This window comes from Apteryx mantelli, chromosome 13 (genome assembly GCF_036417845.1).
Source record: "Apteryx mantelli isolate bAptMan1 chromosome 13, bAptMan1.hap1, whole genome shotgun sequence".
Classification (NCBI taxonomy): domain Eukaryota; kingdom Metazoa; phylum Chordata; class Aves; order Apterygiformes; family Apterygidae; genus Apteryx; species Apteryx mantelli.
In genome coordinates, this window is record NC_089990.1 from 25,121,362 (window position 1) to 25,191,302 (window position 69,941).

General features: G+C 48.4%; 2 protein-coding genes and 1 long non-coding RNA gene across 7 annotated transcripts; 2 read left to right on the forward strand and 1 right to left on the reverse strand.

Moving 5' to 3' along the window:
- The first annotated feature begins 8,165 nt into the window (after positions 1–8,165).
- Positions 8,166–14,950, forward strand: LOC136993267 (trimethyllysine dioxygenase, mitochondrial). The gene is made up of 4 exons (XM_067304048.1): positions 8,166–8,282; positions 11,598–11,834; positions 13,234–13,372; positions 14,530–14,950. The coding sequence occupies exons 1-4, from the start codon at positions 8,182–8,184 to the stop codon at positions 14,659–14,661; spliced, it is 609 nt and encodes a 202-aa protein (XP_067160149.1). The 5' UTR covers positions 8,166–8,181; the 3' UTR covers positions 14,662–14,950.
- A 14,138-nt stretch (positions 14,951–29,088) lies between these two features.
- On the reverse strand, positions 29,089–40,040 carry LOC106486064 (CD48 antigen-like). Of its 5 annotated transcripts, XM_067304053.1 has the most exons (11): positions 37,533–37,593; positions 36,646–36,990; positions 35,891–36,123; positions 35,774–35,800; positions 35,400–35,516; positions 34,549–34,650; positions 33,761–33,880; positions 32,730–33,378; positions 30,843–30,913; positions 29,284–29,360; positions 29,089–29,182 (listed from the first exon to the last, which is right to left on the reverse strand). In XM_067304053.1, exons 1-4 carry the CDS (start codon positions 37,549–37,551, stop codon positions 35,792–35,794), a joined length of 606 nt encoding a protein of 201 aa, XP_067160154.1. In that variant the 5' UTR covers positions 37,552–37,593; the 3' UTR covers positions 29,089–29,182; positions 29,284–29,360; positions 30,843–30,913; positions 32,730–33,378; positions 33,761–33,880; positions 34,549–34,650; positions 35,400–35,516; positions 35,774–35,791. The 5 variants fall into 5 exon arrangements, 4 of the variants coding, with proteins under 4 accessions (XP_067160154.1, XP_067160151.1, XP_067160153.1 ...); XR_010885514.1 differs by lacking the exon at positions 37,533–37,593 and adding an exon at positions 39,959–40,040 and having other exon boundaries at positions 35,774–36,123; XM_067304050.1 differs by having other exon boundaries at positions 35,774–36,123.
- Positions 40,041–41,934: 1,894 nt separating this feature from the next.
- Positions 41,935–43,444, forward strand: LOC136993275 (uncharacterized). The gene is made up of 3 exons (XR_010885528.1): positions 41,935–42,009; positions 42,719–42,787; positions 43,377–43,444. It is a non-coding gene; the product is annotated as an uncharacterized lncRNA (long non-coding RNA).
- The last annotated feature ends 26,497 nt before the right edge of the window (positions 43,445–69,941 follow it).

The window sequence follows — 69,941 nt, forward strand, 5'->3', positions numbered from 1 at the left end:
TAAGCTGGGATGATGAACTTGCACTACCGTTAATATACAGTTCCCTTTTCTCTCTAAAACATCTGAGAGTCTACAGATGCTGGCAGGTGTGCATGCAGGGCTGGGAACTCCTCCTGACCAGAGAAGGGAGTCTTATGGCAATCACAAATAATTTGGGAAAGACATATTTATAGGATTTCTCAGTGAGAAGAACTAACTGAGAATACAGGATGACAAATGCATGGCACTTTCACTGTGAAAAAAGACTATCCTACACACTGTTTGGACTGAAATACTGTTTTTCTTTTCTCCATGTCTCTTGACTGAGTCATGTGCCATTTCCCACAGAAATGGGCTGGTGATGACATCTGGGGTCCATAAAGCCTCATCAATGGATCCTTGCTTCTTTTTTTAAAGATCTCCAGTAAGAGCAATTTCAGGATGCTTCTGAGAGAGGAAGCAACTCCCATGCATCCTCTCATGTACTGGGGAAGGCAAACTGAATGTATGTCATATCTGCAGCTGTAAAATGAGGAAACTGTCTTTCACATACTTATCTGCTCAAATTCTGATTCCTAAGGAAAGGGAGAAGATCCTGATTCCTGCCTGTTTATGGACAAGCATTAGGGAGGGGGGCCTCGGGTCTGTAATCATACACTGAGCTGCAGTGCTATGTTGGAGAACTTCCATTTCTGCCTACACAGAAAAAGTCCAGCAGGTCAATGAAGATGTCAAGGTGTTGTTCTGTCTGTCTCATCACTGCTGTCCTCTGAGCTGTGAGTCTTCCTCCTGAGAGAGGAAAACACCCGGTGAAGGCTTTCAGCTCCTTTCTGTGCCCTATGGACATCTATAATCAGCAGCTCCCCTCCTCATGGTCTCTGCTGGGGCCATAACCCAAGGCAAGGAGACACAGGCTCTTCCCCACGCTGCTGGACACTCAGCTTCATCCTGCTTTTCCACAGTAAGTCTGGGAGGTCCTGAGGTGGAGGGTTGTACCAAGTGTGACCAAATGGTGCCTGACCAGGACCAAGAGAAGGGGGATGTGGATGGTGGTGTCCAGGGTGGTTCAGTCCAGATGTGACCCACTGCAGCACTGTGACTCCATTGCAACTGTGGCTTGGGGTTTATCCCTGATGAATGCTGGGGCTCATGAAAGTCGGCATCTGCACTGAGGCTGTGGTAGGAAGAGATCTTTTCTGATGCCTTTTCTTGAAACAAAGGACTTAGAAGGTGCATTAGGTGTTGGAGAAGTGGCTGGTTTCCCTAAATTGGAGGATCAGCTTACTGAATTTGGCTGTGCTGTGCTTTTCCCTGAGAACGTATACCTGCTGCTCCAGAACCTGCAGCTCAGCAACAGTGGGGCCTGCAGTGCCGCTTTAACGTAGCAGACCCACAGTGGACAAAGAGCCTTATCGGGTATGGATGCTGTTTCTCCCCCGCTGATGCAGGCAGTGGTAGCCGTACATGGGGGTGATGCTGTGATCAGGAATGATGCCCTGATGGCCCCAGCCACACACTCAGGCAGGAGGGAGGTAGTCAGGGCTCAGGTAACTCTCACTCACCTGTGGGAGATGGAACCCTGCCATGAAGCCAGGCAGTTTGGGGTGGGTCACACAGGCTGCTACAGATGGTTCTGTCTTCTGTGAGATTAAAGCACTGGTGCAAGAGCTTTCTGCTGACAGGTAGGAATTTGACTAGATGAGTGACAATATGAGTCACATCTTACTAGTCTGCAGGAGACTTGTATTATCAGTAGTTAATATGGATCTGAGAAGCAGGCCAACACCTGGTTCCTGGGTGTAACTCTTTTAGAATGACTGGGAGGGGAAAAGGGAGTGTTGACAAGGCTGCAATCCCAGGGGAAGAAGCGTATACATGAAGAGGGAATATATCAAGTCAGTGCTAGCTGAATGTAGCAGGTAACATAAATACCCCTGCTTTGGTAACAAAAGACACAGCAGGTCACCTTGGCAGAAGAGCCAGATCCCCGGGCAGGATGTGTCCCATTGCTAAACTCAGCGGGGTTTGTGTTTGTGCTCATATTTTGCCATTTATGCATTTTTAATCCCCGTCCTTGTTTATTACTCTTGGTGCCTTGCAGGATCCTTTTTACAGCATGGCTTCTCAGGCTCTACAGTGAAAGGAGGAATCTTTAAATTCCTAATTTTTCAGTTATTAGCTCTGTCCTGCCTTTGCTGCATTACTCTGCAAGGTCCTCATCTTACTGTGAGGTGGCAGTTTCCAATGCTTTAGACAGGGAATAGTTCTTTTTCAATTCAGAGACACACCACAGGTTGACTGAGGTACGTATGCAACTTGAGAGCCCTTCTGCGGGAAGAAGGCCCAGCCCGGCCTGGCTCAGCCCAGCAAGCGGTTTTTCTCCAGACATGTTTCCCTGTGTTCTTGGAAGCCGAGGGCCATGAGGAATTGCCTATGTGCAGGGCTCAGAGGGGAAAGGCCAGAGAGCCAAAAGCACATTGCAGGACCTGAAGAAACCATCCCCTCTGTGCTATAGGCAGCATGCTGCTGATGACAGCTGATGGTCTTCAAGCACTTCACAGGGCTCTTGTCAGTCAGGAGAGGTTTTGAACACAGTGCTAAACCAGCATAGCAGTGTTGTGCCTGGCCATCGCAGAGGCCTGACACACAGCTGTGCTGCAGTGCCTCCTTCCCCTTGGGCCTGGCCGCTGTGCCGACGGAGCTCCCCCGCGTCTGGGCACGCTTTGGCATCCCAGGGCTTTCCCAGCAGGGCTGGCCGCACGCCAGGTCTGCCGAGAGGGTCTCTTCCGAGGCACCCTGTGAGACCTGGCCCCCCATGCTGAGCGTGGGCCAGCACGTACATGGGGGCCTGCCCAGGGACTGCGAGGGGCCAGGGAGGCAGGGAGGCAAGGAGAAGAGCCGCCTCTGCAAGGCACGGGGGAGCACCAAGCTGGGGAGAGGAAAACTCCTCCTGCTCCCCAGGCACCATCTCCCAGGTGGGCTCAGGAACGGGGTCCAGAGGGCTGGAGGCAAAGACACAGTGATGGGGAGTCCCCATGGGAAACACCATCTTCTGCCGCAGACGATCGCCTGCAGTTGGAGACCAGTGGCAGGGACATGGCAGAGGAGGCTGGACTCACCAGCAGCGAGAGCCCCAGCCCCAGCTCCAGCCTCTCCTTCCCTGAGGTACTGCACGGCTCTGCAGAAGAAGGCGTTGCCGGGCCCCACAGGGAAATGGCCCAAGCCGACTCCTCATCGTCTTCCCTGCCTGATTTGGCCGCCCTTTGTCAGGCCCTCCATGACCTGCACATCGCAGGGAGGGCTGAGAGCCCAGGCCCCGCTCCACACAGCCCCATACCATCTGCTGCCTCTCCGGAGCACGCAGTCGACTCGCTCGTTTCTGCAGCCTTGCACTTAGCCGTGGACATGAGCAGGAGAGGTGTCCGGCGCTGCCGTGCACGGATGAAGCTGCGGAGGAGCTCAGCGTGGCTGCACCGCAGGGGCTGGTGGCACACACGCTCAGTTCGGCACCCCTGCCAAGCACAGCCCAGGACCAGACGGCGCCACGTGCCAAAAGTACAGCCCTGGCACCTCAGCAAGGACCTGCTCCCCATGCTCGTGGGGGCAAGCATGCCAGCTTTCCTGGGCAGAGGCAGAAGGCCAGGGCCAGCACGGCCACCAACAGCAAGGGGCCCACAACAGCAGCCTCTGAAGGAGGAGCGGGAGGAAGCGGCAGGGACCAGAGTCCGGGCAGCGCTGCAGGAAGAGCAAGGCGGATCCACAGAGGAGGAAGCGAGGCAGCAGGATGCTGACAAAGACCTGCCAGAAGAGCAGCAGCTGGAGGAATCTGCCTCTATCCGTGCGATCTGGGTCCGACCGAGCCTCCAGAGCCTAATGGTGCCGACGCACATGCACCACAACGAGGACGTGCCCGGCTCGCTTGACAGCGAGGCCACAGACGCTGACAGAGAGGCAGCCGGCAACCCGCAGTGCGCGCCTCTCCCCCAAGCAGTGGCCACAGGAGCCAAGGCAGAAGATTCACCCTTGGCCAGAGGCTCTCGGCAAGAGGAGACCAGCGCGCCTCTCCCCACGTCAGGCTCCCCAGAAGCAAAGCCAGCAACTTCTCCCTTGGCTGGAGGCCCTCCGCACCGGGTGAGCAAGGAGCAGGTGGCCGGCACTGACCATCAAAGGGAGCAGATGTGTGAGGCCCACCTGGGGTGTGCATGGTGGGGAGATGCCTGGTGCTCTCCTTTCCGGCCCACCTAAGGCACAAGGACTGACACCTCCTCCACGCCCTGCACTGCGTTCTAGCTGGGGGATGGATGCAGAGCGAGGAGGGAAAGGGCCGGCCACAGCAGCAGCCATCTCCCACACCCACCCTGCCAGCCCCCTTCCTCTGGCGCCGTTTGCCCCCCTGCTCTTTACGGCCTCCAGCCCAGCCCTGCTGTTACAGCCCCATCACAAGCCTCGTCCCGTTGGCCCACCAGTCACAGGACCCTTCCCTTGGCACTCGCAGCCATTCGCAGCATCCCCACGCCGTGTACCATTTTCCCCCGTTCATGCCAGGCCACCAGTCCCCTGAGCTTTGTGAGCTGATGGCACTCACCTCTGCTTTTTTACTTTCCCCCTTGCAGTTTCCCTCTGAGCACAAAGTGGATGCAAATTCATCCTCCTCCTCCAGAGACACGCCAGAGGGTGACCCAGGTACGTATGCGAGTTGAGAGCCATTCTGTGGGCAGAAGGCCTGGCCTGGCCCGGCCCAGCAAGGGGCACTGAGGCCGGCTGCACTAAGCCACGTCTTGGGAAAGCCCTTGGTGGCAGGGGGCAGCAGGTGCTTGCCCTGCGCTCACACAGCCCCTCACCCACGCCTCTCCTTCCTCCCACAGCCATCGCTGCTCTTCCGGACCCACCGGCTCCCAGGCAACGACCCTCGCTCCTCACGACACTGCTTCGGGCTCTGCGCAGAGCTTTTTCCTGCAGCTGTCTCAGGGGGCAGCGAGAGGGACGGGGCCGGGACGCAAGTGCCAGGTGCCTCCCCTGACATTGCGGCTGGCCCTGTCGATGTGGAGCACAAGGAGGGAGAGCAGCACAGACGCACACGATCGCGCCGGTGGCGTTCAGCTCGCCCCAGAGCACGTGCCACTTCCAGCCTCAGCTCATGGCACGTAAGGAGGACCTGCCGGCTTAGATGGGCAGCCAGAGCCACGCTCTGTCCTGGGGGCGACAGAAATACTGCCCCAGAACACTGCTGCCACTAGGGAAACCAACAACCCTGCCAGAGACAGGGGTCTTCAAGGACAAAGCCCCAGGCACACGGACTCGCACACAGAAACTCGTCCGGCTACAGCCATTTCCTGCTTGCAATAAATTTGCCAAGAGATCTCTACCTTTCAGACAAGAGTTTGTGATCTGATGATTTCGCGTGTTCAAGTACCCACACTCCTCATCGCTGCTCTTGGGATTTTACCCACAGCGAGACTGAGACTCACAAGCCAGGTGTGATTTAGCTTGAGATTAGCTCCAATCTCCCCAGCTTCCTTAGCAGTTGCTCCTCCGAGAGATTTGAGCTCTGGCAGAACCGATTTGTGCTCTGGCTGGAATGATCTTTCCACAGGCTTCATCCCCCATAACGCATGGGGACACGGGGGCTCTGGCTCCAAAAGCCACTGTACTCGCTGCCCACCTCAGGGCAGTGCTGCTGTCAGGGCAGCCCCCAGTAAGGGTGCGTACCATCACAGAGAGAAATGAGCAAACTCCCTTTGCACTCTGATGGTGACAGCTCAAACCACTGTACATGTACCAACAAAGGCTCCTTAACCGTCAGCCCAAGGTAATTCTCCAAACACAGGCATTGCCATGCAGATGGGATGAAGAGCTCTTTGGTACCCGGCCTGCATTGCTCGTGGCTCCGATGCACCACAAGAGCTCAGCTCTGGAGAAAATCCACCTGCAGCTCCCTGCCATGTTTGGGGCTGCTCACTGATTTTATCCATCAGATTGGTGTTTCTCAAGCAGCTCCTGTGTTGCTCTGTGGCTGGTTTTGTAAAGGCTGAGAAAAGGCAGGCTAGCATTCTGGAGTTGTGAGAGAAGGATAAACATGTGCTGTAAACCACTTCCAGTATTTCTGCCAGTGATGAGGTTGATATCTCTTACACTAGCTGCTACCGGCAGGAGAGAGGGAGAAGGGAGAAGGTAGGGATGTTTTAGGGGCTCAATGAAACCTTTAGCAATTATGCATCTTGTTCCTGGGTTTTCAGCAAGTCTATGGGGTGCCAAGGTTACGTCTTGAGGAAGAATATGGATGCTCTGTGAGCTTTCTGGACCTGTATCTCACAGGGTTTGCAGTGATGAATCGTATCTCCAAAATAGCCTTTGCATGACAGCTTGCAAATAGCACAGGAGCCCACAGAATGAAGCAAAGGTCTCATGGCTACCTGGACATGCAGTTTGGTAACACAGAAATGGATGCTCAGGCTTTTCTGATGAAGAGGCTCTTTTTTGGTAGGTGCTTGATGTTGGGCACCTTCCTACATTGCTTCCTGAGAGCAAAGACAGCTCTGTGAACAAAAGGTCTTTTATGGAAAACTTTCATCTTTATAACTTTGTCTTTATAAATAACTATGAAGCTATGGAGGCTGGGGAGGATGTTTCTTTCTGATGTCAACACTAGAAAAATAACAGGAGGGGATTTTCTGCCTCTCTGTGGAGCCTGCTGCAGGTGGCAGAGGGAAGGATGAGCTCATCTGCCCTCACTGCAGTTGAAAACTCTAGTTCTGAGAGACTTTTTATGAGAACATTGGTGGCCATGAGAGGACTGCAGAGAGGCCCAAGAGCTGCCCCTCAATCCTAGCCATTCTCTCCAAAGCAGCCAACCCTCAGAGGTGCTAGCCGACCCCACGCACAGGGCAGTGGATCCCCTGGGACAGAGAAAGACTTTACGTGTATGAGAACTTCTGCAACATGACTGTTAGAGCCATCTTTCCAAAACAGGCTGACACATAATGTGAACCTTTGAGTGCTATGCTCAGGACTGGGATGTTGCAACACTCCTGTAAAACATTAGGTAAACAGGGGTGCCCCAAGAAAGCCACTGGCAGCTCTCTAGGAGAGCCATCAAGAGTGGACTTCTGTTTCGCTCTTGTTTGGAAAGATACTGTCCTCGTATCCTGTACATTATGCAGTGTGAGCTGGTTTGCAAAGAAAAGGTCTGGACCTCACACTGTCTCTGGCCAGCCCGTTCGAACTGAGATGGAGTATTGCACTGTGGGATCTGACCTCTTAGGAGGAGGACCTCATAGGATGACATTTGTGGAAACGGGACTATGCATAGAAAAGAGTGACTGAAGGAAGTGGCCTGTCTGGGAAGACTTGAGCTTTGCAAGGGCAGACATTTCCTGTTATGATTTGAAAGGTTAGGAGGGCAGCCCTGGCCCTGGGAGCCAGGGAGGTCAAAAACAACTTGTAGCTCTCACTGAAGAAAAATATTGGTTTCTTCTGTGATTGTTTAAAACGTACCAACAGCATGGCAAGCCTGGTTTTGAGTTTCACATTTCCTCCAAGCCACAGGAACAGCTTAACTTGCCTTGGGCCTTTAGAGGAGGAGGGATTTTTATTAATGAATAGCCCCCCCAAAAAAGAAATGAGGGGCTCCAGGGTGTGTCCAGCCAGCTCTTTTCTCCAGATACTGACCCTCATCCTGTAGCCTCCAAGTGCTGTGTATTCCTCACAGACCCTTGTCTTCTGTCTGCTTCCTTCCCTGCGCCTTGTAGGAGGATGTGAGTGAAAGCTGAGGATCCTAAGAACAGAAACGGGGAACATTAGGCACCTTAGGGGTGGGCACAAGGAAGGGGAACCTTCTTGGTACTCTGGTAACTCCTAATGTCACTCAGTGGTTTCCTTGATTTGGCTGGGCTAATGTTCAGTGTGGAAAGATGATCTGTATGTTCTGAGGAGAATGGAGACTCATTGCCATCAGTCTTAACACAGAGGAGAGGGAGGAATTGAATGCCAGAGGAGGCCTTAGAAGCACCATCTCTTGACATTACAACGTGAATTTTGTTAAGTTGGCATGTTGTGCTGTTTTAATTTACTGTGTATATATTCTACATAGGATGGAAGGGAATAACCTCGGATGCAAGAGGATCTGTTTTACTGCCACAATAATCCCTACAGCAATTTGCGATAACTGCCCACCTCTTTTGTAGGGAGACCATTTATGGTAGAATGTGGTACTTTACCTCTGACTTCTCTCGGGGAGACACCGCCTACACCAAGCTGGCTCTGGATCGTCACACTGACACTACCTACTTCCAGGAGCCCTGCGGGTATGTGCTTTTACTGGTTTGCAAGAGTGATTCACAGTGCTGCGGTTTCTAGCAGCAGTAGCTTAATTGTCTCTAGCATCACTGATAAGATCTACCAGTCGCACAGTAATTCTGGATCCTGTTTGATTCCTGTAGAGCAGTGTATTCTGTAGATCACTTTTTCCTATGCTTTTAACTTCTAGTTCTTCCAGAATGCAGGCTAAAAAGGACTTGGTTGCTAGATAGCTGGCTTCTTGTTTCTGCTGCTGGGGTGTAAGTAGCCTTTATAGCCGCAGAGGAGTCTCAGTTATGTAGTCATTTTTATGCTATCCTTTTAATGTTTATTTGACAATCTCTTCTGAAATCACCCTCCTCAGTCTCCTAGGTGACACATAGCATTGGTCTTCACAGAAATAAGCAGTTGATTTGTTTTGGGGTACAGATGGCAGTCACAGCTCTAACAGGCACAGCTCTTCCTGCAGCAAGCGCCCCTTGTCAGCTGTTACACAAAGTTGCTGCAGGAGTTTGCTTAACCTTAATGGTGCTGACTTGGGGGACGCCCTCCTCACCCGCTTCAGCACCATCTGTTCTACTGGCTGAGCAGTTGCCTCCAGGGAAGGAGGGAGACTAGGTCATGTTGGCACGGCCCTGCAGTCGCTTTCTGCCCTCCCAAACTTTATGAATGGTATTGACTTATGTGCTGTCTTCACAGATGCTCTGTGTAATCACTCCACTTCAGTCGAACTGGTTGGGATTTGCTTTTTGGCAGCGGTGCAGCCCTGTAGCTAGTTAGAAACCAGGCTACTCCAGCCCTTCAACATCCACACTTGTCTGTGTTTTTAAAGGTTGTATCTATGGCATTGTTGTGAGTGAACAGCTGACTGTTTGCAGACCCCGTGTGCTTTGATGGCCTGTGCAGTGTTACCTGCTTGGCTGGCTGACTTTAGGAATTTTCTCACAAAATCTACCCCAAACTGAGTAAGAAAATCATTGGCAATAAAAGCCCGTTTGAAGGTTGAAGTTCTGATTACACTGCTCAGCTAATGAGCTCTATAGTTCCTCTACTATTTTTTACCTCTCTTTTCCATGTGGAGTTTCCCCTTCTTTCAGATAGGTGTATTCTTATCTGCAGCTGGCCAAAGTGTATCAAGCAACGGCAATGGGGACTAAGCTAGCAGGACTAACTGTTAGTGCTTGCAGTCCTGCAGAACTGTACTTGTGTGGGAAGAACATGAGTTTCTGGTTTTCCTGAGCCCCCATCTCTGCCAGAAAGCTCCTTTTCCCAGGCAGTTTCAGAAGACTTGCTTCTGAAATACTTGAAACAGTATTTGACCTGCTTCTAAAGGAAATGAAGTGGCTTTCAAGCAAGAGATGTTCATTTGAATGTCTTCTTTCCCCCACCACTTTGGCTGAAATCAGCCAAATCTTCCAAGGCTCAAAGAAACTAAATTACTGCAAAGGGTGGAGGAAAGAAACTCCCGCAGAACTGCCCAAGGTATGGGGAAGACTGCAGTGCTACATTACTCATCAAGCACCAAAGAATCCTCCTTCGGAAGATACCTTTTCAGTGCCCCAGACTGCAGGAAGAGGCTATCATCTTTGAGGCACAGTATGACGAAGGCTTGGGCATCCTTTGCTCCACCACTCATGGACTGACTTGCTAAAGCTGTTCTGAAACTACTGTGGGTATGAGGGATGGATAAAGCCCAGGTGAAAGAGTGCAGGCCCAAGCAAGGCTGGATCTGGGAGGTCCTGCCGCATCATTTGCCATGTGACTGGGTTAGGAGGCTCCAAAGGGAGGTCAGGAGATAAAGATGTCCCAGAGTGTCCAGTTTGGTTATCCGACAAGTGAAATTGCTACCTTGTGAAAACTGGCAGTAGGTGGCTCAATGCAACTGCTGGGCATTTGTCTCTAACAGTATAACATCTGGCACACTTGGGTGAAAGGAAAGAAGGAGGATCTTCAGAAACATAACAGAAGGGCACAAGTTGTTTAGCTGTGCTGGACAGCTTTCCATGAAGTATCAAGGGGAGGGATGTCCCTGTATGCTTCTCACCCGGTACTCCTCTGCTCCAGGCTTGCCAAGGGGTCTTTAACATGTGCCTCTGGGGAATTCTTCTGACTTCCTGGAGGAGACCATTGTAGAGATGCCTCTACATGAGGGTTGCCCTGGACTCCGCCTGTAGTTGCTGCAGATTTCGTTAGTATCAGTATTGCCTGACCCAAGGGAAGGGCTTTGTGCCTCTAATTAGACTCTTAGAATGCAGTGGTGGGAGACTTCAGGGAAAATGCACCCATTTCTCAAGTGGAGCCATAGATTTGCATTCCCTGTACTTCCAGAGTTTCTTTAATGCTCCTCTTGTTCTGAGATGTTCTAGGGAGGTTAGTTTTGTGCTTTTGACCCTCTACATCCTGCTGCCTAGATGGATTTGTGTGCCACAGGCCCAATCCTGCACAACTGGAAGTCTCCAAGACTCAAGTCACTTGATTTGGGAGGCAGTAAGATTCAGCCCTCTCTTCAGAAGGCCATTCTGGAAGACAGCTGGGCTTACCCAGGAACTGGGAGAGTATGAACTTCATCCCTCTCCAAAAAAAACAAACAACAACAACAGCCTTGGGGATTGTTTTCCTCGTATCACTCTGGGAATAATTTGTAATACCTCAGAGTAGCTTGATCCTGACAGAAATTTCTGTAGTAACTCAGTACTGTAGCATCTCGGTCCTGGTCGTAACCCTGACTGACTGCCCCTCGTTCCTGTTTGAAAGCAAGTAAAATTAATCTTGGAGTTATGGAAAGCGATTGTTCTGAAGAAAATTGAGTAGTTTTTTGCACTAGGCATTAACTCTAACAGCCCCTCGTAATCTAAGCATGTAAAGCAATTTAGCTTGTTCTGTGTCCAGGCCAACTCTTGGTGAGAGAAGCTGCGTAGCCGCCAACCCAGGAGTTAGCCAGCCCTGCCAAGGGGCAGTGTGTACTAATGCAGTGCCATACCCAAGCTGATCATGCTGTCTGGCTTCTAGACCAGCAGGCGGTTCAACTTTGGGCAGGTATTGGGATGTTCTGAGGACTTGGATGTGTATCTGTTTGTGTAGACCTGGCCTAAGCAAAATGCCTGTGACTGGGCTTGAAGAAAGAGCAGGTACAACCGTTTGCAGCTGGGCTGTCTCTGTTTCCTGGCAGGTCTTGGTGAAATGAAAGGTCCTACAAAAGAGTCTGTCACAACTGGCAGAGAGGGGTGAGCCATCCCTCTACCTCTGTTGTGACCTGTAGGTACTGCATTCTCTCCACGGGACAGAGAGCCAACAGGTTTTCTCTTGTGCTTTCACCCACGCAGCATCCAAGTGTTTCACTGTCTCAAGCATGAAGGGACAGGTGGGCGGACGCTGCTGGTGGATGGTTTCTACGCAGCGGACCAGGTTCTCCAGCAAGCCCCCGATCAGTTTGAGCTGCTCAGCAAGGTGCCGTTGAAGCATGAGTACGTTGAGAACGTGGGAGGCTGTCACAACCACATGATTGGAGTCGGGCCAGTCCTCAATGTCTATCCCTGGAACAACGAGCTTTATCTGATCAGGTAATGTGAATGCGAGGCTTTTTGTTTATGGGGAAGAGAGACATTAGTGGTTTTCCAGAAAATATCCATGTACTTCTGAGGGAGAGGGTCAGAAATGACAAAAACACCCTGCAGTTCCTCCTGGACTGTATGTTGCTGCTTTTGAGGAAGAGACAATCACCAACACAGAAACAGGTGTCACTGCTGAGTTTTGATTTTGCTCCTGTCATCCTCCCTTCTGCTCTCTGCCACACAGAAGGGCTTAGACTTCTGCCATCTTGCCTCTACCACAAGCTGTGGCCAAGGTTTCTGTCTGAAAAAGCACAGTTGACTAGAAGAGGTGTGCGTGTCATGCTGCTGTCCTGTGTGGTGGTCTCAGCCACTTCTGTTTCCTTCTGCTGCATGCCATATCTCGGACACTCTCGCACATGAGTGCTCCGTGCTGACAGCTGGGAGGGTGTCCACTCAGGGGGGCAGCTCCAGAGACTCTTAGAGCCTCTCTCTGCTCAGTTGGTCAAAACAGCTTGAATCTGTCCAAGCTAGGAGACTGTTGCATTAAAACACAGCACGCATTTTGTGTAATAGCGATACCCTTAGATCTGGGTATGAGCAAATGCCCGTCTGGCTGTTGGCCATCTGGGCCTCCTTAGGCAGACACTGTGAGACCTAGGCCCGATCCTGCCCTATTTGAAGTCTCCAAGGTTCCCGCCACTTTATTTGAGAGGTGGTAGGATTCAGCTGTCTTCTCAAAAAGTCTCTCTGGAAACTAGCCTGGCATACAAGTAACTGGGAGAGTGCAAGCTGGTCCCTCTCCAAAGGAAGCTTGGTCTGTTTTCTGAAGCTCTGGCTTGGCTTAGAGCAGGAGGCTGTCCAGCACTCTGCTCTTCTTCTGCACAATGATCAGTCATGTTCACTGCTGCATCTGTAGCACCAGCTAGTGTAAGTTGCTGGCACCTTAATGGGTTATTGGTTGACCAGAGTGCAAGCTGCTGGATTGTGTGGGCTCCAGTTCTCTTGGGGAGAGAAGTTTTTAGTACCGTGAGTTAGTGAGAAGGGTTAAGGGCAGGGTTTCCCAAACCAAGAATGTATACCTCTCGCCAGCCTACAGGTCACTGACAATTCCACGTCCTGTGTTTTTTTGCTGCTTTTTTTTCTCCACCACTGAGAAGGACAGTGCAGGGCATTCTTCCATCAAAAACCAGCAAGAATTGTTTTATACTTGACCGTAAACTCCTCCTGGCTCAAATGCTGTGTAATCTCCTTCCAGTCCTGTACTCACAGCAGAACCTCCCTAGTTCTCTCTGGAGCCTCCCTTAAAATCCTGGCTGATCCTACAGGCTCCCAGTGTTCCCTCCAATACTTGTCTGTGCTGTGCTCGTGGAGCCACATGGACGGTCTCTTCTCTCGTCTTTGCTTCTAGATACAATAACTACGACCGTGCAGTCATCAACACAGTGCCTTATGATGTTGCGCATCGCTGGTACACTGCTCATCGCACACTCACCACAGAACTCAGAAGGCCGGAAAACGAGCTGTGGGTCAAGCTAAAGCCAGGCAAGGTAGGACTTGGGGTTGGGAGGCCTATGTGTGTTTGGCACAGGGAGGGAGTCAGGGTGCTCCATTGGTTGTGCAAGGCTGTTGCCTCTGGACTGGGGTTGGGCTAAGGCTAATACTTCAGGCAAGTTCCCTGTGCTGCAGTACCCCTCTTTTACAGCTGTTTTAAGGTGCTTTGTATTACAGTACTGGCATCTGTTGTGTGTATTCTCACTGCCATGAAAGGATATGAGCTTCCAGTCAAGGTAAAAATAATTAGTTCAAAATCAGTCTCAGAGGAAAGTTAGCCAAGAGTGGGAGAGAGGAGTAAGATCTTTCCGGTCAGTGAAATGAAGACCCTCAAAAGCGAAGAGACTGGAAGAACTTAATGTTGAGCCTCTGACTTTTTCCAGAAGTAGAAAAGCTGCCTTCTTTTTTATTTTTATTTATTTATTTTTTTTACGAATACATGAAGGGCACATGAGAACAGCTGGATTTATTTCTGTTCTGAGGCTGTATTTGAACCTTTCCATTGCCAATGAATCACAAGAGACCTAGACTCCCTTTGCTGTCCCAGAAATGTTACAGGTGCCTTAGCCACATCCTTGTGACTGAAAGGAAAAAAAAAGCCTGCCCTGGATTTGAAAGGCTGGTGCTGGATGCAGGTTTGGAGGAGGTTGAAGAACTAGGGCTGCAGTGATGGCTTCTTCCTTCAGCTGTACTTGCTTGAAAGGGCTTTTATTCCTGTAGGGTCTTGATTCAGTCTGAACCCAGAGCCCCCAAAATGAAAAAGTCCAGCAGGGAAGATGATCACATCAAAGAGCCCCTAGAGCCTCCCTGTTCTCAAGGATGCCTGGGGGAGAAGTGATGGCACAGCCCAAGAAAGGGAACAGTGACATTTTAAGGCTGACGATGGGCAGTTTCTGTTGCTGGTGAACTATAACTCAGCGTCTCCAGCAGAAAAGCAGAGTGCTCTCTGCAAGTTGTTGAGGAAGGAGGGCCACACGCACAGTGATGTATCCCCTACTTGCCCTTTCAGTCTCAGGGGGTCTCTAGCTGCAGGACCTGTCTTGTCAGAGGGAGTATCTGAGTCTGTTTGCTCTCGCCCTCCCCTCAAACTTGGCATATCACTCTGAGTGCAATGGTTGTCCCTGTTTTGACAGCCTTTTCTCTTCCCATGCAGGCTCTGTTCATAGATAACTGGCGTGTCCTGCATGGACGGGAAGCGTTCACGGGATATCGCCAGCTCTGTGGCTGCTACCTGACAAGAGATGATGTGCTGAACACTGCGCGCTTACTGGGACTGCAAGCGTAGCCCAAACTACCTGCTGTGGAGAGGCAGCAAAACTTCCAGCACCGCTGTGCTGGTGCATTACCGCAACAAAAACGTTGTGCATGCCTCAAACACCTCCACCCTCTCCAAGCAGTTCTCTGTGCCTAGTCAGGAGAGGGAGTAGGTGGAAGCCAAAGGTTATGGGAAGTTTATGTGACTGTATTCTGCCTTTGACAGAGCACGGACTGCTTTTGTTGTCCATACGCCATGCCTGGTCTTTCTACCTGGCCCAGCCTGACTCAGCTCTGCTAAGTCAGAGTTAATCACACTGTGGGGAAGTCTTCCCAGCACATGCTGCTGTGAAGCACTCCTCTAATCAAGTGCCTTCAGGGTTTGAAATCTTTGGATTTTTCCCTGTTGTTCAGTCTTTTTGTCAGCTGGCATTTCCAGGTTGGGCATAGTAACACAGAACGGCTTTTTCTGGAGTCTTGCCTTACCCTAGGTTGGACTTTATCCCTTCTAGACAAAATGAGAATCTGTTATCCCTATTTGAAAAGATGAAAACGCCGCTCTCCTACCTGAGGAGTATTGGTGTATTTCAGTGATTTCCTTCTTCTTAAACACCCTGCATACCCCTGTAACAGTCACTGATACAAGCCATGGTACTTGAGGGATGGCCTGGCCAAAGAAGCTGGTATGGTTGGGATGTCTCTGAAGAGGTTCAGGCTGGAAGGAAAAGGGGAAGTGGTGAGATCTGAATGGTGGGAAGGAGAGCTGGCTGTGTTAAATGAGAACTGTGTTTCCCACGTTTATGTCCAGTGTCCTTCTGCCTGTTGTACCGTGCTCTCATCAAGGGTGAAGGCTCAACTGCTTCAGCGTTTGCTTACAGATTTCCCACTGTGCCGCCTCTTTCACCTTTTCTGAAGAAAGAATTTGTTTTAAAGTATCTTTGCACTGGCTGCTGGCTGAGGCGGATTTTCACCAGATTTTGTTATGCAGAGGTAGTTAACACAAAGGTGCCTTTCAGCTCCAGGAAGCAGGAAGGATAAACTGCAGTGTGTGTCACAATAAAGGGCCACAGTGTAAGGAACAAAAGGAAATCCTTTATCATTGCTAGAAACCTTTGAATTTGAGAACCAAAAGGGGATTTTAGGTCTTGTTTATTTGTCATTCTTCCTTATCTTTGGGGATGTTCACTCTCCTCTGCCTGGACCGTAAAAGTGGGCTGGTTCCTGTCGCTCCTGGCTTTTCTGTTCAAGCAAGATGCTGTTGCGTCTAAGGTGCAAGTGCAGTATGGATGCATATGTGCTAACCTTGCTGCCTTCATTTAATCTAAATATTGAATGTATAGATCCTAGTGGTAAGAGACACCCTTAAAAGCATCTGTTCATGTGGACTGAGCTCCCTGATACTGTCTTCTGCAGCGTTCCCTGTCTGCAGTGAGACCGCAGCAAACATCTGGAGTTGCAGGGGGTTTCTGAGGCAAGGCTTGGTGTGAAGCTGTGGATCAGTAGCTACGTGAGGAAGTGAAACAGTAGCAATGACAGCAGGTAATGCAAGTGGGATGGAGCTGGCTTCTTCTCAGGTATGTTTCCCAAGGCCTAAGAACAAGGAGCAGTTGGAGTATTGGCAGCCTCGGGCAGGATCTTGGGTTTTCCTCTAGGCTGAGCCAATGGATTCCTCAAGCAGTCTGCAGAATATAGTATTTCTGTTATTTTCTTTCTCTATCAAAGAAAACATTTGGTTATAGATTCTCTTCATATGCCAGTTATGCCAACATAACGTGCATGTGAAAAGTTTTGTAGATCTTCCTTAATCATGTTAAAGTAGCAAAACTCTGCAGTTACATATGCAATTCCTCCTGCAGCTCAGCTCAGACACACTTGAGTTGTTTCACCCTGTGCTTTTTTGCCCCACTGTCAGCTCACAAAATGGCCTCGAGAGCCAGGGAAGGGATGGTGACAGAAACCAACCTCTGTGATAATTGACACAGAAGGGAGCAAAGGAGCCTGATCAGTCTTTTAAAAAGCCGGGCAGTGGAACCCTGAAACTTTTTCAAAAGATTTGAATGTGTCAAGGGTTCCTGTGTTCTTCTCACCTCCTCATGCCCCCAGGATACTAGGGAATGGGAGAAAGCACTTGATACCCTTAGTCACTGATACCAGCTTTGCTGCCTTCTGCTCTGGGGATCTCCACTCCTATCAGCCGCAAGCCAGAATTCTGCCACTACTCGGAGATGGAGCATGCAGGACTGGCTAGCACAAGGGAGACCTAACCAAAGGGTATCGGCAAGAGATTGAAGTGACATAGGTGCCTTTCTGACAAGCAGCATGGTTGGTCTAGCCCTATACACCACTGAGCAAAGTGGGTGTGCATCTGCCAAGGGCTGTGGCCTTAAGACCCCAAACTCCTCTTCTGAGCCAACTCCAGGCCCATACACTCCTCGAGGTGATTGTGTAATGCGTTTTGGGGAGGTTGTTCACCATGAATGTATAAGAAGCACCTTTCCTCATAGGTGTTATTCACTTTACTTTAACCGCCCAACAGTAACATGTGGAGTGGAGAGGGTTTTGCTTAATCTTGTGCTCCACCTTTCCACACTTCTCAGGTGGGTTGAATCCTAAGCAACTTATGAGTGTCAAAAACTTATTTTTAGAAACAAGACTTCTTGGCAGTTGCCATCTCTCTGATACAGGGGTCACTGTGCCATATTATGGAGCACATTGTTTGCTGCAAAGATCTCGGAACTGTTTTGTAATCAAGCTTTGTCAGTTCTTTCAGCCAATAAATGAACTGCTTCCTTCTCCCTCCCTATAGGGTGGGGATCCAGTATATGCTTTTTTAAGACACATCTCCAAAAGTAGGGTAGGAAATGAAGTAGGTGTTAATATCGTTCAATAAATGAGCTCTAAATTAAAAAATCCAGTGGACAGATTAACCTATTTAAAGCCACCGTGAACTTTAAAATAAGTCTGTATTACCCCTCAAAAGGTGGGACAGATCAGAGGAGCACTTAATTCATGTCTCCACTGACTTCCTATACCACTAGATTTTAGAAGATTTGTAAAATATTGCCTTTACATGTTACAAGTCAATTGTTCTAAAGAGAAGGTTCTCGTTGTTCATTCTTTCACTGGCCACACGATGGCAGAAGACACAAAGAACGATGCAAAGAAGATGCAAAAGAAGATCAGGGATTGCTGTTCAAAAGCCCAGTAGGTCACTATGAACATTTCCAAAGAGCCACAGGACGTGGTCTGAATCATGAAAAATGGGGAGTAGATAGGTGAGTGGGTTCCTGTGAGGACACAGAGGGGATCTGAGGGCGCACAGAGGAGTTGAAGAATATCTGATGGTGCAAAGAGGGGAATGGAGCTGATCTGAGAGCATATGTAGGGCAACGGAGGTGGTCTGAGGGTGCACAGAGGAGAATGGAGCTGTCTTGAAGGCGTGAGGGGTAAGGAAACTGATCTGAGCGCTCGTGTAGGGGAATGGAGCTTGTCTGATGGCACCCAAAGTAGAAAGGTCATCTGAGGGCTCTTGGAGGACAGTGTGTGCCCTACTGACCTTGGTTTCCCTCTGTGTGCATCTGGGAGTCCCTCTGTTCCTGCCCATGTGTGTCCCAGGGACTACAGTTTGGTTCTCTTTGCTACTGTGGGCCTTCTTTTCCTATCCTTCTGTGCCCTGAACTACTCAGTTTTCTTCTGCCATGTGCGCCCACGGAGCTTTGGTTCCCTCCATATGCCTTCCATTTGTCCTCTGGTGCCCTCAGAGCCCTTGGCGTGGTGTTTTGTCTCCTCAGGATCACTCCCGTTGCCCTCTGGTGTGGTCAGGACTGCTTCGTCTCCTCTTGGGTGTGCGGTGGAGCCCTCGATTCATCTTTTGGTGCTCCCCAGAATCTTCTGTTTGTCTTTCAGTGCCACCAAAGTCCCTTCATTTACCTGCTGGTCCCATCAGGATCCTCCCCCGCCCCTGCCCCCAGTTTTCCCTCTGGTGTGCCCTGGTGCTTTTGGGTGAGCCTCAGAACCATCCATTTGGGGTCTTATGCCCTCCGGATCTTTCCCTTTGCTCTCTGGTGTGCCTTAGAGCTTTCTGTTTTCCTTCTGCTGTGTTTCAGAGCCCTCTGCTCACCTGCTGCTCTCAGGATTGCTCTGTTTTACCTGCTGGTGCAACCCTAGAGCCTTCTGTTCGCCTTTTGGTGCATCTCAGGGCCCTCAGTTTGCCCTTTGGTCCCTTCAGGACCTCTCCATTAGCCCTCTAGTGCATCCAGGAGTCCTTCAGAGGCCTTTAAAGTGCAGCAGAGGGAAAACAGAGGACTTTGGAGCACCCTGAAAGGCAAATGGAGGGATTCAGAGGGCAAACAGGCAGCCCAGGGGGTGCACGGAAAGGAAAAATGAGGGATCTTGGTGCACAAAAGGGAAAGAAGGGGTCTTGAGGGATAGGAGGGGATAAGAGAGCAAACAGAGGGCCTTGAGACACCCTGGAGGGCAAACATGTTGCCCCAGACAGCCAGGCCTGGGACTCTGTCACCTGAGGAGGGAGCGAAGCAGAAGGGACCCAGCTCCTGCTCTGTGGGATGCAGCGCGAGGCAGCGCAGCTGGCAGGAGGCAGCGATGCTGCTGCATGGGGACCTTCCCTGCCTGTCTGCAAACAAGTTCACAACCCCAGAGTGCTTGGGTCTTTCCCCCGCCTCGCTGTCCTCCAGCATCACACCCCATCTGTTGGGCACCCTCCAACCCTGACAAGCACGGCGGGGGGACTGTGTATCAGTGCCTTGTCTCACGGCCCCGACCCAGGGCTTGCTATGTCCGTGAGAGCAAGCACGTCACTGGTCAGAGGGCACAGCTCTTCAGTCGCCCCTGCCTCCTGCCAGCATCCTTGCTCTCCTTCTTTATCACTTCCAGGTTCTTCTGCCTCCAGCTGCCTGGAGTTGTGGAGAGATAGGGAGGAAATGCTGAAGTGCCTCCGGACTTTTCCCACAAGCAGAGGAAGGGTAACCATGGAGGTCGCCACACGGGCTGTGCCCGCGTTGCCTGGCCAGGTGTCCTGGGGCCTGCTGCCGGGCTCTTGGAGGGCTGCTGCCGGTGCAGAGCTGCTCCCCTCCAGCCCTCCCGCACCTCACCGCATCCCCTCAGTGGCCTGGTCCTGCTCGCCTGTCTCTTGCGCTGTCTCTTGCTCTCACAACAGTCAGAAAAAGGCCAGAAGCTCAGATTTCTGCACTCCGCCTGCACCCTCTGCAGAGCCACCAGCAGCAAGGTTGTGGCGTGGCGCCTGGGCGTTTTCTGCAGCAAATGTGCGCTGGCAGGGAACAACAAGGTGAGGGGACACCCGGCAGGTGTGACGAAGGTGGAAAGGCCAGCCAGGAGCAGACGCAGCAGTCACCAGCGGGTCGAGGGAGGTGGTCCTGCCCCTCTACTTGGCACTGGTGAGACCACACCTGGAGCGCTGCGTCTAGTGCGAGAGAGATGTGGACGTTCTGGAGCGAGTCCAGCGAAGGGCTAGTAAGATATTAAAGGGCTGGAGCATCTGTCATGCAAGGCGAGGCGGAGAGAACTGGTGTCCAACCTGTGCATTAGTTCAGGGATACACGCTGTTAAAATATTAGTTGCATTCCTCACAGCACTTTCATAAAAAATAAGCTGCCTTCATCCCATTCAATAATAATCTGGGAAAAAGAGAAGCTGGGAAAAAGGGGGGAAAAAAGGACATATCTAGTTCTCACAATCCTTCAGACAATACTTCCCTCAATTATAAACTAGACAAAGTGCCTAAAACACTTTTTTATATTAAAAAATACTTCTGCATTTGCCATACTGGAAATTTTTTTTAGCTAAGCTGGAAAACATTTACATTTTTTAGCTTTACTCCTGATTTCTTTCATTGTTGGTTACATGAAAATATAGGTGCCACTTTAATAGGTTCCTTGTTTTCATCTCTCAGGTAAGTAAATTGAAAAGGTATTAACTCAAATTTAGTTGAACTAAAAACTTGAGTTCAAACAAAAACTAAAAGGATCAGAACAACAGGAGCAGAGCTGCCACAGAAATGGAGCAATATGAATTTACAGAAAAACGAGGCTGAAGCAAGTTAATATTTGGCAAGTATCTCATTTTTCTAAAAAAGACAGAGGAAGCAAGAGAAATTCCTTACTATTAACCTCCAGTAGGAGCGGAAGAGTGGACTGCTGTTTATAGAATGTGAAATATTAAAACTAACTTGCAGACCGCACAGTAAACCTTACAGTAGCAGTCCGTCTTGAGGAGGGGAAGTCTGGCAAGACACTATTGATGAAATCAGGATTGCTTCCTTAGTCCGACGATATCCTAAGCAGTGTTAGCGCATTGCCTGGGGAACAGCTGAAACACTAACATCCCTTCCGTAGTCTTCCACGTGCTTAAATACTGTTTTAAAACGATCCTTGATGTTAACCAAAGCAGCGCTTACTAGCAGTTAAAAAAGGAGACCGTTTTGTTAAAAAGGGCGTAGGATCCGTACCAAAGGGAATGACTAATGTTGCCATGAAAAATTGATTCAAGGTCTTGCCAGGGCAGAAGGCTGCTCAGCTAGCTGTTCTGGCGGTTTGTGTCCTTTGTGTCCTCTATAAGGTGTTAATTTGATAAAACGAAAGACGTAGATTTAAAGATATCTGTTATCTGTTATGCCCAAGCAACCTGCAGAAATGAGAAATCCAAAGACTAAGGTTTTCTTTGGGAAGCAGTTGTCCAGCATGCTTTTAAAAACTTAGGGCTATTTTCACAGTTATTTGCAAAAATAGTTGGAAGTAAGAGTGCTGCTTTGTGCGCTTGAAAAAATAAAACCTGAGAACTGTATTTAAAAGTATCCTTTATGTTTAAAGCATTATGTACTGTACCAATTCATCTCAGTTAAATGTTATCTTTACACTTGACTGAGATTATCATAGCCACGTCAATCCTGTTGAAAGCACACACAGAAAAAGGCGATTACTTCAATTATTGCCGACATGATTTACTACTGCTATCTTTTCCCAGTACAACTCACAATGAAGAACATAACGGCCACATCAAAAAAACCCTGTTTTTCCCACTGTTCATATCTACTTCCCTAACAGCAAAGTTTAGTCATGCTTTTGCAGAAGCAAAAGATAGGATATAGCAATAACCTGCCGATACAGATTGGCCGGCAAGAGGAAACGGCCTTGAACACAACTCGTTCCTACAGTTAAATTTACTGCTTATTGTTCAGAGCTGCCGTTTCTGATAACCCTCTAGTCTAGACTTTGTCTGTGACTGTGCCCAGCACAAATGTATCAGAGAAAGATCCCAGTTTACTACTCGAGGCAAATCTAAGACAAGCATTCAGTTAAAACAGGTCTCATTCTGATCTCTGATAGTAACAAACCTTCTTAAGCCCTGAACTCTCGTATTTATGTAAACAGTCCACCCCATTTCTTAGAATTTTCCAAAGCTCTTAACATTGACATCCTGCATCCAAAACGATGGAATCCTTTTTTGACATGTATTATTCCAGGTGAGAGCATTTGCACTGGTTCATTCATAGGTGCTTCATGAGAGCGTTATATTTTCTGTTTATTACCAGTTCTGCTACTCACACATCCTTACACCTCGTGATCTACAGAGGCACTGCGAGCAGATTTTTTTCTTTAATAACCCACAGCAACACAGATGTTTCTCTTGTGAGCCGACAGTTAATTTAGATTAGGAACATGAGGGAAATCTCTCTCCAATGGCCCTTCGCATCTGTCAGATTTTATCAGGCATCTCTTTTCTGTTCACCTGGTTCTTTTAGATCTTCAATGACCTCATCAGTCATTAACCACAGAAATTACATGTCATTTACAAATATTGCTACACTGCTAATGGAAAATACCCATTTCCAGTTCATTGTTATTCATTAACTGTTTTGTAATACTTAGAGCCTTGGGTGTGGAACGGGATAAATATGTTAAATAAGGGACCCGAGCAAATTATCAGCTTGTTCCCCTCCAACAATTTTAATAGATTTAAGAAAAAAAAGGAAAACTTTAATGAACTCACCAGGGTCTTAACCTTGCAGAAGACACCCTGCTTATAGAATCCTACCATGACCTTCCAATTTATTTTTCTGCTGTTATTTCATGCCAACCCATCTACCAGATACATACAGTTAGACTAACTAGTAATTAATCCCTTGCAGTATCTCTAAAACCTTTGGAAATACATCGCAGCGGTGGCCCTGGGGAGACGAGGCCAGCAAAGCACTCTCCCCTCTATGCAGCACTTGTAGCCAGCTCCTGTGTGGTCCAGCCCAAAGAGACAAAGGGGTTTTATGTAAAAATAGCCACCAGGATTCACCCTAAAAATGCTTCCCCCCTCTACCCCCCAATCAGTTTTTGTTCACAGAACAGTCAAACCTTACTCCGTCTTGCAGGCATGTAATTTTATCAGAAATTTTATCAGTTTACAGAAAATGCTGAAGGCCAAAAGCTTTTGTGGCCAGTGTTTCAGAGGCTCCTGTCTGGAATCCCGTTTGGTCTCTGCAGTGCCGCGTTATGCAAGGCCTGGCCTGATCTAGTTTTGGTTTTGCTGTTTATATTTACCTCCTACGGGACCGATCCTCAGAGAAATAGAGGCAGAGAATTCTCATTAAGAAGATTTAGATGAAGAATTTGAGGTTGAAAGCACTGGAAAGGAAGAAAGCACAAGCTTTAAGAGGCAGCAAGAAGTGAAAAGCTGCTACTAAGCAGAAGATAAGATATGAAATAAAGGGAAAACTTCCAAAAAATTCAAAGGTACATTCTACCAAAATCTTTGCTTTTTCAAGCCCAAATTCAGGAAACAATCCCCATCCAGAGTCGGCTGAGGACACTTTCAAAAGTACACAGGTAAATCACAGTGAAATGTAAGCAAAACGTTTATTATCAATGTTTGCTGAGACTTCAGTATAAAACAGGCACAACTGTGAAAGAAACAAAGGGCAAGTAATTTGAACACAGAAAAAGAGTACTAACCCTTTATTCTGCACCATTCTTGTTTATAAAGGAATTCTAAAACGAATGAAAGCCTGGATGTAATACTGCATTTGTAAACCAGAAAAAACAGTTTTGACCTAAAGAGCATTGCAGCCTTCCTTTAACAACACATATCTATAATACTACAATTTCACTCAAAAGGCATCCAATGGTGTAGTTGTTTGCAATACAAAAGTTGGGAAAGATTTGTGAAAGAAGGGATAATTCCATGTGAAGAAAGATATTAAGCTTTCCCCCAACTTTGGCTGCACACAGCATCTTTGGAAGATGCCTATTCCACCATGAAGTCAGTTTCTCTCTTCAGCTTTTAAATGTAATGATAAATTGCAAATAACAACAACAACAACAACAACAACAACAACAACAACAACAAAAGTTGTAAGCATAACTCTGTTAATAGGACTGAAGTTCAATAAATTAAACCCTCTGATAAAGATATGATAAGAGCAAGTGAATAATAGGACATAAGCCTGGATTTCACAGCCAACATTGAAGTCAAACATGCTCCACCGATTCAGCAGTGTATGCAGGTAAATTAAAAGCTAATTCCTAGCACTTCAATGTTTAAGTATTCTTTTTGCAAATTATTGCATCTGTTGTTAGTTTGCAGTGATTCATGGCTCCTCATTTCTAAAGACTTATCAAATGGCATTAAGTGAAAGCATTTCTTATTGCTGTTGAACCTGTTCTCCTGCTGCTGCTTCTCCATAACCCGTGTCGACCTGACCCTTCCAACGCCAGCACCGCGTGGAATCTCCTGTCAACCAGGATGAACCTTTCCAGCAGCCAGGAGGGCTGGCGAAGGTGATGGGTTGCGAACCATCACATCAGCTGACAGCGCAGAGCTTAACATGGCATTGCAAGGGGTGCTGCTAGCAGGATTGTAGGACAGAGAAAGCTGCTTGTTGCTTTAGCTTGTTTTGATAACCTGCCGTGAAAAATCCTCTTGTCTGGCTGTCCTGGCACAGTGCAGCCTTAGCACTGAAAAAGTATCCTGGGATATGAGGGGTGGGAGTATCAGACACAATTCCTATGTAGGTGGCTGGTGCTGGGCTGAAATAGCTCTGAGAAGAGTGCTTCCTGGGGACGCGGCCTGGGCGACCCTGAGCAGGCTTTCTAAGTGCCAAAGTTTTAATTGTGGATTTCTTACAGCCCTAATAGCCGGGAGGTGAGGGTGAGGGGGTGTCTCCCTCTTTAAACAGACAAAGCTCAGTGCGGCACTGCTGGATAGTCCCACTGTGGGTTTGATAAGCGGTGGGTTTCTCTCTTTTGCATAGCATGAGTCCAGCGCCACTGTCTACAGTACTCACATGACATGCCAAATGCTGGAGGCCAAAACTTACAACTTGGATGCATGCGGAGCAATCCAGTGTCTCCTTATGCAAACTTTCAAGTGATTCTTCTCTTGTGGGCAGCGTCAAAAGCCACAAACGTGCAATGTGCCTTACAAAGGAGCTGAAGACCTATGGAGAAGTCAGAAACTGGCTGGAGAGCAACAAAAGCAGGCGGGAAGGAGCCCCTGGAGCTTGATCACCTTCTCCCAGGTACTGTGTTCACACCAACTTCAAACCAACAAATCCTTGAAATCAGCTCAGTTTTGGTGTGCCCAGACAAGCTGCAGTCAGACCACTGGGCTGCAGTGTGGGCATGTGAAATTTCTGCTAGAGTTCCGTTTTTACAGTGCTAGAGGAGCTACTGTTTCCTTTGCTCTGCCAAAGTGAAGTATTCATAGTAGCTGGGTTGTGCCTAATCCACATCGGTGAAAGCAGTGTATTCTGCCCTCCTGGCAACATCTGCTTTGTTACTTTGACTGTAAACACACTCTGTATACACATGAACCGTGAGCCCCCTCCAGCTTTTTAACTCCTGGCAACTTCACCTTGTTTGTTATTCTGAAAGGCCATTCAGGTCACCTGTGCCCTGATCAGGGTGCATCCATGGGTGCATTGCAAAAGGATGTGGTTACAACCTGACAAGATTTTCTGTGTGGGATTTTCTGTTTAACACTGCCAGAGTCGATCCTCCCCAAAGAGCCACCGCGCCAATGTTAACCTGTAAAACGGCAGCCTCTGCTGCACTTCCACTCATGTCCAGGGATGACTCTGCGTTTTGAAATGATCCAAAGTGCAACTTTATCGAGGTATAAAAAGCAAACAAAACCTGTTGCCTGCTTTGCTGCTACTTGGCTCCTTAACTCGTGAGTGGCCCTGCTCAGCTCGTACCTCATGTCTGTGACTGAGTGCATTTCTGAGAAAGAGGCTCACTGAGTTTGCACAGCTTGTTATTGCTTGAGTTCACACGCACATCTCTGGCAGGAATGAACCTGCTCTAATGGTTAGTGCAAACGACGCCTTGCCTGTCCTTGCTTTCGTCCGCAGGACTGGCAGCAAGATGGACAGACAACGTAGTTGGTCAAGAAGAAACTTTCCTGACTGTCGAGAGAGATTCCCAGGCAATGGCACACGGGCTCTCTCCAAGCTGTACCCAACCCAGATCGTTTTATGGTTTCAGTACCCTCTTGCGCCCTAACTCTAGTACCCCCATGCTCTTTGTAGAGGCCCTGGTAAACTAAGCTGCAGGTAGGCTGTTTCTTTTACTATATGACAGATGTGTGAGGGGTGGGGAAAGCACCTGGAAATGGCCCCGAGGGGGAAATCTGGATCTTGCCTAACAAACTTCATTTGTCATGACATGAATGTGGAATTCACCTCCATCAGAAGACATGCAAGGACAGGATATTGCTATAGATGCTGAGTCTGGGCACTGCAGAGCAGGAAATGGTGACCTGAAGAAAAGGGGTCTAACCTTTTTATAGCACACCTGGAGAAACCGCAGCTTCCTGCCTTGTGGCCAGAACTAGCTTTTCTTCCTCGTTTTGTGCTTGCATCGTTAAATCTACTACTTGAAAACAGCTATAATCTGGGAAGAAAGTTCCTCATACAAATGAAGGAAAAGGAACAAAGGGAGATTTTAGTATTTAAAAAACTGCAAATGACAAGTCTTTATTAAGTAGTAATTAAATTAGCTGAACTAGTTACAGAATCTTGAAGGTCCTTGACTTTCAATTTTCTGAGAAAAGTAAAAACCCAGGAAAAAATACCTTTCCTTTAAGGAGGGGAAAAAACTCTGGGAAATTCTTTTCTGACCCTCTGCAGCAATCACAGAAATGACCAAGAGAGAAAGTTAAAAAAAAGAAAGAAAAAACCCCCTCCAAACTATCAAAATTCACTCACTGTGTAACAAAGCCAAAAATGCAACTAAATTCAGTGTGGTGCAAGACAAGGGTGAGCAAGACTCAGCAAGTCACAAAGCTGAAAGACACATTCCTGTTCATAAACAGGAATGTTTTATACTATGATCCCTTTAATCTAGCCAGTCAGATCTACTAGAGACACTTCTCGTACAAGCACCCACATGCCTGCACTTTCCAGGACCTTCTCTGTTGCTGTCAAAAACCTGAGATCTGGGAGAGGCACTTGGAGGAAAGCTAGCCTTGACCACTGTTTTTTGCCAAGCTAGGTTTCATCCGGGTCCTCCCCAGTCTGTCCCACCAAAGGGCCACACTCAGCAGGTCTCGGGGGTCTAGGAGCACCAGCAGCGCTGTGACCTTTTCCCCATCCTGGGCGCTTGGCCGCCTGTGCCCAAGGCCAGCTCTGACGTGGTGCAGCTGTAACCTGGGATCACATAGATGTGGAAACAGCTCAGTGTGAGAGTGAGTCTATTGGTGGTGGGGTCTCTTTCCTTAGCTTGGGAATTGCATTTAAGCTCAGGCATGTGGGAGCTATGTTGCATGTATGCCTGTGCCTGGCCTTGCTGGTCCTGACCTGCCTTGTAACTATGGTCTTGCCTGGCAAGCTGGAATTGCAGCAAACCCTGGCTGTTGTCACATCACCTGCTCTGCTTGCCTTGCTTGGGTACTGCGGGCCAGGGTCCTTGGTGGTGAGGGCTCTCCCCTGCCTGCTTTGCTGTCATCCCCAGCTTGCCTTTCCATATGGAGCAGCCTGCTCTTACACCGGGCAAGGACCTCTTGGAGCAGCAACGGTTTCCTTTGCTTGTTGCACTGCAGCAAGAGCTTTGCCAGTTTAATTCAGCTGAAGTCCCCCTTGGCTGCTGAAATGGGAGATCCTATCCTTTCAGCAACGGCTCCCAGACCAAGGAACTAGCATCCGGGTACATATATCTGAGCAACAAATCAGGCTGAGGAACTGATGTACCTAAAATGTAACCCAAACAAAAGCATAAGGATGTTGTCATCCAAAGCAGTTCCCTGATGCTTGGGAAAGGTAGCTCACTCTGTCTGTTGTCAGTCTGCCATCAGGTAGGTTCCTTGAAGGAGAGGGGAGGATGCGGGCTGCTTCCTTACCCTGATCACTGCACTTTTAGGCAAACAGACCCCTCAGGGTGGGCAGATTGTGACTCACTTGAGAACAATTCAGCACACTCAGCTGGGAGAGCCTCCTGCAGAGAGAAAGTAGGAGCTTCAAGCAGAGAGCCTGAAGCACAAGCAGCAGGATCAAGGGTCTCAGAAATGGTGGAAAGAGCCGGACTTCACCTAGGATCTAAAGGGAGCTCTGTGGAGTTTGCTGAAACCCAGAAAGCTAAGGCTGCTAGAGAAAGAGCAAGGCTGGAGGAATGGACCTGCCATTGCAAGGATGGAGCAGGCAGCAGGGAGAGCTAACTTTTATGATGTTTTGCCCAATACATCAGACTTTAATAGCTTCCTTGTTCTTGTTTATGGTCAAAACTGAAATGCTTGCTTAAGAACAAGGTTTAGACAACAAAGGCTGACCCAAAGTCCTATCAAAAAAACCAAAACAAGTTGTACTAAAAAAGTAGCTATGCAAGAAAGACAGAAGGTATACCACTTAAAAAACAAGACACGTAATATATAAAAGAAATGTATTACTAAAAATCAGTAGGATGCAAGTTATCAAAGTACTTTTGTGAATATATATCTATAAATCGGTCCCTTCAAGCCAGAGGACAAAGTGCCAGTGGGCAGGCTGGGTGGAGGGTGTATGTTCCTGCACCATCTCTTGCTCTGGATCTGTCTGGACTCATCCTTGAGCAGATTCATCTCACTAAACGAACAGAAAGCTGAGCCAGCAAAAAAAGAAGCAGCTAATTTTCTCCTGGATTAATGAGCTGAGTAAGCTGAGCTTAGCGTTTCGTGAATACCAGAGTCAGTGTGAAGGAAGGGGCAGAAGGAGGTTACAGGTCAACATTTCTCACTTCCCCTTAGTGTCTTCATTGCTTCAGTTCAGCATAAGCTGCGCTGAGGAGCCCCTTCTTTCCCACATACATCACTCAGTCCTGCCTCTTCTTTTGTGTAGGTTGCAGCATTCATACTGCTGGCTGATGGACAGAAGCATGGAAAGGCTCTACTGTAAGTCACTGATTCTTGGATGTCTTTTTTGGGCCAGAATGAGTCTCAGCTGGATCTATTCAGGTCGCTGGTGCATGAATTCTGGTGTTGGGGGCAGCAAGGGGGCAGGAGCCAGTGGCGGTAAGGAGGAATTGCCTCTCCTGGAGCTGAGCCAACGGTGGTGAGGGCTAGCAATTGCCAACAGCAGGGAGTTAGAAGAGAGAAGGGAGGACCTTAGCTGCAGGCAGCAATGTGGACAGATGGGAGAGAGCATGGTATGACAACTTACACTATTTCTAGTGCAAGCAGGGCCTGTGCGGGCTGCGTCTATCAAAGCTCTGCCTCATGTTCTTCATCTTTGCAACTCTGAATTCAAAAAGGAGAAAAACAGTGAGAGAGTGTTTGAAATGTGCCTTGTGAATGAACTACTACTGCACATCTTTTCTGCTCTAAATAAATAACATGCAGGCATTGCAATGATACTGTGGCTTTCCCATAAACATGCACGTGTCTTAATAAACATATCAGACTCCTTCCCCATTCAACTCCTTTCTGCTGCTTGGGGATCACAGACTAAGGATCCTCCCCATGCAGTGATGGGAGATGGCTCTGAGGTGGGAAGGCTTGTTTCTGTCCTATTCTAATAACCCGATGTTATATATTTCTTAAAACAGCATACCGGTATACTGTGCTTTCACAAAACCTCTCTGATACTACTTCAGAGTAACAGCGAGAGTTGGATATTCGACACCCTTGTGTTTCTAAAGGAGTTTAGTAAGAGAAGAGACCCTTGTTTGTCCCATTTCTACAGCACTCTAAAACCCCATGCTCCAGAGCTTCTGCTAGTTGTATTCGGGAACCGGGAAGAGATTCTTGAGTTGGAACCTACTGGTCTGATTCACTGGACATTTTACTTCTTGGCATTGCCTAGAGCAATTCAGTGAAGGCAGAACATCCGATGGGATGGTTGGAGATTTGAGGGCCAGGGGGGAGCTTTTCTGAGAAACACAGTTTAAATGCTTCTTTTCTGGCATGTAGAAATACTCTTAAAATCTCCCAGGTCTTGACCACATACAGGTTGGGATCAGACTCCTGCTATATCGAACCAATAGTAGTCTTGGTAGTATGGCAGCGTCTGTGTGTATGTGTGCATGGATGTTCTTCACACCCTTCTAGACCAAGTGTCCACCATATGGACATGCTGATGCCTTCACAGCTTATTACAGTTGCTCACACCAGGAGCTGATTCGCTCAATTTGATAATTTTCTCCTTTACTGTTTCCATTTTGTGTAGTGTTTTAGAAGTGGATGTATCTTTCATTTTAACTAAGATTGCCTGTCTCTAAAAGAACAACGTTTATCCCTGCAGCCATGCCTTTGAATTCTTTATGGCATGAATTTTTTGTGACTGCCAGAACCAGTGAAGTTGCAAGGTGAGACCAGTCAGTCTTTTTTCAATTATGCACTTTGATTTTATCTGCTAACTTGTCTCCTCTTGGACTGTTGACCGTTAAGATTTCCCATTCCCACATCTTACCGATAAGTCTGAAGAGCAAAGAGATACTTCCTGGATGTTTTCGGATTGAAGTTAGCTGAAGATGTACAGTTGTCTTCGTGAATGGTGTTCCCAAGTAAATGACTTGGCAGAACCAGACAAAAATCTTGGCTGATAGCCTAGTATGTGGCTTGGTTGATAAATATGAGTTTGTAAAAGAAATATTTTGCATTCTTTATACTGTGTTTTGAAGGGCTGAAAGCTGAAACAAATCCTGACTGACTGCTGGGGTTACAGAACATCAGTGAGGACACTTTCAAATTCTGGTAAAAAAACTTTGGGGAAAACTGTACCGTTAATTTCTGATGCCCTTCAACTTGCAGCTTTTTTTCTGGTGCTTCTTGGTACTTTATTTCCTGGTGACCTGAAAAATGCAGAGAAATTGTGGCCCGTGATTGCTTTGTCTTAGCGTGGGGTCTGTTGGGTGGAAAATACCTATTACATGGAGTGAACAACAAGGTGTTTCTGGCGCGAGGGGGATACAAGAACTACAAAGCAAACGGTGAATTTCTTCCAAATGCCAGGCAAGCATTCTTCTGCTGTGATGCTAAAGAGAAGACTACTTTTTTTTTTTAACAAATAAAAGTTAATTGTAGTTGTTTTATTTCAACATTAGAATTGCCTCATTGTTCTAAGAGAAGGTATTTCATTGTGTCAGAAAAGTGAATGTATTCCATTTTGTTAGAATGTAGAGAACTGATTTTGCTGACTACAGACATCTCCATACTTGGTTATAAAGTCACTGCAAGCTGAAAGGCACTGCATGGACAAGGAGTCCTTATTATGAGAAGATCACCCACAGTCTTCACCTATAGCCATGCAAAAATGATCCTGCCTTCACATATAAAGCGATGGGCTCTGAGCTGACTGTTGCTGCTCAAGAAAAAGATCTTGGGGTTATGAGAGATTGTTTCACTGAGCAGCTCAGTGCTCAGCAGCAGTCAGAAAAAAAGCCAATCGGCAATTACAAATTATGAAGAAAGAAGTAAGGAACAGAACAAGGAATGTCATTCACTACCATATAAATCCATTGCTCTCCTGCATCTTAAATACCCATCTCAAAAAGACGATAGTAAATATAGAAAAAATTCCAAGGATGAACAAAGCTGCTCAAAAGTATGAAATGGCTCCTACAGGAGGAAAAACTAAAAATAGCCCCCTTCAGTCCAGAAAAGATCAGCTGAGGTAGTCATATGAAAGAGGTTTATAAATCCTGAAGAGTCTGGAGACACTGGCTATCAACTGGTTGTTCAATCTGCTTTCCAAGTAAAAGAAGCTAGTAGGAGCAGATGCAGAAGAAGCCAAAAGAATTGGGTATTTGTGCAATTCCTTGCTACAGGACATGGAGGATGCTAAAAGTTTACATAGATTCAAGGTGAAACAGAACTGTTTCATGGTAAAGTAATCCACTGAGGGTAAACAAATACATAAAAACATGTCATTCTTGGAGTGGGCGGAAATATCACTTATGCTTGGCCCATTCTAATAGTCTTCCCTAGGCAGCTGCTCTAAGCCCCAGAGACAAAATATTGGGATAGACCCTTAGTCTCATCCACTGTGGCTGCTGCTATGTTTGCTGCTGTCTGCTCGCATCTCCCACACATCCCTTTTCCCCCCACACTGGAATCAGGGAGAGGGTGGGCAGGCAGGGCACAGCAGGGATGGGATTGGGAAGGAGGAGCCTTTTTGGACTACGTAGCAAGTCTGAGAACAGGCTCTAATGCTGGGAGGAGCTGAAGTTTTCAGAGCTCAGGGCAGTCCGTGGTGGGGCTCCCTGCAGAGGGGGGAATTTCCTGGTCAGTGAAGAGGATATATATTTCACAATTAAACCCAAAGAGAGTTTCCAGGATAGCCGGTGTGGTAAACTCAGCATGCAGTCAAGGTGTGTGTGAGAGCCCACTTGGTATCCCATACTAACTCTCCTCCGCTCTACCTCTCCTAGTCCTCACAGCCTTCCCCTTACATGCATGCCCCGCTCCCTGCACTGTCTGATTGCTGCTAAACTGGTCTGTACGTTTAATCCGGATGATACCCATGTGTTTTGTCCATTTATCCTTTTCCCATGTGCCCTCTGTGAGGATAGGCAAGTTTTGCATTCAGAGGTACGACTTGGGAGAGCAGTTATCTTTTTAGTCTGTCGCAGTGATAACAAGAGAATCATGGCTTTGGTTCATACTTACACCACACAAAGACGACTAGAAACACAAAGAGAGAAACAACAGATACGATAACTGTTGCTGCTGTCCAGTCAAAATCAGGTGAGCATCCTTTTCCTGGAGTCAAGAAGAAAGCAGGAATTAATGCCACCCTGGCCAGCTGCAAAGGTCTGCAGGGCTTTTCTGCAGCAAATAGGAATGTGTGGTGCCACTTGGACAGTTACATGGGGCTGTTAAAACCCTGCAGCTGACAGCTACAAAGTCTGAATTCTCTGCTGCAAAGCCTAAGCATGGTGGTTCCAGAACAACCCACAGCAGCACCATGTAAGCCCTGCAGGAAAAGGTGAGTCGGGGCCAGGACTGGTGGTGGAAGAGGAGGTGACCCGGGCTTCCTGTGACTGGGAGCCCCGAGTTTCAGCTTTGCAGGGAATTGGAAATCCCTCTTTTCTACTGGGTAGAAACTGCAATTGCCTGCAAGGTACCACTATCCTTATATAACTCAGGGAGTTTATGATGGAGCTTTCCGTTTAGGAAGCCAGGCAATGCAAGTTTGGGCATGGGAAAGAGGCAGTCTGACTTTGCTGATGCTGAATGTCCTCCAGCAGCAGGCTGGTGAGCAGCACGTTTAGCACCGTTCCTCCCAGAACAGCAGCATCCAAGACAATAGGGTTCCCTAGAAACAAGAAAAGCAGCATGACAGGTCCTGTGATATTTTATTAATGCCATTAAATGCTGATAAGAGGTAATTCTTCACAGGAGAGGGAAGACACCTTTATACATTTTGTTCCCTCTAGAATTTTTGGCTCCTCAGAATATTACCCCCAAAACAGAGGTGTGGCGTTGAGTTTGTACAAAGACTGTCCAAACAGCAAAAGCTGAGCATTACCCTGCTTGCTAGAGAAGTGTGCATGCCTTCCAACGTGGCTGATACACGGGTGATGGTTGAAAGCAATCCAAGGGGCAGAAAGAGTCGTCTTGTTACCAAGTTCGCTACCCTCTGTGCTCTTGCTATGAGATCACAGATAAACAGGTGTGCAACATTCATGCATACTTACGTGGTTTTGCTTTAAATTTCTGCCATGTGCCTGGGGAAAGTGCTAAGATCACAGCTACTAATAACATTATGATGATTCCCGCCACAAGGAAGAGCATTAGAAGAAAGGCTGGAGAGATGCCTGCCAGAAACAAGAAAAAAGAGGAATTGCCAACTGGAGACTTTGGGCTCTGTTCTGCAGGGATCCTCATGCACCCATGTACCAGAGCAGCCGCTGACCCATCAGAAAACCTCATGGAGGCACTGCAGCAAGGGTGCCAGCAGCATCTTGTTCTTTCGTTCTTTTACGTCTCTTTTAATGACCGCATTTGAACAGCTTTTTGATGCCACAGATGAACAAAGTTGAAAACCCTCATCTGTCTGTGAGTAGAAATGCCTCACATTAGCATGCCTGGCTGTCACACAGAGGAGAGATGCTGTGGGCTTAGCATGATGTGAAAGCTAACACTTCAGAAAAGGACTCAGGTGTGTGCCCATGCATAAACCTATACCTGTTTTCTGTATACCTTTCCTTTGGTGACCCTTATCCTGGATGTTTGCAATGCCATCTTTCTAACCTTGCGTCTTTGGTAACTCTCCGTATCAACATTCCATCACGATGTTGGCAACAGCCAAGGAAAGGCAACGGCCTTTCCCCTCACCTGGTAAATGTACAAGTATATGCTCTTCCTCCCTGCGCCAAAGGTGCTCCCTTGGAGCTGATACATAGTACATAATCACTTTATTTCATTTGCTGCCTCGTAGTTGGATACTGGTACCTTTCCAAAGCAGCATGATTGTGATTTTTACCTTCCTCTTGTATCCAGAGACCACTGGCAATGGCCAGAAGAAGACAGGAGCCAAGTAGCAGCACAAGAAAGCCTACACAAGGCCACCTCCAGAACACTACTCCTAGGGAAGCAACACACATTAGACTGGTATTACCTGTCTAGTAAAGCAAAATGTTTGGCATGAGACGAGACCATTGCATTTATCAAAGGGCTGAAGGCAGCCTCTGTCTCCGTGGCCAGTTTAATGTACTCTTGAACCAAAAGCAGGGAATTTAAATAACTTTTATACATCCATAAGGGTGTGCAGCTTTTTCAAACCTTGACTTCTGTGGGAGTACTGGGCCCACACTCCACTTCCAGCACTCCACACAGCGCCGCATGCCTGGCAAAAGTAACGGAGACTTATCTTTTGACCCAGTGCTGTTCAACTGGTGGCAAGGCAGGCAAATAATATGAACAGCTGGTGTTTGTTACAGAAAGCTCACCTCATTTGAAGATGGCAAAAAAAAGGTCGATAGCAATATAGACCCACTGTGGGGTCTGCAGGAATTGAAGGAGATGGAATATTAACCCAAGTTTGAAGCGAGTTCATGCAGTTAAGGCTGGCCAGGGGGTGTCGGTATCAAAGGAAACCTGAAGCAGTGGGAGATGGGACTGTTTTACATGTCTTAGAGAAATGTGACAATATGAAAATGAGCACCCTGAGCTGTTCACAGAAGATGAGTAATGTACCTTATTGACTTCATCTGTTCTTACTTGCAAATTTCTTTGTCCACCTCCATTTTTTAACAGCAGCAACTAGGCAAACTATGAAATCTTGGCTAAAAACCTCTTTTCCAAGGCCGGAGGGAAAAGAATGAGACAACATACCAACTCTTTTTTTTCCTGATAGATAGTACAGAGGAAGGAGGCCCAGTGTGGCAGCCCAGGTGAAGAAGCTAGCAGCAGTAGACATTTGCTGTGCTTGCTTCAGAAAAGGTTTCAAACCTACGACAAAGACAGAATTCAAGTTCTCACTGACAGACTCACAAATGGGGGATTGAAATGGCAGCCAGAAGCTAAAAGAAGATGGTGAGAGAAGGAGGACAATGGTGTTCAGTGAAGGATAAAAACTGAAATCCCACATTACATGTTGCTGTAAATTGTTTAACTTCGGGGGGGGGGGGGGGTGGAAAAGGAAAAGGAAACCAGCATGAATTAACTTAATCTGCCAGGGAAGTGGGGAGAAGAAGTTGTTTTCTCACCTGTCTGAAGACTTCACTCTAATACACCTAAGGAAAAGGCTGTTGATGTTCTGTGGTTCAAGCTGCGTATCCCTTACCGTCAATGATCAAGTCGAGGGAGGCTTCGTCCCAGCTTACTTCATTGCTGACATTGCAGGAGTAGGAGCCACAGTCTGATTTCTGCCCATTCTGTATCTGCAAAACTCTGAAGTCTTCAGAAAACACATAATGACCATCTGGGCAAAGCAGCTGCCCATTTTTCTTCCAAACAACATCTTTTACTGCGGCAAGATGCTCCACCGCACAAGATAATTGGATAGGTGTATCAGCCAGTTTTGAATCTGTCTGTAAGCCAGGTTTGGACACGGGGTCTAGGAGAAACAAGAGAGTTGGATACATTTACCTTTTCTCATAATATTTTAAAAGTCCAGGTTCCAAGACTAGGCACTTAACACCAACCTCTGTCACCTAAACTGAACCAAATCTGCTGATGTAGAGTGGCAGAAATACATATTAGCTGAAGACATCTTCTTGAATTGTAGTCTGCTGTACGCATTGACAGTCTATATTTATGCATTCAAATACATTACAGGAAATATACTAATATATATTTTGTTAACTATATGCTCAGGGCTTTCCTCATTAGAAACATTAGAATCACTCTTCATTTCTACTTAGGTCTGTATAAAGTACATTCAATGCAAATATTTCTGAAGCAGAGTGTTAGCTGCTCTTCTAGTATACAAAGCCATAAAAAAGTGCTTATGATAAGCCAGCCTGTGACAAGCCCAGCTGCTTCTCCAGAGCAGGAATGAGATCTGTTTTATGTTTCTTTGACTTTTAACAGCTATTCCAAGTGTCTGCTTTATTAAAATCTCTGCTTTCTCACTTACCTATAACTAGGAGGAGTATTTCTCTCACTAAAGTTTTCTTTAAGTTGACCGTGACCATGTAAGTACCGCTGTCATTCACTTGTGCGTTTCTCAGCTCAAGGGAGCCATTGGATGTATGGAATTGTACTCTGCCTTCATAGTGATCATAGATCACTATTTTTGAATCTGACTTGAAGTAATCCACAATTCCTTTCTGTGTCGGGCCTTTTTTGTACTCCCACTGCATGAACCATATGATCTCGGTGACATTTTTGAAGGTGAGCAGCACTGAAGAGCCCGTAGCTGCAAACAGCTGTTTTGAGGAGCCTGTGACTTTTGGAGCCTGTTGTAAGATCAGTAACAGCACTGAAAAGAGCAAAGAGAGGTAGATAGTTAGTCTTACACAGCACTTCATTTGGGGACCTGGGCTCAGGGAGCGAGAGCCTGCTGTGCTGGGATATAGGTGTCAGTCTAGCAGGGATGAGAATCCCTAGCTGAGCCATCAGCTCTCGCCATCCATGCGGAGAGCAGTGCTGGGCTGGGACTACTGCCAGCACCACAGAGCCGAGCATCTCAGTACTACAAGGCTGAGTTTGGGGAGGGATCTCTGGGCTAGAGATCTCATCCTGGTTCTGGATTTCTGAAATTTGGCACCATCTCCAGCTCCTCCAGCCCCTCAGTTTGGCCAGTGACGATGCTCCACAACACGTATATTGGTGCGCATGAGTAGGAGGGACTTCCACTGCTCCTGTTGCCCAGGCCTGGCTTAATCTTTGAAAGTGGAGCATTTGCTTGTGCAGTCCGGGGTTGAGCTCATCTTCAGATGAGATTATTTGCATGCCTGTGTGAATGTTTAGGCAGGAAGAGTCTGAAATACACTTTGTGGGGGCCAGACAAGCTCTACATACTCAAGCACGGATGCTGCATTCTGAAAAGCTGTCTCTCACTCGAACATCAGGATCATCTGGAAGAGTTTAAAACTGCAAAGAAGCAAACAAGTACAGACACTTGGTATGATCTGTTCAAGTCCATATACACCTCTTTTCTCCAGTTAAGTGCCTGTCCCGCTCACTGGTCCTTCCCAGACTGTGATCCCACCATTTTCATGCACTAAGCTGGTAGATGTGCCAGGAGCATTATGTTTTCCCATTTAAGTGGATGAGTATGTCTTTTCTCTGCGCATTAAACTATTTCTAGCTTCACACAGGGTTGGTTTACAGGTACCTCCAGTGTAACATTTGCATCTACACTCAACCTTTCAAATTCCCAGGCAGGCTGGCCAGGTCCTTTCTTTTTAGCTGATAATACACTGTTTTCAGAACAGCCTAAGGGACAGAAGAACTGAAGTTACAGCCTCACTGAGACTGCTCTTAGCACACCAACAGCAGTCCCATGTGTGTTTATTTAATTCTTCTGGCAGGACTTGAATGGCAGCAGCAAGGACAGATCTCAGGGGATTGTGACTGAAGCATCAGCTCATATCCCCACTAGAAGAACGGGAAAAGATCCGTTTTCCTCAACCGCAGGCTTGAATCAAAAGGTTGAGCAAACAACATTGAGAAGGGAAACTAAAGAGCAAAAGAAAACAGCCAGGAGAGCAATCACTAGGTCCTAAAGGGAATCCCCGCCCCCTCCAGAGGGGCGATCTTCCCCTCTGAGAGAGCAGGTGCCTGCTGCTTGGGCTACCTGGGCTAGCTGCCTGCCACGTTGCTCCTCTCCCACAAAGCACGCCGTGCCTTGTGCTAGTGTGGCCGGTGCCACTCTGCCCTTGGAGTGACTCCAGCAACCCCAGCTGCTTTGCTAACAGCTTTTTTTGTTGTTGTTTTAGCTCTTTGAACAGGCAGTGTACGGGCTGTTTCTCTGCTCCCAGGAGACTGCAGCAGCTTCTCCCTTCTCACCTGCTTTCCAAGGGACTCTGTGTAGCTCTCAGCTGTTGTCATCAGTGAGGACAAGCAATCCCACAGACACATTTAAACACTGCAGGATGGTCCTGCTGTACGCTCTGACAACTAAAACCTCTCGGCGTCATTCCCCTTCCTAGCAGAAATGCCTCGCAGCTATAGCACAACACAGGCAAACCAGCTACATCCCAGCCCTGACCATTAGCTCTGTCTCTTCATGCTCCTTTGCCTCCACCAGACGCTATCAGACCCTCATCCCTTCTGGAATGCCTCTCCTCGCTCCAGGTATTCTCCGGGAGAGGGTTTCTTTTCAGCTGAGGCTTCAGCCTCCAGACTAATCTGAATACATATCAGCCAAAATTGCTCAAAATCCTTTCTCTACATCCCCTTAGCGTCTCTCTTCTAAAACTCCATCCTGCAAACTTGAATTCAAGTACCTAATACAATGATCAGCAAAAGCAACACCCGACCACCCTTTCTACCACCACAGGGCTTCTGCAGGCAGAATAAGGGGTCCCTCATTGCTGAAGAAGAACTTCAGCTGAGCTGCGGACGTGCCCATCCTATCATACCCAGATAGAGGAACTGAAATGTTTATCAAATCCCATTTATTCTCTTCCTGTATTTTACTGTATCTACAAAGAGAGTTAGGTGGCTAGTCAGTCGTTTGCCAATAACTGAGTAGGTTTTTGTTTCCCTGTAGTTTTTTTGAGCCCCCTTTGCCTCTCAATTGTTTGGTAATCCTTTTCTGGGTTGTTGTTGTTGTTGTTGTTTTCTTTTTCTTTTTTTTCTTTTTTTTAAGAAACATAGATTTGCAATTTGCAATGCTATCTTACCCGAGGCCTGTCTTACCTGAGGCAGTCCCTGCCAGCTTGGTGCTCCTGCAAAGGTATAGAAGAAGAAATGGGAGTTTCTGGAGGTTCACACTGCCCAAGGTCCGGCGAAACACAAAGATCATTCTGTTGAGAACGAGGCTTTGGCGTGAAGGATAAAATCCTTGTTTGCTTTGAGAGCAATTGATGAAGATAACCACATTCTTTCCACCAGCTCTGCTCTCCACTGAGCATGGTTAAAGTCAAAATCCCTACATGAAGGCTGGAAAAAATGCTTCCTACAGCAGGTCCTGCTCTAAATGCAGCAGAGAAACAGCAAAGTGGAGCCATAAGCAGCAGAGTGGCTGGTTCTGCTTTCCTGGGGCAAGCGCAGCCCATGCTCTTGCATTGCTACGACAGCTCAAAGACTCCTTCTTAACTCTTCAGGACTAATAAAATGTGCCAGTTCAAAACAAGCGTGGCTATCTGCTCTCAAGAGAGTGGTTCAACTGTCATGAAAAGACCTTTATGATAGCACTAAGGCAGCTTAAAAAGAGTTGAATTTCTCTGAAGTAAGAGAGATGAAAAAGAATGGCAAGAAACTTATGGCAAGAGACTTACATTTCTGCAGTACATCAGTCACTGCTGGAGTGAAGAGTTCATTCTTCTTTTACAACTGTGAGTATAAACTGGCAGGGAGTTCTTTCAGGACAGCATTTCTTCTCCTTTTGACACGCCCACATAGTTTTGTCTGGGCCTTCCAATACTCATGAGGGCCACCTATCAGCCAAACACCAGCTTGTCCATCCACCTGCACAGGAGATGTGCTTTGTTCACTCCCTGCTCTCCGGGAGTTTGTCTCCCTGCCAGTAGCTCTGCACCCAGAGCAGAGAGAGGGCACCCGTCCCCTGCAGAGGTCTGACTGGCTTTTTGTGAGGATCTCCTGGGATGTGTGGGAGCTGCGTTCAAACCCTGGCGGGCTGAGGAGACGTCCAGCTCAGGCTCGACTTTATAGGCACTCTCAGCTTATACAGGGAGCAGGGAACAGGGAGCCCTGCCGTGACTGCTCTTCAGGACAATGTTTTTTCTGGGCATCTCACTTGTACCGTAAGTGCAGGTGGCGGCCGTGCTTCCCACGCACCTGGGTCCTTCGCTACCCTGTAGGCAAACAGATGATTCTGGATTTGTAGATGTGCCTCTCCCTCCCCTCTGGATGGGGGGGGTCACCATCTCCTACTTGCATGCTCTCCTCTCCCCTCGAGGCACAGGGACAGAGGTGGGAGGCAGCCAGCCCTTCCCCAGGACAGGGGGAGGCTGGAGCCTTCTCGAGGCTCCCTCTCTCCTGGGGAAGGGTCCCACTGCACCTACGGTCACCCACGCTTGCAGGGAGGAAGGCACAGCACCCTGGGAGCACTTCAGGCTGAGCTCGAACCCTGCTGGAGCCAAGCACAGCAAACACCCACGCACACCAGCATGGCATGATTGAACAGTACTGCTAGCCTTCAGCAAGGAGAAATGCATGTAAATAGGTTGGTAAATCAACAGTAGCTTAATTAGAGATATCCTAAGGCACAGATAGAAGAGGCAGCTGCTTTGCACCAACAATTATGGGACTGTGACAGGAAGGCAAGGTGGAGAATAAGAGAGGCAAGGGTAAATGGCAGAGCTCATAGCCAGGAGTCTAAGGAAGACCCTTGGCTGCCTTCCTGTAGAAGCTGAGCACCCCCATTGCATGTTCTGCATGGAAAAAGCCAGAATAAGTTTGTCCAGCTTTTAACTTCTTCGTTGGTGTGTTACACTAGGAGAGCATGACATAAGGAAGGGGCTCCATAAGGAGCTGCTGCTCTGCCTTGTTTTTCTGAGTAGCCAACAGAGGTGCAGCAGGGGGAGACTCAAGCAGCTCTGTTCATAACTGGGAAACCCTAGAAACGTACTGACATGGAAAATACAACACGTGAAGGAGCAGATTAGACAGTGCCAACAGGACACAGCTCTGTCATGCCCAAGGAGACACGGAGCTCTTCTCCTGCTCCCTGCCTGTATCTCTGCTCAGGGAGGATGCCGAGGAAGGGCACCAATTTCAGAGGGACAATCCATCCCTGTCGCCCAACTGCAAACAGAGAAGGCTCCCCTTTATAGCTCTCTCCTCCCTCAGCCCCCTACACCTTCCTTTCCCCCCACCCTGTGCCCATGTGATGGGGCACGAGACAGAAAGGCAGAAGGACAGAGAAGGAGAACAGTAACCACTTCAGAAAGTTTACTCACATTCTGCCATAACTTAGTCTTACTTGGCCGTGGGTCAGTTCTAAAACCGAGAGGTGTTTGCAGGTAACAGGTAACATTTGGAGCCAATTTGGCTCCAGCTGCACTCTGCCTTGGTACCAAGTCTTACGAACTGAGATAACCTCTTGGGAGGATACAGCTCTAGGGTTAGCAATGAGAACCCATATCTGATGCCTGACTATCTCCAAAGCAGTTAGCCTATGTAAATCAATGCACGAGGATATACACTTATCTTAGAAGAATGTTTTTGCTTTTTATCTCTAAAACAAAACTCGCTGGAAAGACCGAAAAGGAAGGTCCTAGGGTAGCAGAGTGGAGGAGCAGAGGTGGAGCAGATCTGCTTGGAGCTCCGTCTGCTCTGAAGCCCGTTTCGCTGTGGGGCACTTTTGGTGAGTGAGAGCTTTTATTTCAATCCGTTTCTTGCACTATAAATAGGCTTATTTTCCTGTTCCAGTATGTAAATACCACTGCCTGCTCTTCTCCAAGTACCCAGTCCATGTCAGGCCACCCACGTGGTCAAAATGTGGCTTTAGCTATTCTTGCACTTCAGCATAACTTTGGCACAAGCTAGGGAAGGAAAGGCTTTAAAGAGGCCAGCTTCTAGGCCTGGATCGTTTTGGTCCTCAAATCCAAGGCGTGGGTTCAACCGTGTCCTTTAAAAAAACAAAACCAGTAAGAAAACAGCATTTCACTTTCATTTGAAGCCATTTTCGTTTGGTTTTTTTTTTATTCCTTGCTCTCCTAGAGCAGGTGAAGTAGAGCTTTTCTTATGCTTGCTGTAGCAACGCTTCCCAGGAGAGGGCACCCTGGAGTTGTCTGAATGCTGTATCTCACTCACAAGTTACAGATCATACTCTGTCCCCTTGGTGAGGGACATTTTCCCCGATAATTGCCAGGACAAGAGCTGAGGAAACAGCTTTCAGAAGATGTTCTGAATGTCCTGTTTATTTGGCAAGTGTTATTTGCTGGAAGCAAAAGTGCTTTATGGCGTGGTGGCTCTGTATTCACATACCGCTTCCAACACCTCCTTCCTTTTGTATGTCTGCAATAGTGATGCTTTCTTTTACCAGCCCTTGACATCTTTCCCTCTCTTTCCAGGTACTTCAGAAGGGTGGTGCAGGTCACATTGCCCCTCGCCTCCCTGTTGGCCAGGAGGAAGTTACAAAGGTATTTGAAACTGAACCACTACCCAAATTATTATCTCCAGTGAGCCTTTAGCCAGGCATGCTCTGCTAGCCGTTCTGCAGTCTTGCACAGCCCATGCTGCAGCTAGAATAGGCCAAAATAAACCTTTGATTGTGCAAGAGAGGCTCTGGGCCCCACCAGGACCCCTCTGGCCCCACACACCCCTGCACCACACACCCACAGTGCCTGTTCAAGGTCTCTTTGAACATCAGAAAGCATCAGTGAGCAGTAAATCGCCCCGCTGATATGGAAGCCCTGCTCTACAGAGCAAGTTAATATTTCTTCCAAATTACTCTTATGGCTCAGTGTTGTTGGCTGCAAGCTCTGCATCCATGTTTCTCTGGTTTACCTGCCCCATCTTTGCTTGTGTAAAAGCAGTGGCAGCCTGCAATTTAATCTCTCAGTATACTGCTGTTGCTTATAATGTGACAGAGAGGCATCAGTAAAACTTGGAGTTAAAAACAAATTGGCATGTCAGAGTCTATTCAGTCTTTGCAATGTTTTTGTAATTTGTAATGGTCTTCTTGTATGCTTTTTTTTTTTTTTTTTTGTCACTTCTGCTCTTTCTTAGATGGCTGTCTGTGTGAACTGAGGAACAAAGGCAATATGACCAACTTCAAGCACTTGGAAGTTATTAGGTAAGCCTCCAAAACTGTGTGATTTCATTTTTTAATTGAAGTTTTCTTTCTCTTTGGTTTTTCTTTTTTCCCCCTGAGCCTGTCACATACATGAGTTATCGAATCTGATTTTCAAAAGGCAAAGTAAACATCCTCCCGCATCATAGGTTTTTAAATATTTACATGACCGCAGGAGTTTTAAGAAGTGCCCAAAGATCCCAGGGGATATCGGAGATATCGGAGTAATACTGAGGCTGCTTTCATACCGGCTACAAGACTGCAGGGTCTTCTGCAGGGGCTAAAGCAACAGCTCAGGCTCAAAGCCTTTCAGCTCAGCCTGCTAACCTCTGCGGGAAGGGTCTCTGCAGCTTCACGTTTTGTCTCTTCTCAGCCCCTTGGACAGCCCACTGATCTTCAGCTAAGCGGTACGTATCATTGAAGATGAGACATTTGCCATGTATTTGCACATAAACAGAGCTGCCCCTATAGCAATGCAAAAAAGAACCCAGATTAAATGTGGATGTGGAAGGGACAGGAAGGTAAAACAACATGCTGTAGTGGTTTAAATAAAGCTGTAGCTTATCCTCTGAGTACAAGACCCTTCCCTGCCTCAGAGGTGTTATTCCATCTGGGCTTGCTGTTGACATTTTGTCTTAAAAAGTCCAGGCATAAATTTCATGAACCTGCATGGTGATGCAGAGGCAGGAGGGAAAGAAGTTGCTGTTGACCTGGTTTGAGTCTTTCTTTTTATGACAGTGCCGTTTCCACTCAGAAAGGTCTGTCATGCAATCAGGCTTGACGTCCCACCAGCAGGCATCGCCTATTTGCACTCAAATGAAATTTTAAAAAGTTCATAAAAATAGATTTATAAAGTGCTTTAGCTAATGCCATCTTGGTTACTTGCTATACCTTTGAACTCATACAGATTTGACTGACTTCAGAGCAATTTGTTTCATCCTCTACTTTGAAGATTTAGCAAAAGCATTTGCGTTAGAAGTTCTCCTAGCTAAAAATTTGCTTGAAGATGTTGTTTCAGTAACATTTTTTCATCTGAAAGAAAACTTGCAGCCGCTGTGTTTTCAGCACTTTTGGCAGGCATACATCTGCATTGTGTATATTGTGCAGGGTAATTCCTAAAATACTTGCAGATAATTAAGCACAGATTTGGAGAAATTACTAATATCATCCCAAATATTAAGCTGAAATAGGAAAGAAATCCCATTGGTAATTGATGTGAGTTTTGTTTTTTTGTTTTCAAATATTTGATTAGTTCTTCAATTTGCCAAGTATTCAGTAGATGATTGTTTCAAAACTATTAAAATTAACTAACAAATGTATTTCCTAAAATGAAAAGGCAGAGTAAGGTGAATTTTAAAAGAGAAAATGGAAACTCGCTGCTCGAGCTCATGTCATGCAAACGTACAATGCTTCTGTTCAGAAGAGTCCCTGTTCCACCACACGGGTTATTCTGGTTATTGTACACGTGTGGGCTGAGCTTGTCTTGTACTTGCAAAGTTCACCACGATGCCTGCTGATATCTGCTCATCATCTCTGTCCTAGCAGCTGTGGACGTGCAGCTGATCTTACCGATTTGTAAGAAAAAAATGGTTTTTAGAAAAAAACCTAAAGGGTCAAGGGCACTTTTCAAGAGCGTGGGCTCGATTCCCATTTGGCTCGTGCTGACCAGATCCCAAAGAAAGCAGATGAAGGAGTAACGGAAAGTCTCTTCCACATGGGCCAGGAAGGGCGGACAAGATCACGGAGGCTACAGCTGCTTCTGCAAAGAGCACAGCCAGGAACTGCAACCCAGCAGGGCAGCCCCTTCGGCATTGCGGCCCACTGCAGACTTGTAAACGGAAATGGTGCAGACAACGGGATATCACACTATCGTCATTTGGGAGGGGGTATTTTGGATCAGCTCCAGTCTGGTTCCTTGGACTGCATATGCATTAGCAGTTAATGCACATCATGTGACCACCTTCTAGCTTGCTTTCATCCAGGAGTAAGCCGGTTTGCAAGCTGCAAGCCCAGTCTGCAAAACCAAGCATGGCGAGCGGGCTAACTGCGGTTCATTTCAGAAGAGCACTTCTGCCTGAAACAAATGTCAGCGTCTTACACCCTGATGCAAGGTCTCTGCGGTCCCATTCTCCGCTGTGCCCACTGGGTGTGCAGTGGGTATTTGAGCATCAGCAGCTTCAAAGTAGAAGTAAAAATAAATGCGAGAGTGTCAATGCCACATAAGCATTTTTACCTTTGTCTTTGGAAAAACATATGCGTCTGGTCCACTTCTCCTGAAGCCAAAGTCAGCCAATCTGCAGATTATGGCCACTGTGGCCAAGAAAAATTAAGCCAAATGCAGACACAGCTCACAGAGGGGCTATTTCAAATCCCAGCAGGGATGGCTAGGCATGGTTTGGCTGCTCTGGCTATTTGGAAGCTGAAGGCTAGTTTTTTTCCTCTCTGCAGCTGGGGAACCCTAAAAGTCTATGGGAGATTGCTCCCTTGAGTATGTAGCAGCAGGATTTGAGTCTGAATTGTTTGCTGCGGTGATGACATAGATTAACATCCTCACTCATAAAAAGCATCTCTGCCTGGCCTGTCTCAGTGCCCTGCACATGAATGTCATAGAAGAGCAGGCACTTTGCATGAATTTGCTGCTGAGATATAGAAATGAGAGAGACTGGGCTAGATGACAGCAGGTTTTCTGCTCTGTTTTGAATGTGTAGGGGCTCACACGTTGGTGCAAACATAAAAGTCAGCCCATCTTTTCTCAGTGTTAAGGCCACCAGGGCAGGAAGCTCAGGCTGCATTAGCTAAAGCAGAAGCTCCGCTGTGGCTTTGCTTGAGCTCTTCAAGGCTGTGGCTAACATCGCTCTGAAGAAGGGGGCTACGTGACCATATTGACCAAGGGCTGTTGCATCTCCTCTGTTGTATCTCATCACAGGAAATATAGCTCCTGTTCATGATATTGGGTGTGCTTGTGTTGAATAATCTCTATATTATCATGTTCCCATTCTGCTGTTATGGCACACGAAACCTTTGGATGGGCAGATGTAACATTATTTTACTCAGCTCAAGAAAACCACCATCTTTGATCCAAAAAGTTGTCTAGCCAAATTCTTCTCTCAGGGCTTGCAGTCTCACTGAGCTCAGACTGAGAAATCCCTCCTGAAGTGCAGTACAGGGATAGAGTAGGAACAGGAACAGGATTTGACCCATTTATTTATTCCAGGCATTTCTATTCAGAAATGAAATCCCCCCATTTTGACACCTTTTTTATCACATGACATTATCAAATGCTTACAGAAAAATGACAACAACGATTTCATCTCCTGACACTCAGATATCATGACAATATGCAAATAACTAGATAACAATTGCATCTTGAATTTATCACAGCCACAACAGTTTCCATGTGTTTCTGTAGAGCTCTGTTTGAATATAGCTGGACTTGAAGGAATAATGAATGGAAATCCCCCCTCAGAGTGAGGTCTAGAACAGATTCCACAAAGAGCTCATCAAAGTCCTTCTGTTAAAACACTGTTTATGCAGAAATCTAAGTTTTGACGAGAAAAACATTTGTCAAGGATCACATTGGTTCTGATACCTCCAAAAAGAAGATACTGAGGGGGTTCACACAAATGCTCGATTACTGTCTGCTCGCCCTCTGCATCATGCTTTCATTCCACTTAGAGGTTTGTATTAAGTACTTTACTGATGTGCATAATAATGGAAAATTCAAGGTTCACAGACGGTGACACTTTTGTGCTTAAGGACATACAAGAAATGACAAAACTATGTCCTGAATAAGCTTAGGGAAGGAATAAGTGAGTATATTTTGAAAGAAAGGATTATATGTGTCCAAACTCTTGACAAATTCAAATTTAGCCCATCTGAAAAAGCTAATGTGCTCCACCAGGAAGAGCTCTCTAACATAAACAACCTGACGCCTGTCTGGGGATAAGGTCAATCTCTCATAAGGCTCCGCGTTAGCAAGTTTGCAGCAAAGCAGCTAGATAAAAGGATGCACACATGTCCTTTCCTCTGGCTTTCAAATTTAATCTTGATACTCAAGATTTTGCACCAGATTTTCATTTTATTCCTTTACCTATATCTTTTATTAGTTTTTGTAACTGTGGTGTCTATCTTTTTGGATATTGTAAGCAAATACTTTTACCTTAGCCTGGCTCAAGATGAAGATGATTTGAATGCAATTAGGTAATAACAGGGCAATCTTCTCCCCCTGAGTTCGTGATAAATTAGAGCACATAAAAGGAGCCCAAGACAGCCTGTAGAGAAGCTAAAGATAGTCGGAGGTCTTCCTGTGTGCAGACTGGTGGGGAGAGCAAGCAATGCAGGAGAAAAACAAACAATGCAGGGGAAAAAGCACGTGTGTTTCTGTGAGTAGTGATAACCAGCTGGGCTCTCTGTTACAGAGTAGGGAGTGGAGAAGAGCCCTGAATCCTGAGTGCAAGCATAGAGCTTGGCACACTGGGAAGGGAGGGAAATACACGTTGCTCCTTCTCTCTGGCTACTAAAAATCTGAGAACTGTCTTTCACAAATGCATTGTTAAATTTGACCAAACGTATACCTTGATTTCTAGCCTGGGCTGTGCTATACCTTGAGTGACTAAGCACTAAAGGCTTAACGTGCTAGAGAGAAAGGTAGGTAAAAATTTCAGAGGGTGCTTTAGTTTAATGCTCTTGTGGTTATCATTACTCCTCTGGTCTTTTTTCCGGAGAAAAGATGATGGTCTGTGTGCTGTTACCTTTTACGTGCTCTCTCTGGTTCTGTATAATCAGGTTATTTTTTTTACCCTGTAACCACATTCCTTGGGGCAGTGGTGACTGCTAACAGGAAGCAAAGAAGAGAATATGACTAAGCTTACAGAATTAGTCCTCGCTCTCCTGTAGCTAAAACAGTAAATGCTTTGTAGTACTAGTGCTGAATGAAACGAACTTTATCAATGGACTCTACTGAACGTAACCCCAAAAGATCATGGATGTGAAGCTTTAACAAAAGGCTGTGTCCTCTTTGATTAAAGCTATTAAATACTGCTTTGGGTGCCATTGTTCAGTGGTGGATGTGAGACGTGAGCTTATTCTGTTATTCAGGGAGTGCTCGCATTTGGGAGGTGTGGAGATGCTGTGTTTGCATTGAGTTAAGAAATAAGCACAGCTACACAGGAGGTATAGTCCTTGGTTTGGATGCTGCAGTCATTAAACACCAAAATAAGTCAGTAGCAGAACTTGCCCCAGTGCTCTACAAGGACTGTGATGTATGACTTGGCTCCACGATAGCTAATAATAAACTCCTCTGCCAACAGAGTAGTGCTAAGAAACGCGTCTTCACAGTTTTTGCCCTACTGCTGTGTAGTGTTTATGGAAGATGCTAACACCTGATGCTGCAAGTTAATCTTCTATTCTTAGTCCCTATTTCTTGCTTTGAAAGAAATTTCTTGCTTTGGAAAACTAAAAGCCCTCTGCATGTAGTCTGTGACCAAAAGTCATCTGATGTCTTTGGCTTTCTTTTTTGGAAAGACTAAATGAAAAAGGTTCAGCAACTTTTACACTGTATTTTTTTGGTCTAAAAATAGGCCCAAATACTCCCCGCATCAACAAAACTGAGGAAGGAAATAGTAAAGGTCAGAGGAGACATGATTCTTGTGAATCTTGGTGAAATCTCTCTGTCATTAGAGAGCACACTGTACTTCAGCATCTGTTTGACCACACGACAGCAAATAAGATGGCTTTGACAGTGATCCGACAAAACGTGAGGACTTGTGAAGTGCAACATCCATCTGAATTTAGCCATGTGGTGAAAAGTGTTTGCTGATGTCTGCTACTATTTCTGGGAGTAGCAAGAAGCAAAGACCTAGGCTGACACCACTTGCAAAGAGTGGTGCATTTCCAGTGATGTGACGGGGTCATCCTTTAACTAACTCATGCTTGATTTCAGAACAGCTGTAATGAAGTGGGACCTCTCATTAATAAAAAAAATAATAATAATAATAAAAACCGCTATGTACTGGTTTCTAATAGGGAGTATATGTGTCTAAATCTTCACTCTCCTATTCTTTGCAGAGAAAGTAGAAGAATCTGCCCAAGTGTGTTCATGTTGCTGATGTTAGTCTAAATATTAACTTGGACACTTTCCTGAGGTGTATCCCCAAGATGAAAACCTCAAAAAGCTCATGATCCAAAATCCAGCTATACACTGAGGTTATCCTGAATATAGGTGTGCTATATACGGGTAGGGGGAAACCTATAACAGAAATCCCCCTCTATTAATTAATTCTTTATAAAAGAAAATATATTACTGAAAGAGAAACCTACTTTAAAAGAGTAGCTGAAAGGGTTAAATATGCATATATTACCACTGGGACAATTTAAAGGCTAAGAATAAACTTATACCAGCAACCATCAAACATTTGCTCTTCTTGCAAACTGCGCACCATGTTACATAGCAGAATAAAGGAGACTGTTGGAAGGAAAAGAGTGTCTTCAGCAAGCAGATGATGCGTCCAAACAAGCAAGAAAAAAGAATAGGAACTTTTTCAGATTACATATAAAGCCATAATGTGTTGGGCTAATAACATTTCAAACTGCATCAGAAGAAGGAGCCATCTGATGAGGGCAATCACCCTGAGCAAACAGTTACCAGGGAAGACGAAGCCAAAAGGGAAACCTGAATACATTCTTTGCATTGCTTTTCACTACACAAGGATTAGGCTAGGAGGTTTTCACAGTGCTGTTTCTATAGGATTCAATGAGGTTTTGGCCTGATGATGGAAAGGAGTGCTTGGACTGAACTCTTTCGGTTGATACTAGTTCCAAAACAAACTGCTTGACCTTAGAGCTGAAGGACTGTTCCCAGTTTGAAATGTCAACAGGGAAAGAGAAGATGATAAAATGAGGTTTATGTGGTTAGCTGGGATGTTGTCTGCTTGCAAATCTTTAAGGAATTTAAATGTGAAATGCCACATGGCAAGTAACCTAGTGACCCACTATTTCACTATTCCCAGAACACTTCAAGGAGCACTGGCTGGAGGGAGACTGCTGTGTCCAGAACTAGATGATCCCAGCAAGGGAAAATGTGACATCGTATCTTGAATGTGTTCGCTATTTCCAGGCTAAAAGCAAGAGGAGCAAGTTTACTCCTTCCAGCTTGTTCCACCCCAAAACTGAGCTCTCTCAGGTATCTTAAAACATGTGTCATAGCTGTCTGACAGAGATGCCCAGCCTCACTGCTGAAATGCTTGCTTAAGGAGTGGGTGCCCCAGTGTGCACTCAGCGGATCAGCAGCTAAAGGAGCCTGTTCAGATGAGAAGCAACCTCTGAATTCTTTCAGTTTGCAAGTGAAGACCTTTGAAGACCTTGAGCCCTTGAAAGCATCAGCTACTTCCTTCCTGGGCTGGGGGCGTCATTTCAGAGCTACTTACTTGGATGGTGAGCTCAGAAACCACAGACTCTTCTGCTGAGCCATCTCCGCTGTGGCCGCATTCCAGGCCCTGAGGAGACATGGGCTCTGCTGGGAGCTGCTGGACTCTCTGCTCCATCCTGCTGCTGCTTGGTGAGTCTGGGTGGGGGAACAGAGCTGAAATCTCCTTGGGGGTAACACCAGCTGCCACCAAACAGCTCCTCACCTCAACTCTGTCGTTTCAAGTCGTGTTTTCCCCTTTGTATGAGGAAAGGGAGGAGGGATGGTGGCCAGCTGGGTTTTTTGGATGTAACTGCAGCCTGTAAAACAGTGACTCCACTGTCAGTGTCGTTTTAATTATCTCCGGGGAAATATCTTCACTGTAGTGCACAGGAAAAAGATCTTTTCTCTGTATCACTGCTGCTCTTAACAATCTCGGATGAACTTTCTTTTCTGCAAGGATATGCTGGGAGACTGGGTTTGGAGACAGCAGATCAGTGTGGGCTGAGGTTGCAGCAGCTGGATTGGACCTACAGCATGCCCAGGATTCAGCCTAGGCTGCCTTGTTCTGGCATCTTTGGCAAAGCAGGGGGAAAGGGAACTATGACTTGGGGCTGTGTCTTTTCCCGGCTCTCTCTTGGCTCCATCTGATAAGGGCTGGGTCCTCCACACATCATAAGTTTTTTGGGGGGCAGCAGAATGAGCTCTGACCTTTTCTGCTACCTAAGAAGACGTTTTTGGCTGATCCTTCCTCCACACTCAGTGTCAGGACCTTGCCGTCTTGAAGACTTGAGTGAATCCACAAGTGTATATACACAGCGATCAAAAAGCATGTCTCTTCCTCACATTCCCGGGGAAATGGACTGTAAGAGAGGTTAAACTGAACAACGCAAAAGGTGTTTGCAAAATGCTGCAGTCAGCCAGCAGTGCCCAGGAGGCACAGTGAATGAACTGGATTAGGAAGGGAATAATTCATGTTAAGAGCTTTTTAATCACTCCAGGAGCATATCTCTGAATAACTGGCTTCTGTTTCTTAGCCTTCATCACGACTGCTACTACTCTCAGTACACTGAGGCACTGAATGTTTGCCATCTTAGCGAGTCCTGGGACAGAGCGTCCTTGGGGCCAGTTATTGGCAAAAACTAAAATAGTGAGAGGACTGTTAGTCTGAGATGTCTTTTGGGCAGCCTCAATATTTCAAACTCAGAGCAAAAATGCTTATTTTAGTGAAGTGAGTGCTGTTTAACACAGCACTAGACAGGCTATTTGCTTTGTGGGACAGAGAACAGGCATGAATGTTGGTGAGTATCTGCACAAGGATACATTGCTGATTTGCCCCTTTCCATTCATTGCAGGAGGAAACCCGGGTGTCCTCATTGAAATCCTTCAGGATTCAGTCAATGGCACTGTGGGCCAGTCCGTGCTCCTGCCCGTCTCCTACAAATTTATGAACTCCTCTCGCTTCCCACTGCCATTTGAATGGAAGTTCAGGAACACAACACTTGTCTCCTGCACGGTGATGAACTGCTCCCTGAGTGCAGAGGGGGCTCCCAAGAACTGCTCTGCACACAGTTTCACACATGCCGCATACCAAGGTCGTGTTGTGCTTTTTGCTGAGAACGCATCCCTGCTGCTCCGGGACCTGCAGCTCAGTGACAGCGGGGTGTACAGCATCGCCTTCAATAAGCAGCTCCAAACCAGGCAGATCACCTTAACTGTGTACAGGCATCATTTCACCTCTGAAGATGACAATACCTGTAAGTGGTAAGCTGAAGATATTCTCAGCTCTGACACTGGTTGGACTCCACCAGGGCCAAATATAAGCGGGAACAAGAATGGGAAGAGTGAATATTTATTTATTTATTTATTCTGTAGAGAGTCAGATGATTCAGAGGTGGCCCTGCTACACAAGGCTTCTTTGTAGCAGGTGAATCCTAACCCTTTGCTGTAGATTAAACCCTAGACACAGAAGTCGTCTATGCCACAAAAGCTATTTTGTTATCCTCATCAGCCTTATGTTTCCATAATATTTATCTATATTGCCCCTAGTTTGGCACTATTCTTTATGTAGCTATCACTGTGTATTGTTTCTCTTCTCCGACTGTGCATGGCTCATCAGACTCTGTGATGCGCAAAAGCTTCTGAAAATTGTGAATTCACAACTAGGTATTCTCTAAATGAGGCTCCTCATTTTACCCTTGTATCTTGGATTATGGGTCTAGTTATCAGGATGACTATGCTATTTCCATGCCTGTGGTAGTTCATCCTAATGCTTGAAAAAGATGTCTTTTTCCTGACTGTCTGCTTCCATCTTTTTGGAAAACAAAGTGGTACAAGCTGTGATGCAATCCAAATCACTACTGCAGGGTATCAAAGTTGCTTCATCTTCGGCCCAGTGCAAACACATAAATGTAGATAAGGTCTAAGAACATTTTCTTCTTCAGTGAGTTCTGAGAGGGGCTAAGGTACACCTCTCCCACCTGGACTCCAGTTGTTAATTGCTATTATCTGCATCAATCTTTAGCTCCCACTGGCACTCAAAGCTTTAGGCTATGAAAAAGTAGGTTAGCGTTTGTGATGAAAGCAAATACTGTGTACAGGATAGAAACATTTCAGTCATGCCCCAGAATCAAAACATCTTAAAGTTGACTTTTTGGAGCAGCAGAAACTTTCCAAATCTGGTAAGAAGATCCTTAGGACGTGTGTTCTCGGGAGTGGGGGTGTTAGTTTTGTGCAATCCAGTGAGAACACGGTTTGATTTGACTGAGTTCTTTGCAAGGAAAGCCTCTGTGGGATATCCAGTCCTCCTGACACTGTGGGTTGTGACCGTCACCGTGCTCTGCCCTGCCTGTGCATGTAGGGGTGCAACAGACTGTCTGGACTCTTGCCTGGCCTGTGCTGTGCCCTGGAGCTCAAGCAGGGCTCCCCAGTGCATCTGGGAGAGGTCTGAGCACTGCCCTGCTGTGCTGAGTGCCCGCAGCTCTTGGCAAGGTTTGTGGTGACACCAAGGGGTGCATGGCCACAGGGTGCACAGAGCAGGAAGCCGAGGCTGTGTGGCTGCTCTGCAAATGGGAGCAGTCTGCTACTTGTGCTGACTATCCAGCTTTTCATGTCGAAAGCTTCCCATAAACACTGAGTGCTCTTGGCTCAACGATCACCTGCTAAACTTGTCCCTGATGGCAAGGACATACTGTTACATTCTTCACTAAAGGTGCTTCTTGGTGTTTTAGCCATGACAATTATTGCTTTATACCACGCTCATACAGAGTCTTTTCACAGCAGTACAAGACCTCACAGCAATAACGGTCTACACTGTTGGAGGCTGTCTCATCTTGTTCCTTTTGCTTTTCCTTCTCTCCTGCAACTGGCGTTTTGGTGAGTGGATCTGTTTTGTGTTCTGTGGCTGTAGCCTTAAAAGGAATATAACCAGAGAGGCCACGTTTTGCTGCTTATTTTCAGAATGATTCTTCCCATAACAGCCTCTTACAAAACGTGGTCCTCCAAGTCACTGGGCAAGATCTCAGGTAGAGGAGAACTCACTGAGCGTTTACGGGATTTTTTTGATCTAGCTTAATAAGATGCACAACATGACTTCTCAGCATTAAGATAGCCTATCTTTCCCCAATCAAAAAGGCTTAGCAGGAGGGAAAAATGTAGGGAGATGCATGTTTTCCCAAAGCTGTATTGCTTAAAGGCTCCCTGGGACAGATCAGTCATACTGATGCAATGATTTTGAAACGGTACTTTCTGTTTGTACTCTATGGAAGTCTTACAGAAATGTCAACTTTAAAGACAGTACATTGCACACTGAAGTTACCTAAATCTCCCACTGATGTCCTGAAGAGATCATGTAAGCACTGGTAAGCAGAAACAGGAGGTTGCATTTGTCATGCAGACTATCTTATATGCTTGTCAAATATTGATAAATACAAATAAATCTCTTACAGGTGCAATTCTTCCGAAGACATCTAGAGTTATAAGGCAGCAAGAGGTATGGTAAGAAATAAGAAAATGGTATGGGTCATGTGGATGACAATTAACTGACAGTTGCTATTAGAATCAATGGCTATAAGTTGATTTCTGAGTATTGAAGTATAAAGTGACATTGTGCTACTGGAAAATCATCAGCCACCAGGAATTTTCTTTTTTTTCTTTAGCCTGATGATTTATCAGCTGTACTTATATTAGGCTTATATTTCTTTATACTATATCTTTTCAAAGGTTTGGGGTTAGATTCTTTTTTATTGCCTCAAAGAGGAAACTATTGCAACACAAATCCAGGTACAGAGCCCCACGTGCTGCCTGGGGCCAGCTCTCTGTTGAGGGAAGGCAAGTCCAGCTTTGCCCTTTTTGAGGGCTAACCTTAGAAGATAAGTTTTTCCATAAAAGTGTTGCTGTTGGAAACCATCAACCTGTGTAAAGCAGTGGGAGAGGACCAGGCAGTAAGAGACTAAGTCAGGTCAGAGAATGGTCTAGGCAGGTCTTGCCACAGCTTATGTACATGAATGAACAGAGGCAGGTGTTATCTGTGCAAAGTGGTCTCTTCAGGAGAATGCATCCATGGCTATGAGCAGTTTTCTGCATCAAAATACGTGGGCGGAGGAACCTGGACAGGAAAATGGGGAAAAGACTGTTGCTGAAACTGACTTTTCTGGCTTTGGTCTCAGAGCAAAGGCTGCAGGCCTCCCATCCCAATGGGATGCTCAGAGAGAAGAGGAGCCTGAAAGCTCAAGCCAGCCTTGCTGCTGAGATCCGGGTATTTATATGGCAAATTTCAGTGCTGGCTGGAGCAAGGAAGCAGAACCAGAAAAGCAAAGAGGTGGCAGTAAAAAGCAGACACTACAAAATGGACTCCTGACTTCCTGAGAACCATAGGCGGATTCTAAATTCATGCTCTTGGTTTTACTATTTATTTAACACTTCTTCCATGGTGGTGTTAGAAACCAGCTGTTGGGGCCCTGTTGTGTCCAAGGAATGGGATGATGCACAGCTGTACTTCTTCCGCACTTTGTTTCCAGCAGGGGACAAATTCTGCCTGTCCTTTTCCAATCTGCACTGACCCTTCTGCAGAAAACCTTCATCTTTGTTTTCTCCATTTATCTGTATTTATCTAGTCACCCAGTCATGATGAGTCCCACATGGAGAACAAGCTCAGAAGGGATATATCCACAGTTTATGCATTGATCGGCGGTGACCAGACACAGCCCAGAGTAATGCCAAAAGCTGAATGCATGTCTGTAGCTGTCAGTACACAGGAACATTGTCTAACATAATGGACTGCCTGGGCTGTGACCGTCTTGGGCAGGGACTGAGGGAGTGTCTAGCATTAGGTCTCCACGACCTACCTGAGAAAAAATTGTAACATCAACCAGACAGCTCCTTGAGGTGAATAGGACACCTTCGCCTCTCAGGCTGGGCTCTGCTCCTGGGGATGCTGCATGTGCCCCGGTCTGGCCTGGGGACTCTGCCCACGCCACGGGCAGAGAAAGTAGGAACTGGAGCTCCTGAGCGTAAGCTGGGATGATGAACTTGCACTACCGTTAATACACAGTTCCCTTTTCTCTCTAAAATATCTGAGAGTCTACAGATGTTGGCCAGTGTGCATGCAGGGCTGGGAACTCCTCCTGACCAGAGAAGGGAGTCTTATGTCAATCACAAATAATTTGGGAAAGACATATTTATAGGATTTCTCAGTGAGAAGAACTAACTGAGAATACAGGATGCCAAATGCATGGCACTTTCACCGTGAAAAGAGACTATCCTACACACTGTTTGGACTGAAATACTGTTACTGTTTTCTCCATGTCTCTTGACTGAGCCATGTGCCATTTCCCACAGAAATGGACTGGTGATGACATCTGGGGTCCATAAAGCCTTATCAGTGGATCCTTGCTTCTTTTTTCAAGATCTCCAGTAAGAGCAATTTCAGGATGCTTCTGAGAGAGGAAGCAACTCCCATGCATCCTCTCATGTACTGGGGAAGGCAAACTGAATGTATGTCATATCTGCAGCTGTAAAATGAGGAAACTGTCTTTCACATACTTATCTGCTCAAATTCTGATTCCTAAGGAAAGGGAGAAGATCCTGATTTCTGCCTGTTTATGGACAAGCATTAGGGAGGGGGGCCTCGGGTCTGTAATCATACACTGAGCTGCAGTGCTATGTTGGAGAACTTCAGTTTCTGCCTACACAGAAAAAGCCCAGCAGGTCAATGGAGATGTCAAGGTGTTGTTCTGTCTGTCTCATCACTGCTGTCCTCTGAGCTGTGAGTCTTCCTCCTGAGGGAGGAAAACACCCGGTGAAGGCTTTCCGCTCCTTTCTGTGCCCTATGGACATCTATAATCAGCAGCTCTCCTCCTCCTGGTCTCTGCTGGGGCCATAACCCAAGGCAAGGAGACACAGGCTCTTCCCCACGCTGCTGGACGCTCAGCTTCATCCTGCTTTTCCACAGTAAGTCTGGGAGGTCCTGAGGTGGAGGGTTGTACCAAGTGTGACCAAATGGTGCCTGACCAGGACCAAGAGAAGGGGGATGTGGATGGTGGTGTCCAGGGTGGTTCAGTCCAGATGTGACCCACTGCAGCACTGTGACTCCATTGTAACTGTGGCTTGGGGTTTATTCCTGATGAATGCTGGGGCTCATGAAAGTCGACATCTGCACTGAGGCTGTGGTAGGAAGAGATCTTTTCTGCTGCCTTTTCTTGAAACAAAGGACTTAGCTGGCACATTAAGTGTTGGAGAAGTGGCTGGTTTCCCTAAATTGGAGGATCAGATTACTGAATTTGGCTGTGCTGTGCTTTTCCCTGAGAACATACACCTGCTGCTCCAAAACCTGCAGCTCAGCAACAGTGGGGTGTGCAGCGCCGCTTTAACGTAGCAGACCCACAGCAGATGCGGAGCCTTATTGTGTATGGATGCTGTTTCTCCCCCACTGATGCAGGCAGTGGTAGCCATACACGGGGGTGATGCTGTGATCAGGAATGATGCCCTGATGGCCCCAGCCACACACTCAGGCAGGAGGGAGGTAGTCAGGGCTCAGGTAATTCTCACTCACCTGTGGGCGATAGAACCCTGCCATGAAGCCAGGCAGTTTGGGGTCGGTCACACAGGCTGCTACAGATGGTTCTGTCTTCTGTGAGATTAAAGCACTGGTGCAAGAGCTTTCTGCTGACAGGTAGGAATTTGACTAGATGAGTGACAATATGAGTCACATCTTACTAGTCTGCAGGAGACTTGTATTATCAGTAGTTAACATGGATCTGAGAAGCAGGCCAACAACTGGTTCCTGGGTGTAACTCTTTTAGAATGACTGGGAGGGGAAAAGGGAGTGTTGACAAGGCTGCGACCCCAGGGGAAGAAGTGTATACATGAAGAGGGTATATATACAAGTCAGTGCTAGCTGAATGTAGCAGGTAACATAAATACCCCTGCTTTGGTAACAAAAGACACAGCAGGTCACCTTGGCAGAAGAGCCAGATCCCTGGGCAGGATGTGTCCCATTGCTAAACTCAGCGGGGTTTGTGTTTGTGCTCATATTTTGCCATTTATGCATTTTTAATCCCTGTCTTTGTTTATTACTCTTGGTGCCTTGCAGGATCCTTTTTACAGCATGGCTTCTCAGGCTCTACAGTGAAAGGAGGAATCTTTAAATTCCTAATTTTTCAGTTATTAGCTCTGTCCTGCCTTTGCTGCATTACTCTGCAAGGTCCTCATCTTATTGTGAGGTGGCAGTTTCCAATGCTTTAGACAGGGAATAGTTCTTTTTCAATTCAGAGACACACGCCAGGTTGACTGAGGTACATATGCAACTTGAGAGCCGTTCTGCAGGAAGAAGGCCCAGTCCGGCCTGGCTCAGCCAGCAAGCGGTTTTTCTCCAGACATGTTTCCCTGTGTTCTTGGAAGCCGAGGGCCATGAGGAATTGCCTATGTGCAGGGCTCAGAGGGGAAAGGCCAGAGAGCCAAAAGCACATTGCAGGACCTGAAGAAACCATCCCCTCTGTGCTATAGGCAGCATGCTGCTGATGACGGCTGATGGTCTTCAAGCACTCCACAGGGCTCTTGTCAGTCAGGAGAGGTTTTGAACACAGTGCTAAACCAGCATAGCAGTGTTGTGCCTGGCCATCACAGACGCCTGACACACAGCCGTGCTGCAACCCTCCTTCCCCTTGGGCCTGTCCTGGGCACACTTTGGCATCCCAGGGCTTTCCCAGCAGGGCTGGCTGCACCCCAGGTCTGCTGAGAGGGTGGGAACTACGGGTAAACCTCTTGCACCCCTTCTGGGAAATTGGCACATTTGGATGCCTCTCTGAAGTGCCTGGACCCAAATGCATGCAGCAGGGGGAATAAAGGGAAGGAAGTGGAGATCTGTGTGCAGTTGCAGGGGTATGATCTCACTGTGATTATGGAGACAGAGCAGGCTAGCTCGCATGACTGGAATGCTGTAATGCATGGGTACATGCTCTTCAGGAAGCACAAGCAGGAAGGCGAGGAGGGGGAGTCACCATGTATGTGAGAGAGCAGCTGGAATGTATGCAGCTCTGCCTAGGGGTGGATGATAGGCTGACTGAGAGCTTATGGGGCGGACTAACATGGGTGAGCCTATTGTGGGTGTTTGCTGGAGGGCACCTGATCAGGAAGAAGTAGATGAGGCCTTCTACAGACAGCTGGGAGTAGCCCCACATTCACAGGCCCTGGCCTTCATGGGGGACTTTCACCACCCCGATATATGCTGGAGGGACAACGCAGTAAGGCACAAGCAATCCAGGAGGTGCCTGGAGAGCATCACTGAAACTTCCTGGTACAGGTGGTAGAGGAGCCAATGAGAAGAGGCGCTCTGCAGGACCTCATATTTACGGACAAGGAAAGGCTGGTTGGAGATAGGAAGGTTGGAGGCAACCTTGGCTGCAGTGACCATGAGATGGGGGAATTCAGGATCCTGCAGGGAGGGAGCAGAGCGAGAAGCAGGATCACAACCCCGGACTTCAGGAGAGCGGGCTTTGGCCTCTTCAGGGACCTGCTTGGAAGAATCAAATGGCACAGGGGCCTAGAAGGAAGAGGGGTCCAAGAAAGCTGGTTGATATTCAAGGATCACTTCCTCCAAACTCAAGAACAGTCCATCCCAGTGAGCAAGAAGTCAAGCAAAGGGGACAGGAGAGCTGCATGGACGAACAAGGAGCACCTGGCAAAGCTCAAACAGAAGAAGGAAGTATACGGAAGGTGGAAGCAGGGACAGGTAACCTGGGAGGAATACAGGGACAACGTTGTCCAAGTACGCAGGGATGGGGCTACGAAGGCTGTGCTTGGTTCTGTGTATATACAGACTATGTAATGCCTTTCAAGATTTTGTTTACTGTTTAGTGATTTTTCAAAAGGGCAATCTCAGCTAAGGCCTCTTCCCTCTTAGTTCATCAGATCCAACTGCTCTTGAGGCGCAATGGAGGCAGAGCGTTTCCTTAAAGGAAAAGTTTTTCATTGTGACCTTTGACTGGCCAAGAAGCTTCTCGGAGAAGGAAGAAAGTACCTGAAAAGCCTTGTTCTTGTCTTGTAAGCAGAGACCATATTGGTGAGGCTTATTGTCACCATTGCTGCCAGGTGCTCTTTCCTATAGCTAGCTAGAGTAAATAAAGCTTCTCTTCTGACCAAACCAAAAGTATTATGAATTTATTGGACAATTTGGTGCAGTGACTCCGACTGCACACATCTCGCTTCACTTCAGAGGACCGCAGGTCACTCCTCGCTGAACCTCTCTCTTGGCCCCGAGGGTAAGGGACCTTTTGAAATCCCTCCTGGGGCACTGGTGGAGAGCTGACCGTAGGCTCCCAAGGCGTGTGAAGATTGCTGCACCTGAACTTCTTGAAATAATGAAGGTTAGCTCAGAAGCTGTTGGCCACCCCTAGCATTTGAACATGGGAGAATCTAAGAGCTAACTAGACAGAGATTAATATGTTGCTGCTTTTGTTTTTGTGTTAGACATAAACCCTTGACCAAGTCTGAGAATGGGGTGGGGTCCAGCCGCATGGAGACTGTCAAAAGACTGGTCCCCAAAGCAAGGGGACTCCTCTCAAACTTGGTGGCTCAGTGGGAGGTTCCTCCTCTTCTTTTGCATGCTTTCCCTATGCACTCTTCAGGTCTGCTATGGGTGAAACGAGGCACACGCGTGGCCCTGTGAGGTGCGAGGCGCACACGGGGCCCTGTGAGTAGCACTAACCCCTTCATGCTCTGTCTACTTTTAGTTTCTTTATACTGGGAACTGAGCAGCCTAAAGGAATTTCTGTCCCCCCAAAGAACCCCAGCGTGTTTTATGTATACTCACTACTCTCCTAAAGCCTGCAGGTATCTTAATAAGTGGAATTTCTGCAATAAGGATGTTTCCAGTACCGAATTGCCTTTAGAAGGAACTTTTGATTGAGAGAAAATAGTAGTACATTTGAGAGGAGCCCTAGCAGGGCCGCATCCCGCCAAGGCGCCGCGGGCGGGCAGGCGCCTCCCAGCGCGTTGGCCGCTGCCATGGCAACAGCGGCGGCTTCTGCCCCAGCCCGCCCAACGGCCGCGGCGCGAGCCGGCGTCCGTCCCCCCGCCCCCCCACCCCCGCAACGGCCGCGGCCCGCTTCCCCCCCACCCGCGCTGCGTGGCACCTCCTCAGGGGCGGGGGCGGGGCGGGGAGCGGCCGCCCGCGCCGCCGGAGCCCCCGGCAGCGGAGTGGGGCCGGGCGCTACGCCGAGATCTGTGAAAACGCCCGGACGATCCCAAACATACTGTGACTAGCGAGGAGGGCTTTGGCGCCAGTTTGGGGCTCTTTGGCTGCTGAAGAAAACTGCAGTGTTGCACGAGGTGTCTCTGGCTTTGGCTGGCCTTAGGCGTTTGTTGCGCACAACGGGGCTAATCAGCAAGCAGCCTGGATGCTCTGGCTGACAAAACTCTCATCAGTGTGCTCTGTGTAAGCCTGGCTTGTGTGACTCTGAGCCCAGGTGCGCTGACTGCGTGGTTGTTCTGAGGGATGGGGCGCTCCTTGCTGCTGCTCCTTATGTGCCATACAAACCTCTTCCTCCACGGAGAACGAGAACGCGCCGTAGGTCTTTTAACCCCTGTGACGCTGCTGCCCCCTTAAAACCAGCATTCCTTAGCAAGGGGAGCGCAGCGGTTCAGCTGACTTTGGTGGCTGATTCTTTAGCAGCTCCCGTTCTCAATGATGCGGACAGCGTGTATCTGCAGACACTGGAGGAATGTTTCTCCATCTCTTTCAGAAAATTTGATGTACTCCTAAAGAAACTGGCAATTGTGATTAATACTAGCTGTATGGAATAAAAAAGCTATGACCAAATGATGTCATAGACCCATATGGCTTTATTCTTCCAGGTTTCTTCTTGACCGACACAGGAGCTAGATATTTATTGCTGCTTAATTTCCTGTGCAAGGGGAAGGTCGTCAAATGAAAACGGGCATCAGAAGTGTGCTTCTTCAAATGATGGCCTTTCCTTTTTCTGTTGGCACTGAAGATGTTAACAGTTAGTTGTAGCTGAGGGCAGGTGTCAGGAAGCTGCATCAAGAGCTCTGTAAGAGTTCAGAACAGAGAGGCTGAGCAGCAGGCAGCAACATTACTTAGGAACGTAGTTCAGTAGTCTAAGGTAGTGGAAGGTGCAGTGTGTGTCCTTTTTAAAAAACAAACAGAAAGAAAACCAAAACAAACCTAGCTTTTAAGGAGCTAGGAGGCTTGATGTGAACCGTCAATGTGTTTTTTCCTCCTTTTGGAAAGTCAGAGCTGGAACGGCAGCTGCAAAAGACGCTTGCCTTGCTCCTGTGCTGGGACTCTCTGAATAGAGAGTTAGCATTTAGTGAGTAATGGAGAACTGCTTGGTGTAACTTCCTAGGCTCCTCTCTAAATAGTCTCAAAAACTGAAGTGGCTGAGTCTGACAAACTATTCCATGATGGCAGTGGTAATGGGGCAGGACTGTGGTAGTGACTCGCACCCGAAAGGTCTAGGCTTTGGCACAGGGAAGCACTGCAAATTTAGACACTTCTATGGCTCTAACCTCGTGTCTGGGAAGGGGAGAGACCAGAGCCAAAACTTCTGCCTTAGCTTTGGAGCTTGTTAAAATAAGAGTAAATTCAAGTCTTGGATTATTTGAACGCTCCCCTACCGTACTACTGAGGGATAGTTTTTTTCTCAGCAGTCAGTTCTCAAGCTGATAAAACTGGGTAGGCGACAAACACTGAAACAGATCTTTGTCCCCCTTTCTCTCAAACAAGTGTTAATATGAAAAAAATCAGCCTTGTACTGTATTTAAACTGGAGCACACTACTGATCACTGCGTGACAGTTCATTTGTTTACCTAATCCTCCACCTAGCACTGAATTTCAGTATATAAACTGCATTTCTGTAGTGCACAGTCTCAGACTGTGTGGTGGACAATAGGGCAGACACTTCAAACTAAAACTTTTCATTGTCATCCTTAGACTCAAGTGACTTGCAGGAGCTGGTGTCCCCAAAGGTGCATCACAGCTTTCACAATGATAACATCTGCATGTAGCTATCGCCACTCTTGCTGAAAAGTGGTTCAGGTGATAACTAACAAATGAAGTACTGCTGAGAAGACTGTATCTTGCAGTACAGCAAACCATGCTGCCAGAAGACTGTTGTAATGCAGCTGGGTTTTGGATGAAGAACTTTTTTCTGCTTGCATCATGGCATCACAAGGAAATGCAGTTTGAATGTTGTACTCTGTGTGTGTGTGTCTGTGTGTGTCTGTGTGTGTGTGTGTGTGTCTGTGTGTGTGTGTGGAGAGAGTGAGAGAGACTTTTCAATGTAGCTTCAGTTTGTTTCAAACGAATTTGCAACTAGCTGCTGAGGTATTACTGAATTACTGTAGAGCCTCCATGAAATGCCTAAGATCTCTCCATGCCCAGGTACTCTAGGCTTTACCAGAACCACCTGTTGAGCCTTGCCATTCCCTAGAAGCAGGAGCCTGGGCGGTTGTTCAAGTGCTCCAGTGGAAGAATGTCTTGCAGCCGCGGTGGAAAGGACCTTAGCAAGTGCTGCTCATCACTAACAGTGCAGTAAAGTGCAGGGACTTGCCTAACTGCGTTCGTGCATCACAGTGCAAGAGAGTTCCACCCGCAGAGGAAAAGACAGCTCCTCTTCCGAGGAACACAGATCACCCGCTGGAGAAGCTGCCATCTGTATCTCAGTCAGCTTCTACTCTTAGACCTAGATCTTAACTTGTGTAAGGTAGTTCTTGATAGAAACGTTTGGGGCAATAGGAGTCGTCGTTTCTTTGACTAATCCAAGATACCCAAGATGTAAATACTTTGCATGGTTCCCAATTCCTGCAAAGGGAGACGAACCAATGATTCCAGTTCTGTTAATCTTTCAACTATACCCTAATGTTCGGTTGGATAAGGGCCTGTGGAACACTTTGAAAGTCACTTGGGCCAATTTGAAAAGCAATTGAACAGCATTTGCCCTAACAATTCCTGCCCAAGGAGCCGTTCCCCTGGATTATGAATGCGGGGCAGTTATACCAAGTGAGCACCAGGGCAGCGCTCTGGGAGAAATTCCCTGTGTAATTAGTAGTAGTGAGAACTGTGTAATCTTACCCTTGGTCAGCAAACAGGAAGAGAGCTGGCGTTTGTGGAGCAGCTTGGCTCTCTGGGAGCTCCGATTGCCTGCAGATTGCTTAAAGTTTGTGCGAGAAGGAAGGAGTGGATAAGCTTCTGCTCGTCTCAGTTGCATGAGGAAAGCTGGAGGCAAGAGCGGATGAAGGGACAGCATGGCCTAAGCAGTGAGAGGTCCTGTTTAGGAGCCTTGAGCTAGGCATTTGCAGCTCTTCTACCGCACTCTAGGTGTGAGAGTGGTAGTCTGAAAGCGGGGGGAGTTGTGGTGGGTTGTGTGTGGGTACAGGCTATGCAATGCATTGCAAGGTTTTAGTCACGGTTCAGTGACTTAAAAGGGCAATCCTGGCTAAGGCCTATTCCCTCTTAGTTCATTACCAATTAAAACCCGATCCGACCAGTCTTGAGGCACAATGGATAGATGGCGTTTTCATTAAAAAAAAGAGGTTTTGATTGTGCCTGGCCATCGCAGAGGCCTGACACACAGCCGTGCTGCAGTGCCTCCTTCCCCTTGGGCCGGGCCGCTGTGCCGACGGAGCTCCCCCGCGTCTGGGCACGCTTTGGCATCCCAGGGCTTTCCCAGCAGGGCTGGCCGCACGCCAGGTCTGCCGAGAGGGTCTCTTCCGAGGCACCCTGTGAGACCTGGCCCCCCATGCTGAGCGTGGGCCAGCACGTACATGGGGGCCTGCCCAGGGACTGCGAGGGGCCAGGGAGGCAGGGAGGCAAGGAGAAGAGCCGCCTCTGCAAGGCACGGGGGGAACACCGAGCTGGGGAGAGGAAAACTCCTCCTGCTCCCCAGACACCAGCTCCCAGGTGGGCTCAGGAACTGGGCCCAGAGGGCTGGAGGCAAAGGCGCAGTGATGGGGAGTCCCCGTGAGTGACTGCCCACGCAAGGCCATGCAGGTCCCCACGGCGACGGCCAGGGCTCTGTGATGGCGGTGGCATCGTGCCCACAAGGCCATTGTGAGAGGGGCGTCCCCGTGGTGACCTGCCAGGGCCAGAGCGCCCCGGGGTCCCCACTCTGAGGAGAGCGACTCCGTCAGGAGGGAGCAGCTCCTCTTGGTGCCGGCGTGGTAGGTGTCCGGCAGCGTATTTGGAGATGCCCATGGAGCGGGAGGCGAAGCCCTGCTCCCAGCCCGCAGGTGGGCACCCCAGCAGGCGGGAGCGCAGCGAGGTGAGCCATGGGGCTGGAGGGAGAGGAGGCAGCAGGCGTGGGACCCGCACGCAGAGCACAAGGACGGTGGGGAAGGGGAGCTGGTGCGAGACGGCCAGCCCTGAGCTCCTGCGGCAAGGGCGTGTTTCCTCGGGGCCCTGGGGATTTTCTCTCGGGCAGAGCTGACGCAGTGGGTGCCCCAAGCCACACACAGCCCCTGCAGCTCTGCACTGAGAGGCAGAGAGCAGCTCTGGGCCGCGCTCAGGCTGGCCGTGCTCGGCCATGAGCTTCCCTTTGAAACGGGGCTGGGGTTTCCTGCACTTCAGGGGCCGCTTGTGCCATCACAGCCGCTTCCAGCACGCACCTCCTTCTCCTCACAGGTGGGCCACCAGGAGCCACCCGCAGCGATGCAGCGGAGCCAGAGCTCGGCTTCGTCCCGCCAGAGGGACAGGCTGCCTCCGCTGTCCCGCCCGGAGAGCTCACAGGACTCTGAAAACAGCAGCACAAAGGTACCGAGCTGACCAGAGGCGCTGGCAAAGCCTCTTGCTGACTGCCTGGAGCTGCTGAGAAGCAGGCGGCAGGTGCTGGGAGGGAACAGGAGGTCCCTGCCGCCCGGCAGGCCGACCGCCGGCTCCGCACGGCACTCTGCAAGGGCACGCCACGGGGCTCCCTGTGGGCGCTGCCTTTGCCTGTCCCTTGCCCAGCACTGACCAGCCCCCTCCCCAGCCAGCAGCTGGGAGCAGGGTGGCAGCCGCCCGCGTGGGTGAGCGCTGCCACTGGGGCTCCCAGCAGGGAGGTTTGCCAGCTGGGAGGGAAGGAAGGAGCATGTGGGAGAAAGCACCGCAGTAACTCGGCCTTTCTCCTTGCCTTCTACTGCAGACGGTCAGGGTGGAGCGCGCGGAGGCCCTGCCCTGCGGGAGTTTTACAAGTGAAGAGGTGCCACTTGTGCCATGCTTGCTGCCTCTCCCCACCAGGGCAGCAGCCCAGGCAGATGTGTCCCTGCGCACAGGTAGAGGTCAGACGGCAGCATCTCCAAGTCAACTCAAGCTGCCCGCTCTGCCAACATCCTCGGGATGCTCTGCCAGAGGCAGGCCTGATGCACCTCAATGGCCTGCTGAGAACTTCACCGAAGATGACAGCAGGGAAAACCTCCCACTTGGTAGTGGTGCTCCCCTTCGACTACTCGAGCAGGGTGCTTCTGCTCTCACCAGGGCAAGGGAAGAGCGTTTCCCCGCCACGCCAGAGGCCAGGCCTAGCTCTTCCAGAGCAGCACTGGCAACACCAAGGCCATCGCAAGGCCACAGCAGCAGGATCACTCTTCCCCCGATCAGCCAGCAGCCTTCAGGACACTCCCTTCTCCAGGGAGCCCAGAGCACTGCTGAAGTGGCAAGCCGAGGTGGCCCAGCATCTGTGGAGTGGGACAAGTCCTGGACAAGATACCCCGTGCTGCCAAGTCTGCCACAGGCCCGCAACGCGAGGGTGCACAGCCACGACTCAGTCCTGAGCGAGTCCTCAGCATCAAAGAGCGGAGACCTGCAGCCTCCCAGCGTGCAAGCGCCTCTTGCTGGGACATCACACGGGGAAACACCATCTTCTGCCGCAGACGATCGCCTGCAGTTGGAGACCAGTGGCAGGGACATGGCAGAGGAGGCTGGACTCATCAGCAGCAAGAGCCCCAGCCCCAGTTCCAGCCTCTCCTTCACTTAGGTACCGCACAGCTCTGCAGAAGAAGGCGTTGCCGGGCCCCACAGGGAAATGGCCCAAGCCGACTCCTCATCGTCTTCCCTGCCTGATTTGGCCGCCCTTTGTCAGGCCCTCCATGACCTGCACATCGCAGGGAGGGCTGAGAGCCCAGGCCCCGCTCCACACAGCCCCATACCATCTGCTGCCTCTCCGGAGCACGCAGTCGACTCGCTCGTTTCTGCAGCCTTGCACTTAGCCGTGGACATGAGCAGGAGAGGTGTCCGGCGCTGCCATGCACGGATGAAGCTGCGGAGGAGCTCAGCGTGGCTGCACCGCAGGGGCTGTTGGCACACATGCTCAGTTCGGCACCCCTGCCAAGCACAGCCCAGGACCAGACGGTGCCACGTGCCAAAAGTACAGCCCCGGTGCCTCAGCAAGGACCTGCTCCCCATGCTCGTGGGGGCAAGCATGCCAGCTTTCCTGGGCAGAGGCAGAAGGCCAGGGCCAGCACGGCCACCAACAGCAAGGGGCCCACAACAGCAGCCTCTGAAGGAGGAGCGGGAGGAAGCGGCAGGGACCAGAGTCCGGGCAGCGCTGCAGGAAGAGCAAGGCGGATCCACAGAGGAGGAAGTGAGGCAGCAGGATGCTGACAAAGACCTGCCAGAAGAGCAGCAGCTGGAGGAATCTGCCTCTATCCGTGCGATCTGGGTCCAACCGAGCCTCCAGAGCCTAATGGCTCAGATGCACATGCGCCACAACGAGGACGTGCCCTGCTTGCTTGACAGCGAGGCCACAGATGCTGACAGAGAGGCAGCCGGCAGACCGCAGTGCGTGCCTCTGCCCCAAGCAGTGGCCACAGGAGCTGAGGCAGAAGATTCACCCTTGGCCGGAGGCTCTCGGCAAGAGGAGACCAGCGCGCCTCTCCCCACGTCAGGCTCCCCAGAAGCAAAGCCAGCAGCTTCTCCCTTGGCTGGAGGCCCTCCGCACCGGGTGAGCAAGGAGCAGGTGGCCGGCACTGACCATCAAAGGGAGCAGATGTGTGAGGCCCACCTGGGGTGCGCATGGTGGGGAGATGCCTGGTGCTCTCCTTTCCGGCCCACCTGGGGTGCGCATGGTGGGGAGATGCCTGGTGCTCTCCTTTCCGGCCCACCTAAGACACAAGGACTGACACCTCCTCCACGCCCTGCACTGCGTTCTAGCTGGGGGATGGATGCAGAGCGAGGAGGGAAAGGGCCGGCCACAGCAGCAGCCATCTCCCACACCCACCCTGCCAGCCCCCTTCCTCTGGCGCCGTTTGCCCCCCTGCTCTTTACGGCCTCCGGCCCAGCCTTGCTGTTACAGCCCCATCACAAGCCTCGTCCCGTTGGCCCACCAGTCACAGGACCCTTCCCTTGGCCATTCGCGGCCATTCGCAGCATCCCCACGCCGTGTACCATTTTCCCCCGTTCATGCCAGGCCACCAGTCCCCTGAGCTTTGTGAGCTGATGGCACTCACCTCTGCTTTTTTTCTCTCCCCTTGCAGTTTCCCTCTGAGCACAAAGTGGATGCAAATTCCTCCTCCTCCTCCTCCTCCTCCAGAGTCACGCCTGAGGGTGACCCAGGTATGTATGCGAGTCAAGAGCCATTCTGTGGGCAGAAGGCCCAGCCTGGCCCAGCAAGGGGCACTGAGGCCGGCTGCACTAAGCCACAACGTCTTGGGAAAGCCCTTGGTGGCAGAGGGCAGCAGGTGCTTGCCCTGCGCTCGCACAGCCCCTCACCCACGGCTCTCCTTCCTCCCACAGCCATCGCTGCTCTTCCGGACCCACCGGCTCCCAGGCAACGACCCTCGCTCCTCACGACACTGCTTCGGGCTCTGCGCAGAGCTTTTTCCTGCAGTTGTCTCATGGGGCAGCGAGAGGGACGGGGCCGGGACACAAGTGCCAGGCGCTTCCCCTGACATCGCCGCTGGCCCTGTCGATGTGGAGCACAAGGAGGGAGAGCAACACAGATGCACGTGATCATGCCGCGGGCATTCAGCTTGCCCCAGAGCACCTGCCACTTCCAGCCTCAGCTCATGGCACATAAGGAGGACCTGCCGGCCTAGATGGGCAGCCAGAGCCACGCTCTGTCCTGGGGGCGACACAAATACTGCCCCAGAGCACTGCTGCCGCTAGGGAGACCAACAACAATGCCAGAGACAGGGGTCTTCAAGGACAAAGCCCCAGGCACACGGACTCGCACACAGAAACTCGTCTGGCTACAGCCATTTCCTGCTTGCAATAAATTTGCCAAGAGATCTCCACCTTTCAGACAAGAGTTTGTGACCTGATGATTTCGCATGTTCAAGTACCCACACTCCTCATCACTGCTCTTGGGATTGTACCCACAGCGAGACTGAGACTCACAAGCAAGGTGTGATTTAGCTTGAGATTAGCTCCAATCTCCCCAGCTTCCTTAGCAGTTGCTCCTCCGAGAGATTTGAGCTCTGGCAGAACGGATTTGAGTTCTGGCTGGAACGATCTTTCCACAGGCTTCATCCCCCGTAACATGGGGACATGGGGGCTCTGGCTTCAAAGCCACCGTACCCGCTGCCCACCTCAGAGCAGTGCTGCTGTCGGGGCAGCCCCCAGTAAGGGTGCGTACCATCACAGAGATAAATGAGCAAACTCCCTTTGCAC

What these genes read in the sequence shown, in the direction of transcription:
- LOC136993267 (XM_067304048.1), top strand. Translation starts at nt 8,182, where the DNA reads ATGTGGTACTTTACCTCTGACTTCTCTCGGGGAGACACCGCCTACACC. An exon ending in TACTTCCAGGAGCCCTGCGG is followed by an intron (nt 8,283 to 11,597) that starts GTATGTGCTTTT and finishes TCACCCACGCAG; the next exon opens with CATCCAAGTGTTTCACTGTC. An exon ending in AACGAGCTTTATCTGATCAG is followed by an intron (nt 11,835 to 13,233) that starts GTAATGTGAATG and finishes CTTTGCTTCTAG; the next exon opens with ATACAATAACTACGACCGTG.
- LOC106486064 (XM_067304051.1), bottom strand. An exon ending in AATACTCCTCCTAGTTATAG is followed by an intron (nt 36,124 to 36,645) that starts GTAAGTGAGAAA and finishes TGTTTCTCCTAG; the next exon opens with ACCCCGTGTCCAAACCTGGC.